Here is a 70078-nt window from a genome sequence, read left to right as displayed (position 1 = left end):
CCGGAGATCTCTTTACGCGAGATTCTCCATAATCTCGACCTAAACTCTCAACCTCCATCTTCATTTGGGCAAGTGCTGCAGGACCAGGCAATTTCTTTCGCACTAAACCGCGTAATCTTTGGCATTCTGCCTCTAGCTTGGCTATTTTCTTGACACCCTCCATATGTTGTTTGTTGGCTACTTCTGCAGACCTCACACTCATGTTCTTCTCTTCATTGCGTATTTCTAGTTCTTTAGAAGCAACATGAAGCTCATATTTAAGGGAATTAATCTCCCTTTCACATGATTCAATATCGCTCTTTAACATCTCGATGTCTGCCTCAGCCTTTGATTTTTCTTCACTGATCTTAATTAGCATGTTAGAACGCTCTTGAAGTGACCTCGAAAGTGCAGCATTGTCAGCTGCAGAGCGAAGCAGTTCTTGGTCCAGACTGACAATCTTGGCTTCAAATTCATGCTTGATCTTTTCCCACTGCTTGGTTTTGGAAAGAACAACTTCTTGTAAGTTCTTTTCATGTTCTTCCTTCAGATTCCGTATCTGCCTCATGCACTCCTTAAGAGCACCATCCAGATGGGATGCACGATCTTCAGCAGTTAGCTTCTCAAGAGTTACAGACTCTAGATGACCTTTCAATGCCAAAGCTTCTGCCTCAGCCTTTTCCCAACCTGTCAAATGATTCAGTTAGAAAGGTCAATATAACAAGTGCATTCTGCTCTGCCAGTATTTCTCACGAACTTGAATAGCTTGGCAGTGTACCTGAGACAGCTTCTTCAGCAACTTTCGTGTGCTGTTTCACCAGGTTTTCCTTTGTTGTTATCTCTGAATTGGCTGCAGATAGGTTTTCATTTAATTCTTTAATCTGTTCCTCAAGTGTTTGAACTTGCTCCTCGTATGTCTTAACTTGATCCTCTAAACCCGTGAGATGTGAATAGGACTCTACAGAAATTTGAACATAATTTGGTTTCTTGTAGTTATCCTGTGAGCAGCAAAGGGAGAATATCATGCAAGGACATAAACAAACAAAATGAACTTGCATTGGAAAAAAAAAAAAAAAAAAAACCCAAAATTCACCTAAATTTAGCCTAAAGGGTTATTGAAGAAACAAAAAACTAGAAATGAGGGAATAAATTCAAATGGCACCTTTTAAAGAGGAGAACAATCGATATAGGGGATATAATAGTGAATGTGATATTTTGCTGCACCTAGAAAGATAGCACTACCGATTTTGATGAGCAAATTACACGGAAAGAAAAGAACCTTCAAGAAGGATTAACATAGGTCAGTGTATGTACAGGAGTCGATCTACTAAGGAGGGAAAGGGAGAAGGCAAAATTTCATCTGGGACATCTACAAGTTCACATGTATATGGCACACTGATGGTTTAGGCAATTCATCTAAACCAACAATTAAGAGGACTTTACCACAAAGTAGAAGTAGGCAGTTCACCTGGAAACTGGGTTAAGAATATATAAACCGGGAAGTTCCAGATATTGCATTCAACTAATTGGAAAAATTAATACCTAATTCTGCTTAAGAGTTTCTCTATCATCAGAAGTAAACATTCTGATAGATATTGAATGAATGCAAAAACAGTCGTAGCCTTCACCAGTTTGGCAGAGACTTGGAGGATGGATTGGAAAAGGAAATTCCAGGTACTCAGAACATAAAGGCTGGCCCAATCTTTAGTAACTATATCTATCAGCAAACAAACCTGATCAACCTGGGCCTTTGCCGGTGTTAAGGCACCACTGGCAGAGTCCAATATAGCTGCTGCTTTCTCAGCAGAAGACTTGTCCGACGATTTTCTCTTCCATGGCCAACTTCGACGCTCCATGTCCAACAATTACTTAGCCCTATAGCGAAGTGAAATGTAACACATTAGTGAACATCTGGTTGCACACGCTTCCCAGTATTAATCCAACAATAATAGAGCAACACCTGTGAGATATATCTTCCAATCCTGGTGGTATCCTATGCATGCAGATTCCTGCGCAATATTTGATAGGATCAGACGACACCAGGGTGAGTGGGACTGATTGCATATTAACACATATGATAGGAAGTGATACACAGGTAACATCACATGCTGAAGGTCTGGTAATTCAGGCAACAATCAGATGGCATAGGTATTCCAAGTCTTCGAATTCTTTTGAAACAAAACTCCTATATTGTTCATAACTCTGCATCCCCTTCATATATGAGTTAATTTCGTCCCTGATGGAATAAGATTTTTAATGGAATTCAAGCTGAAATGATGTTGAAATCTGACCAAACATATTCCAAACCAGAGAGACTCTCATCTGTTCGAATAGTATACTGTATCCTAGTTGCTATTCTTTTTTTAAGCCAATATTCTAGTTGGTATTCAAGAAAATCCAAAAAACATAAACCAGGTTCTTCAATTAAACTCGAACATCGCTCATATCTTTTTCAGTGTGCAGCAATATCAGAGCAAAATATTTTAATTGGACTGAAAATCTAAAAAAAGAGAAACTGTTCAAATGAAGAATGAAAACTGAACACAAAGTACAAGAACGAAAAGAAGAAATGCTGTCAGCGGGCATATTGTCGTAATAGATCCCACGGACCAAAATAATTTTTCTCACTACGAACAGAAGATGAGAAAGTAAAACTTGGCAAAATAGATTTCGAGGGCATGAGAAACGATAGGCTGCCAATTGGACTATTTGATGAAGGAGACTTCAAACCATTACGACTGCAACTACTACTTAATCTTTTAACATCGAGCTGAATAAAGATCAGAAGAACTTCTTCTGTTCGACGTCCCAGCCCAATTGAAATGTGAAGGAAGTATGCCTGTTCGCCAGAAGACCACAATTTCTCTACAGATCATGTCTGTCTGCTCTCACTTGCATTTCCCCAGATTGAGGATGTCGATTTCGCAGTAGGCAGAGACTGAAGTTGGCATCTCTATAGACCCTTGTTCCACACAGGGTCTCTAAAATTAATCAGTCAAAAGAAGAAAAGAAAAGAAAAGAACAGAGCCGTCCCCAACAAGTCAATACACGAATGAGTAAACATCACACATCCATCGTCGAGGACGAAGATGGATTCGCAATGCAGCTCTCGAATCAAAACATCCCAGAACATCGCCACGGTTTCGTTAACGCAAATTCAGCTCGGAAGAACGACCACTCGGAAAATTGATGTGAGCGAAGACAAACTCCCCCAAAGAAAAAAGAAAGTGACAGAAGCACTTTAAGCAGTAAAGGATCTCGCACCGACTTAGAAAGGAAAACTAGAAACGGGAGTAGGAAATGAGAACGGGGTTTTAGATGATAGCCAAAGACGATGAACTCGAAAATGGAAAAAAGGAAAAAAAAAAAAAAAAAACGGCGGCTCCAGCTAGGGAGAATTTCCCGCGGCGAAAACCGAGACGGATCGAACGCATGCACGAATCGTTGCAGAGCACTAGCAAGCGAGCACCGGAGCCCACCAAGAGCCAGTGATCGGGATTTGCGCCTCAACGGCGACGCATCGGGCGCTTACGGCCAAATTCAGCCATCGCCGGGACCATCCGCATGGTCCACGGTCCCCGTAAGTGGACCTGGAAACGGCAAGAGAATCCAGCGCGGAACGCCCCGCACCGACAGCGATGCGGGACGAGCAACGCGAGCGCCTCGAGCGAGCCAAAACCGGAAGAGCTCGTTCGCCAGACGATCGGCCACACCGTAATCGGGAACTCGAGAATCATCGGAAAAAGCTTCTCCGTTCTGTTTCCCCCCCGGCTGGCGGGCGGACAAAGGCAGAGAACCAATGTAAGAGCGGAGACCGCCGGATTCGGAATAGGAATCGAACTCACCGGAGTGAATGAAGCTCGAGGAGAGCGCGCTCGAGCTCGAGCTCGAGCTCGTACGCAGAAGAAAGAGTTCGCGGGAAGCCAAGCCAGAGATCTCCCGACTCAAGGCGCCGCCGGCCGGTTCGGCATTAACCGTGTAGCTCTTCAAGGACCCGGACGCGGACCGACGACGCCGGCGGCGGTGGTTGCGACGGCGGCGACGGCGGCGGTGGCGGTGGTGGTGGTGGGCGGAACGCAATGGAGAGAGAGTTCCGGAGTTCGGAGCCGGAAGTGTCACTTAAAAGGCAAGACGTTGGAAAAGCTCCAAAACACATCATTAAAGCCAAAAAAAGTGAAAAGAAAAAATAATAATAATAATAATAATAAAACAAAATGAAAAAGGAGAAGAAAAATAAAAAAATAAAATGTTTTTGTCCCTCTAAACTCGATTAATTAATGCCTGATTAAGTGCGTCTTAATTTTTATCTCGGAAGTCGAATCCCGGAGCAGGGCGTGCAATCCTCTCGGGGTTGCGGAAGGACGGATTTGCCCTCGCCGGGGGTAGGGGGTGGGGCAGCTGAGCTGGATCCGATTTCGTGGGCACTTAACTCTGCTCTGCTCTGCTCTTCGGGGGGACGACTTTGGACCACTCCGTCACTATCCCTCTTCACCGCCAGCTCATTATCCCTGTAATCATTTCGGAATTTTCTGCTTAATCGGATCCGTACCCAAGTAATTCCCCACGGATTTCCCCGATCCGATCGTCGACGACTCCATACACATGGTCTATTTGAATAAGTGAAATCCACGTGCTCGCCAATCTCCACATGATCCGTTCTTAACATTTTATATGTGATCTGTACAAGTAAATTTAGTCTAACGCGCAAAGCTTGCCACCACCGTACCACTTTAGAAGTTTTATAGATTGATATATCGATTTTCTACTCAAATTTGCACCAAAGTAATTGCCTATGAATTTTCCGATCCTGCCTTTTTGCAAAGATGTGTATTTATCTCCGCTCATTATCAAGTTTTTTGGGGGGGTCTAGGCATTATGAATTATTTTGTTTCTTTTCATGTTGGTTTTTTCCTTCTGTGTATAGAGTTATGGTTTGGTTTTTGATTCAAGGGATTTCGGCGGATTAGGGAGAGTAAAAAGGGTGGGGGAATTCGCAGGTTTAATTAATGAGCCGTGCCATCTTGGTGGCGTTTGCACTGTCCTGGTAAGAAAAAAACAAAGAAAGGAAAAGGCAAAGAAAAAAAAAGATTGTACCGTTGTCGCGGTGTGGGCGGGGGCCCACTGGAGAAGATTTTCTGTTGGAAATGGACGGTGATCCGCGAAGCCATGCTCGTCGCCGCCTGATTTTGGGGACAACGTAACCTCCGACCCGGGGAAAAACCTGCCTGATTTTTTTTCACCCGTTCCAAGCTAAAACCGTCAAAATTGCCTAGCGGTGGTAAAATTTCCTTTCTTTTTGGTACGTTCGGCAGATCTAGTGTCGTTATTCATGTAAAAAGCAAAATTGACTCCAAAAACGTGTAAATCGTTCACCGACGATAAATGCATAGAGTTTTATTACAATGTGGTACGAACGTGCGATATGATGCTTTCAAAGTATGCAGAAATTTCTACTGAAGGTGACATTAGCATGTCAGAGAATTTTACCTTTCTTCAAGTCACTGTTCAATGGTTTCGACAAATGAATGTATGGAAGACTTCTCGATGTTCTGCTTCGAACTAGACAACAACCACGCATTGGGATTGCCATGGTTCATTCACGACAAGAAAGTCACGTAAAGTTAAAAAGATTACTGATCTCTTCAGAGCAATGCACTGAAGCCACGTGACAAGTCAAAGGTAAGTCCAAAATTCATGTTGATCCTGTCAGGTCAAACCCAAGATCGTCGGCAATCAACAGTGTAGAAAATCAAATCCTTTGTCGTGCCCTCAATCCACGACAGTGTAGGTATTAATCCTACTTCATTTGGTTCCGACTTATTCCATGGTCCAAATAAACTATGTATTAAACCATTCACTCAATAAAAATAGGCTGCTTAGAATCTGAACAAGTCTTTAAAAGATTCAAGGGGAAAACTCCACTGGAGGGAGAACGTCCCATGGGTGAGAGTCCCAAGTGGGTCTCCGTATCCCGTCTCTTAGAAGAGAAACAATACTAAGAAGAGTGAGGGGACCACAGCTGTTGGGGTAACAGCAAGCTCGAAAGAGCGTTGGTTTGGATCCTAACCTCCTTAAATGGATAGGGTACCCAAGGATCACATGGTGCAAGTAAACCCAGGGCTCTAGCTGGCTTAAATGCCAAGTTCCGCCAACTGAACGCTAGAGTCACGCCCTAAGTTATGCTTAACATAAATGCTTAATATATCCCCAACACTGTTTGAATCAATGGAGAATGTTTTATCACATTTCAAACGATGTTCACATGGGCGCCCCACAAAAAACTACAGAATAAATCTTCTTGCAATGTGAATGGTATTTACTCAGCTCGTTGGACGTTTCTCGTTGGCTCTGAAATTTCAAAGGCTGCAGCGTGCATGACGCCCTCCCTCCCTGGCAGAGCAGAGAAAACCGCAGAACTGGACGCGACACTGTTTCGACGAGAACGGCATACATAGACACCTGTATATATATATATATATATATAGCTGTAATGTCACAGTACAACTCCTAAGATTCTTTTTATCTGTTGAAAAGGGCAGAAAATAGGAAAAGTCAAAAGCCTGCGATGTCGGCTCTCATCGAAGTTCCAGCTGTTAAATCACCGACGTTCAGTCAATTTTTCTTTTTACTTCAGCATGCTCGTTTTTACCGTGATTAATAATACGGAAAATTAATTTATCCGTAAAAAATTTACTTTTTATTAATTTTCGTTAAATTTTATTATGAAATTATTAAGCTGAATAATATGTAACGGTTAATAGATGTATTAATTTAAGTTTTAATCATGGTAATTTATAGTTTTCCGTAATTAATTCAAATTAATGAAAATCAATATGATTAAATTTGTAATAAATGCATTAATTTGAGGTTTATCACAAATAATTTAAAATAAATTTATAAATGTGTTTATAACTTTTCGTAATATTAATTATTTTTATTAACTTATCTAGAGGCATCGGTGGCTGTCGTGGGTGTGATTGCATGACGTGGATGTATGGAATTATTCGTTCGTTTTGTTTATTGGAAAAGCACTTGTCCAATGAGCTGCTGTACAGCCATGCAATTGCAAGCAGATTTTGACAGCCTCCAATAACGCGCTCCTCGGAGAAAATGCTTTATATATATATGTATATATTATATATGTTTTATTAAGCCTTGGTCGATCATGGCGTTGAATTCAATGTTGTTAGCTCTTTCGTGAAATTCAGCCCTTGATAAAATATAATGATCGGGTCAAAATTATTTAAATGGCAGAATTAGTTCGGATGATGGCACCTACTAAACTTACAACAACCGAACTCCGGCTTACCCAAAAGAAATGAAAACGAAGAGTCACTGTCCATGGAGTCGCATTGACCCTTCCCCTTCTTTAGAAATTCGGGTTGAGGTCGACAACTCTCCAGCAAACGATAGGGAGTGGGGCTATCGGCAATTTCCGATAGGGCCGGAACGTTTGCACCGGGACGAGGTAATGACAACTTATGGTCCATCGCATGACATATCAAGTCATATACAAATACATTCATATTCACATGCCGTTTTGTGCTTTCGATAGGGATGAGTATGGTTTCAAGGTAGAATCGGGAACTTGAGATTGTACGATATGTAGAGTATGTTTCATGTTCAAAAAGGGGAAAATGTCACAAATGGTCCATATACTTTTACTTAATGTGCAATTTCGTCCCTGAAATTTCGATCGGCTCAATTTGGTCTCCGAACTATTGATAAATGTCTGATCTAATTTTTCGTTACTTCTTTTTTTCGCTTCTTTTCTCTTCCCTCCGCCGGAGCCGGCATCCAGGAAGGGGCTCCCTTGCCAGATCTACGAGGGAGCCCCTCACTTGACGCTGGGGTGCTCCCTCGCCCAACGCCGACAAGGACAGCCCTCACCCGACGCCGGCAAGGACAGCCCTCGCCCGACGCCGATGAGGGCGACCCTCGCCGGACACCGGCTTCCCTCCCTAGGAGCCGGCGGAGGGAAGAGAGAAGAAGCTAAAAATGAAAAATAAAAGGAAAAACAGTAATGAATGACTAGATCGGACATTTATCAATAGTTCAGATACCAAATTGAGCCAATCGAAAGTTTAAGGATGAAATTGCACATTAAGCAAAGGTATAGGGACCATTTATGACATTTTCCTTTCAAAAAATTAAGGAATCTATTTCAATTGGTAGCTTATAGGTGAAATCCGGAACTTAGAATCTGGAACAAATCTTTGTGTTTTGCTTGTTTTATGTCTTCACACGAATCTTACAACACTATATGACATCCAATTACGAGTATAATCTGAAATCAGTAGTTTGAGTTTCCATATCCGGCGATATTCATAATTAAAACTCTTACTTTATATCTAAATACGAGCTGTAATCAATAGATTGTAATAAATGACAATCATTAAAAGTAATGATTTATTGTAACAATTCAATTAAGAGTGCAAGTGAAATTTAGATAAACCTTGAAATTTGTGATAAGGTAAATTTTATGTTCCTAGATATGCATAATAAATTTTAAGTTCAAAAAATTAAGAAACCCACTTCGATATGTAGGTTTCAAATTTCTGGTAAAATTTAGAACTGCTCACCTCTAGCTTTCAGTATTTGATTAACGGAGAAATCACTCAATTTCTACGAAACCTTTTGATCACCGCATCAAAAAAAAAAAGTACACAGCATTTGCCAGAATTAGACGGTACGTATTTATGAGAGAGCTGCATAAGTCAAGCTGACGATGACATAATGAGCTCAACCAACTTCATCGTATTTAAATCCATCTATTACCAAAGAAGCCACCTTTCAACTGACACCGTGGTAGGTCAATTAGAAATCGCAAGATAATGCTGCTCGAGAAGAAAGGCTCATAAAATGCGATGTCGTGCTAAAAATGGAAGTTTACCTACTTTATGACGATGATGTACATTGCTGGTCCTGTACTATTGTTGCGACGTATGGTGACGATTATTCAATCTCAATTGAATTGACATTCCATCTAATAGCTTTATCTTTCAAAGCGAAAGTGGTATCACATCGGGAGTAGGCTTTTGAAAAAGAGGTCAGCATCATAATCATGATCGTGATGCAAATTAGTTTCTTGGTTAATTACCGAAATTAAAGATTCGGCTGCAATCTGGTCCGGTTCGTCTTTCATTATTTATGAGCATGGTGGTGGGGGATTTTTCCAAGGGCGAGATCGAAGTTAAAATGAGAATACGCACCACCGACAGCGGCATTTTTTTTTTTCATAATTTAGAACAAAAAAAGGAAATTATTTGTGGGGTTGCAAACAGGGGATGAATTTATTTCTTGTCCGATTGTTGCATATAAGGTCCAAAGAAGATGTCTGAATTTATGAAGAGTACGCTCGATGACGAACAATGCCATGCGCATCGCGGCATAGAAGTGCAATCTCGTGGGCATTTTGTGGTCATGTGTACTAAATCGGTCGTTCATAATTGAGCTCATTTAAGTAGCAAAATTCTAGGTCATATTTGCATCGTAAGAATGGATTATTATCCTTTAAATGGTGCGTAAGCGAACGTTTCTTACAAATTATGCATCCTCGATGAGAATGAGATGATGATTGGGATGTTTTTTTTTTTTTTTTTGGTAATCCAGGGAATCCCGTCAGCCGTTCGTCGCCTTACAGCGATATATGTGATTGGGATGTTTCTTGACAAAGAATTCAAAATATCTCAAGGTATTAATAATGACTTCAATCTATTTATGACTTATTTTCTTAGAAAAAGAAGTTTCGTCGGTCCTCGTATTGGGGAAGGGGCCCAAGCTAATTGGGGGCATGGTGGTTTCGAGAGGGGAAGAGAGGCATTCTAAACATCAATCACACGACTGAGATAACATAACTGATCAATCACATTATCATATTCATATGCATTTCAACTACTTCGCTTTTAAGTTTCGAAACTCCAACGCTTTATCAATTCGCTTCTCTAGGTGGTGTTGTCGTGTGGTGCGACCTTCGTGCAAGATACTCTCTCTTTCTCTATAGATGGATCGTCCGTGAGGAAAGGGGCAAATTACAATGGTGAAGCACGATGTGGAGGATCGCACGCCCGACGGATGGTTCCGTCGCCCGATGCGTCCAATTCAGATCCATTTATAATGTTGGAACGATGGTTAGCCTTAAATTTAACTCGACGTCCACGATATTACGCATATTAATACGTCGGAAACCTAATCCCTTCTCGTATTTTTATGTCGTGATGCTAGCTGACGAATAACTGGTCGTGAGTCAAATACGAACGATACCCATATCTCAGTAAATCTTGAATAATCATTCAGAGCACACGGGTTTGTACTCGCGGAGATGACCCGAGCCACCGTCGGATTTTCCCGCCGTCGGCTGAGGACGACGGAGAAGGACGGGGCCAAAAAAGATGCGGAAACCCGCGGTCCCCACCCTCCACCACCGGGGGAATTCTATGTTGGTTGAGGCCTTCATGGGGGCGTGGGGACCGGGGGCCACGCCTGCCGACGCGTGTCGGGGGAATGGGCCACGTTTTCTCAAAACGCCCCCGGATGCCGACAGCGTCGGCAAGGACGGAACGCCGTCGTTTCAAGCACCCCCCCAGAAAAAAACAGAGAGGAGCAGGACAAGACAAGACAACATTAATCTCCGCGCAACATGATTATTAGTTAATCGATTGAATTTTTGCCATCATTGACTTCTCGAAGCACGACGCCGCAAAACGACAAGAGCAGGAGGCAGAAAAACAGTGCGTAATTCGAAACGACACGTCGTAAAACTCCCGATTCTTTTTTTCTTTTTCTTTTTTAATTATTACATTTCGTCTTCTTTGAAAGGCCAAAACGGACTTGCACGGCTCCAGAAACACCGCCCGGGTCGTCCTCCTTTTCTTTTTTTTTTTTAACTCACTTCTCGCTAAGCGACGGGCCGTTTTGCTTACTCTGTAGGCACGAGTCCTCCGGCGCACGTGATGTCCCCGGGGTTCCGAAGCCACGCCGAACGAAAGAAGACATCTTTGATTTGAGGAATTATCATTGAAGGAATGCAATGTATGTGCGTGCTAAGCCGAATTCGAATCATTTAAAAAATGGTGGGCGTGCCACATGTGTTGCGTGTGAGTCTCACCAGATCCAATGTTGCAGATATATTTTTAGTTCATACACTAAATTTGCCGAATTTGAACAATTTTATCAATTATATACGCGTTGATTTGCATAAACTTAATATTGATGCAGCTACTGAAGGCTTTTCAAGAGGAGGGGCTGAGCAGGAAAAATCCAATTGGCAAACTTGACATAAGAATTCACACAACGTGCAATAAAATAATCAGGAATTCTGATTTGTGTGGAGTGGCAAGATTATAATACCAATTTCAAAAACTCGTTCGTATTTTTCTTTTGGTCATTTTCTTTATTCTCTATTTTAATTCCGTCATAAATTCGTGAAAATCATGATCAACGATGCTCACATTAATCAGAAGAATACCAGCCAATCTATTGGGCCTTGTCCGCCGCAACTCAAGTACGAAACTTGGCAAATCCCAGTCCGCCGCAAAAGGCGTTCGCCAGAGATTCACGGGAAGCATCACGGGTGGCCATCAATTGACAAAACGGCGTGGGATTTACCATAGGAAACGACCTAATTTTCACGGATTGGAATCACAATGCTAGACCTCGAGGATGGACCCCGAATCAAAGGACTCTCGATCAGAAGAAGCTAAAAAAGCCGGTGGTACGATCGGGCTTGCACCCGCGACGTGACACCTCCGGCGAGCAGAGGAAGTACAAGCTACCAGAAAAAAAGATAGAATAAACACGGAAAGAGAGAGAGAGAGAGAGAGAGAATTAAATGAAAAACGATGAACGTGGGAAATCAGCTTTTTACTTTTGGCCCGACAGAAAATAAATAAATTTAACTTTATACTTGTTATTGGACTTAATAGTAAATTCGAAATAACAATGAGAAAAATCCCAAAAAACTTTATTTTTCAAACATCGAGACATAAATCGATCACCTCGTTGTCCCCCCGTGCCCGAAGGAGACCCACCTCTCTAAATGCCTGATTTGGCAGTGGATCGTTTTCTTGTGATAATGCACTATTTGAAGCACTTCCACTAATTTCCGACCAAAACAAAGAAAGTATTTCCTCTAATTAATAAATAACACTAATGGTAACGTGCTCTTGACTAATGTTATCTCTTAGTTCTAAATTATTTAATTCTATTTAGTCTTAAACTTCTTCTTTTTTTGTAAATATTTTAAGAGTTAATACCATAAAAAATCTCAAAACTTTTTTTTTTATTGCTAAAAATCTTAAAATTGCCATTGCCATACAAATACCCTAATTTTTTTTTTTGTGTTATAGAGAATCCGAACTTGTACTAATGTAACACAATATATTCCAAATAGAATTGAAATGAATGGTATATATATTCCGCAGTTTTTTTTTTTAATACCTAGGGAACCTCGTACAGCCGGCAGCCGACGGGTAAATCCTGGGACGATGCTAGTGAATGACCCACCGCCCTAATATCGCGCTTAAGATCCTGTGCATCTTGCGGGATTTGAACCCCTCCGTCCTGGGTAGACATCATGGGAGCTATTATCCAACTAGGTCACAGCAGGCGGTAGTTATTTCACAATTTTTTCATAATAGAAAAAAAAAGTTGAGGGTGTATCTATCCCAGGAGATAAGTTTAAAAAAGAAAATTAGGATATTTGAGGTACAATAGGCATATTGTGGGATTTTCTACAATATTTGCCTAATTTTAAAAGACAAAATCACGTCTTTTGATAAATGGCACTGACATTTATGCATGTGATGCCCTCGAATTGGTTACTTAGCATCATGAAATTATGCTATTTAATGTAGATTTATAATTCAATTGTGCCTTTCAATAAAGATTTGAGACTTGATTATACATGTTGGAAGAGTAAGGATTTGATTATATCTTTTCAATAAAAACTTCATAATTCGATCATTATATCGATTGCAATTCGCATGTATGTTTTATAATTTGTCATGCACTTTTCCCATTTAAACAAGATGGCCATTGATGGAACTTCATCGGAATGCTTAATTTCAACGGTTGTGTGGTTTTTTTTAGTTAAAAAACCCTACAATTGATGACATCTTAATTAATTATTCGAACATAGATTCTTTCTTTTAGCGGTTCATAGAACCTTGCGGAGGTGCTCAATGAACATAATGTTTATGATATAAAAGGAATAATTAGGCAATTTGTCGGTATCATGCTACAACATAATCACATTAATATAATGTAGCTAAAAATTAGAGGTAATATCTTATCTTAGCCGGCAAATAGGATAATATAAGTAGGTAGATGAACAAGATTTCAATCAAAGCAATTTGTCTAGAGCATTATAGAAAAAAGAATAGAACCCTCAAATCAATCTTAGTAAAGACAATGCTCCATTGAGCGATTGGCCGCTGCATTTTTTTTTTCTTTTTTAAATTTGATCTGATTATTTTACGAGGAACGACCGAACGAGGTTTGCTGTCGTTCGCAGCTTATCTAAAATCTTTTATTGTCAACCCTTAAAGAGCAAAATATAAAAAAATGAAGTAAAAAAAGGGGAAAAAGGCCAAAAATCAATTCCCATACGTCGATCGCCAGCTAATAGATTGATGTACCCACTTTCAGCGACAACGACTTTTCGAGAGGTGGTCGATTCGTGACGGATTTAATTAATTGAATTAATTGATTGTGGGTTTGATATTATCGTAACACTTTTGCTAGTGCATGCATGTTTGGCAAGGAGAGAGAGAGAGAGAGTGCAATTAATGATTGGTTAATTCTCGTCCCTCTTAAACTTCTGTCATTAAATTGATACATTGACATCATGACAGGTTCGAATTTCGTCGCCGGAGGCATGCCGACCCGACGACCCCGAATTTCACCGTCGTATTGGGTATCGGCGAATGGAATTTTAGTTTAACTCGCCGTTCCGCCACAAACTAACTCGACCAACTTTTGGAGATGAAATCCTGACGGTGGAAATTCTCCATCGTTAAAGCCTTTGGCGACGGAGCTGTAGTATCTCCGGCGACTTGAAAGGAGGATCGTTTGACTGAGTCCATTGGTCAAAGAAAGGAAAAAAAAAGGGTGGATGGTTAAGAGCTTATTGTCACTTGACTTTAATTAATTTTAGGTAGAAAGTCTAATGCACTTAAATAGAAAAAATAATTGATTATGTAGCTCGTTAGGTGATTTAGGCACGCAATTATAATATCCGGAGCCGACCTCGGCGACAAGAACTGGTCAGCTTCTTCCCATGCAATTAGCGGATAAGGATTAAGGAAAACTAAAGAAGTGTTTAGGCGAACTAACGTCACCAGCTTCGCACGACAGCTTGCCTGTCACTTCGGAACTTGGAAATGAACTATTGAGTAATGACAATGTAAGATGTTGATCGGCCAGGCCCACGGCCGGACCATCCATGCGGGGCTAATCTTCGCTTGAGAAACTATCTACGTTGATGTCGACCGCATTACATAGGATGACCGGCATCTACCTTGGCTAGATCAAATAGACTTCATTGATAAAGCGTGAAAATGTTTAAGATTAAATTGATAAAATTAAAAAATTTATGATCATATTGACAAAAGTATAATAAATTTAAAGTTTTTTAGACAATTTAAAAGAAAAGGTGAAATTGTTCGAATGCGGATAAAAAGGTTTGTAACCTCCAAAAACAACTTCCATCAATAAAAGTCATAATGAGTTTTCCCAGGTGCTAAGCTCCTCTTCATTTGGTTAGACTTGTGGTCAATGCCGGAATCTGCATAATTTGTCAAATTTAGATGATCTAGAAGTATGTACGGTGCGTATTATTTGCTTAAAGTTGACAAATCGGACAAGTGATTGTTGAATTTTAGCGAGTTTCCAATCACACCCATCACGTTAGATCTGGCTAGAAAATTCAGCAAAATTCAGTCAAAATATATCGATGGCAAAGAAATCAAACAACCCTAATCGGCAATCGAAATCTAAGTTCAGATTGTCGTGTCGCCGAAGTCAAATTGACAGACCAGAAAAGTTACCGGTTTAAGTCTAGTATGGAGGTCTCTATGGCTTCTGAGCTAAGAATAGCAACGACACACAAGGGTTGAACAAAGTGAAAAGCATGTGAAGGGAATAAGGGAATTTCTCTCACCCTCCCTTTTTCTCCTCTCCAGGTCAAGGCCTTCAAGTTCACGGATTGATAATGTCCTCTTTTCGGAGAGTATCGTTTCTTTTAGGTGATTTCATCAACCTACTGAATAAAGAAAACAGAGAAAGAAAGAACAAAGTGAAAGCTGCAAGCAGCCACCGAGCTATGATGCTGCTGCTGCACTTTGGGCAACCGCTTGCTTGCTTTTACAGCGATGTAGGAGCTGTCAGATTCAATCTCATGTCGTCATATTCGTATCGATCATTGGTGCCTTTTTTAGTTAGTGTTATTTACGTTTTGGCAACGAATTACCCCTCAATTGAGAATAGGTCGAAATATGAAAAGCCGTGTCGGATTTAGATTTTGTCGAATTTGGGTATAACTCGTCACAAAAGAAGATGGAAATGAGACCGTTGATATGGGAACTCATGCAACGGCCTTGACTTCCGGGATTAATCAAGTAGAGTCTTTTTCTAAATCCGTGCAATTGACATGCCGCTGAGTTCGTCGCATTCGACAAATGACCCCCAAATCTATGGGCAAATGCATCTCTCCACGCGATCAACGGGAAGGTGGAATGTCAAGTATGCATCTTACTTTGATCTCAATCACTAAATTAAATATATAAACGTAATCATCTTGCCTAGTAGTGAGATTGCGTCTTGTATATTTTCTAGATTTGCTCATTTGAGGGCAAAGTGTAAATAACACATTTTCCATTTAAATACCCAATTGGATCGGACTAAAATGATTGCAAAGTCTGGAGCTCCATTATATGCATTAGGAATAGGGCATGTAGATGCCGAGGATAACTTTTCACCCTTTGCTTTGTTTTGGCCAAGAAAAGGAAAGCTTTGCTTTGTTCGTACGAAAGAATTTCATTGACGGTCCCCACTCCTCATCCCAAAAAAAAAAAAAAAAAAAAAAAAGGGGAGAAGAGAATTTTTCCTTGGATTCTTTTTTTTTCTATTGCCAATTTTTATATATTATTTTTTGAAGCCGTGTCCAACTGTCTTTCGCTACTTTCCATAGTGATTATGGTCATAATTCTCGTCGATTTTCTTTTTGGTTTTGTTCCTGTTTTTTTTTTTGTTCGTTTGTTTTTGTTTTGGCTTTATCTTGGTCTCTCTTTAATACGATCCAATCATGCTATCTCCACATTTTCCAAAAACGCTTAGCGAGTTAATCAAGCGTTTAATCAAAGATAATGATGCGGTTTACCACGTCCTCTTCAATCATCCCAAAAATCCCCTCACAGTCAAATCAAGCAATCAAAGGATCATTTTGGTCACAAGGCCGGTAAATTGGAAAAGAGAGAGTTCACACGCAAATGACAAAAAATACGTTATATTTACGAGGATTAAATATGTCTTAGATATTCAGCTTTAACTAAAAATGAAATTGCGAGAGTCCCAATATTTTAAAAAGAAAAGGGGTTAAAAGTTAGAATTACCCTCACATAAATAAGAAAAAACATTGTGCATAAGCAATTAGGCGAAGAAAAACCTTGTATTCATTAAAAATGAAATTACGAAAGCCCCAATATTAACAAAAGAGAAAAAGGGTTAAAAGCTGGAATTACCCTCAAACAAATAAGAAAAATCACCGTACATAAACAATTAAGCGGAAAAAAGCCCTGTATTCATCAAAAATGAAATTGCGAGAGTCTCACTATTAAGAAAAAGAAAAAAAAAGGTTAAAAGCTGGAACTACCCTCGAACGAATAAGAAAAATCATAAACATAGAAAAGAAACAGCTCATGCCAAACCAACGAGGTCTATTTTGGTTCAAATGGGTCTTTTTTAATTTTTTTTCATTACTATCATCAAAGCCGAGTTGCAAGAGACATCGATGTACGAACCGGAAAAGGGGGAAAAATCGAAATAAACGGCACAAAATAAAACTAAAATCGCCGTGGAGGACACATGCAATAAAGCGAAGAATGCCAGATCAAAGATCTGACTTTTGCAAAAGGAAGAAGGTATTGAATAGACAAATAAAAAAATGGAAAATCAAGTCGCGTCCAATTTCAACGCCCCAAAAAAAAAAAAAAAAAAAAAAAAGGGTGTATAAATATTAAAAGGAACTATACCTTCTTTCATTCTCTCTTCATCGTGATGTGACCCGAACCGGACTCTATGCAATTATGGGCCCTCCTGCTCAGGCCCGTGCTTTTATGACGTCATACTTTCCTTCTACTGAACGGCGGGGAAAACTCACGATCTTTTTTAAATGCGTCTATTTCGAAAAAAATAAATGACGTAAGTTTTTTTTCGAAACATAATCACTTATACCACCTATAAAAATAAATATATAAAAACTATTTTCAAATATTTGGATTGTCAATAAAAACATTTAGATATAAATTGTGATCGATGATGAAGATATTTTTTATTAGTTAATTATTTCAAATGATATCAACAATTATTTTTCTATAAATAATTTCTCAAATCATTAATTTTTCGAGACAAACGAAATCTTAGTCATTTTCAGCTCATGTTGCCCCATGCTGTGGTGGTGAGCTTTCTTGCGCTGGAAGTTTTTTGTGCATGAGCTTTTTTGTAATGTCTTGCTCCTTTTCTTGCTCCAATTCTGGTTGCTGATTCCTTTCTTGTATCTCTTTCAGTGATTGGAAAGGAGAAAGCGTCTGAGCAAATTTGGCCAAGAACCAACAGCGGTCTAAAAGAGGGCAGATTTCATATTGGCCCCAAAATTTTTAGGGCATTATGCAAATTGTCCCCATGCGTTTCAATTTTTACAATTTTCCCCATGTATTTTAGAAATTGGTCACGATGTGTCTTATAACATTAGCTCCGACCAAATTTTGCTTGGAGCTTTGACCACATGAGAGCACATACAAATAATAACTAGAACAACAATTTCGAAATATATTATATGTGAGAGTATATGACTAAAGTTTCGATGAAAATTTAAATAGAGTCGATGTCAAATGCACGTTAACACATAGTTCTGAAGTGTATGTTCAAGCAATCCCTATGTTTTCCTCTCACATATTTAGATGACACTCAAACAAGTTTGCCTTCCCCAGCTAGTCACGCGGAGTCACCTGGCTGTGAGAAAAATTCGACTGGAGTCAACACTAGAGGCCCATTGCCATAAATTTCAGACATTGAGACGTCCGGAATTAATTTGCCACCGTCTCGAAATCTCAAGGGGGCAAAATGGAGTTCTCCTGTCATTAAAAAAATAAAATAATAATAATGGTACTTGGGTAAAGGAAAGATGCACTCATGTGCACCTTGTTGGAATTGCTTTGGTTGGAAGGAACTCCAAAGATGAACCACCCCCTTTATCTTTGGCCAGGAAATCAAACCCTAGACCCTATATTTTTCTAAGTGGTTTGTGCCAATTAGAGCATCTTACCCTCGAAATTACATGTGAAAACCGCCTATCCCTTTTGGTGCTCAATGCACATCGAGCGTGATGACACGGTGCCATCACCGCGACAATCACTCGAAATCCCCGTAATGGATCCCTCCAAAATTGGACTTCACTGTCGTCACGGATCGATGGCTCTTGGGTCGGGGAAACCATTGTCATTACTCGATCCCTCCCGTTCATGATGGTTGAAACATCATTACTTACAGCTAAGTCGTGTCTTTCCTTTTCCTTTCCATGATCGCGATCCTCCCTTTCGTTTGACAATTCCAAAGCTCCTTCGGAGTCCGCATCCGTCAGGAGAAACGACAGGCCGGGAAGGGGAAAGGGCGAGATCCAATGATGCGTCGCTTAGTGACAAAACACCCGATCATGATTGCGCATCGACTTTGCGTCTTGTTGGAGCTTCGTTTGGTGAATCTTTTTGCGAAAATTGAAGGGGGGAAGTCTACTTTTTTTTTTCCCTTTCTAGAGGGGTAAAGAACAGGGGAAAAGCCAGCTGATGCTTACCACTGATTCAATGCGTGCTAATCTTAACCTAACCTAGTTTGACTCCCACCAAATCGCTAGAATTTTACGTTATATTAATGAAACTAGGTCGTAAATGAATCGGTATATCCAGCTTTGGTCAACCACTCTTGTTTACCACCATCGGATGACACGCGCGTCGAGAACAAATGGGCATTCGATCGCTTGTCGGTCGTGACGAGACTCGAGGTAGGATTCAGGGCGTCCGGGGTCACGATTCTAGAGATGATCGTGGGGCCTAGCCTGGTCAGCCCGTCCGAAGAGCACGACCATGTCGGAGAATGCTTTCTTGCAAGGGTCCACATCTTGAAGGAGCTTACCCTAAAGATGGTGTTAGGTACTCGGTTACTTCACAAATGGGGAAGACAAGGAGGGATAACCTTAAAAACCCTAACGCATATCACCGCATGCAGGCAGACAAACGAGGAAGCGAGTGGTCCATTCGCTACTTTTCCTTGACGTTGGATTCTTGGACGCAACAACGAACCAAAGCTTTGTCCTGCTCGAATTGCCCCTTTCGTCCTCTCTCTCTCTCTCTCTCTCTCTCTCTATGTGCAAGCATCATTGCTTTGAGGGCACTTGCACTTGCAGGTGCAGGTGCAGGTGCACGTGCGCTGCTCATGTGACTCGCAGGCTGAAATGCTTCCATGGATTGTCCCTTTTACCATCGCCCGGTCGACGAGTAGAAACAAACTAGACGCGTCGACGTCGGTGTTAGCGCTATCCATCTGTGCATGTGCTGGTGTTGTCCATGTCCTGGGGATGAAGTGATGAAGATGGCAACTCGCTGTCTTCTTTCGACTTGCAGAGATGAGGAGCATCGAGGGTCGAACATCAGCCCCGTTTCCCATTGACAAGATGCCCTTTCGGGGTTTCCATTCCACGCATTTTCTTGCTCCTTTTTCATTAGCATGGCCAACTATGTTCGAGTATATCGGACTAGGTCACATTATTTCCACGATATCTTTCCTATCAACAAGAGTCGCTCCGGATTCTTATTATAGATTTGCGCAAGGGAGAATAGAAAATTTAAAGGAACAGATTAGTTTAGCCCTTTGAAAAGCTTTCTCTATACATGATCAAGTCATTTCGATTTTATCTGAACTATTGATGGATCATCCATATGCATATAACAATCTCAGTATCTATACTCTTGAAAAGCTCAAAGAAATTTCCTTCTCAGCATTCTCCGTTTAGTTTATCAACATTCTCCGTTTAGTTTAGTCTCTTGGAAGGTGCAAAAGAATTTTCTGCTGAACATCTTCCCTTAAGTCTAGTTCTCTGGGAAAGTTCAAAGAAGGCCATTTGGAAACTCAAAGATGTATCCTGGAAAGCTTATAGAGATTTTCTCCTTAACATCCTCGCTTTAATCCAATTCTCTTAAAAAACTCAAAAAAATATTTCCTATCTAAATTCCTCCCTTTAATCCAATCCTCTTGAAAGCTCAAAGAAATTTCTTCCCAACATCCTCCTTTAATCCAGTCCACTTGGAAAGCTCAAAGAAATTGGATGTAGTTGATCCTCGATCTCAACGAGCGCGGGACTCAAAACACAAGTCCGTACTCTTTGGATTAACACCATAGAGCCAAATAAATGTGGACCACGAGCTTCTCTAATTAATTAAAAAGTTCAATAATATGATCAATATGGCTCGCTGGTTTCTCGTGGATGACTTGACATCAAACTTTGGTTAATTTACATCGCAAAAAAAAAAAAAAAAATCGGAAAAAGAAGAGATTGTAACATTTTCAATTCGATAGCAGAAAGTTGGAGAAGAAGACAAGATGCAAACTAGGCCCACTAACATTTGGGCTTTGAAGTCTTTAGAAGGAATTGATTGGAATTCTGCAAGATGTTCACTTAATAATATAGCAAGAGTCCTAAAATTCATCCTTAAAGTGCGAGCGACTCTTGGAGCAATTGATTCCGACAATATTCGGTAAATATTATTCAAAGTTCCTTCCGTAAATATTTCTACATTTGGCAGTGTCGCGCAGATCGAATATTTTGTAAAGTTTATTGTCCTTTTGGAAACACCTTAAGGCCTTTCATAATTTCAGATGTGATGAAAAGCAACCTTGATTGTCTCTTGTAGATGTCCTTTTATTCCTCTCCAAGTATTTTCCGCAACCGCGTTCAAATTGGCAATGGTCCCCAAAGGTCATGGAGCCCGTATGTTTCAACTTGGCAGGGAGAATGCCTTCTTGCACGGGAAGTTTACATATGTCAACCTCCGGGTTTCTCTCAATCTAAGTTCTCAAATCACGTGTGGTGTCTTGCGAGAGCCATCCATGGTTTAAAACAAGCTCCACGTGTATGATTTCATTACTTCGGTAGCTTATTTGTTATCTTTAGATTTTGTGGCGAATAAAGTCAATCATTCGTTATTTGCCTATGCTTTTTCTTGGGATCATTTATATCTTCTACTATATGTTGATATTATTCTTGTCACTATTGATCCTCCTCATTTTTTTTTTTGGGTCTTTGAGTACTTGACTCTCTCACAAGGATTTGCCATGAAGGATCTTGGACCACTTCACTATTTTCTTGGCATTGAAGCTCATCATCGTTGTAACGGTATGCTTTTATCTCAAGTCAAGTACGTTAATGACCTTTTGCATAAATTTGATCTCATTAAGGTAAAAACTATGTCTACTCCCTAGCTTTGAAGACTCTGTTGTCTGCAAATGATGATGAGCTATTTGACCGAAAAAAGAAAATTGATGGTGAGCTTCTCACTTCTCCAACATTGTATGCATTACAATATGTGTCCATGACTAGAACCAATATTAGTTTTCTTGTGAATTGATCAATTCATGCACTAACATAGATTACCGCATCTCCAGGCTATCAAAGGTATGTACTGATATTTAGCTGGCACATCCACCCACCGGTTGCTCATCGAGCGGTGTTCTTTCACTTAATTGACTGCTTAAGCGAATGCAAGCTTGGCCGAGTGTTCTAGTACTCGACTATTCACCTCGAGCTTTTATATTTTTCTAGTTGCTAATCTTGTTTTATGGATTACCAAGAAGCAACCCACAATAGCCTATTCTAGTATAGAGGCTAAGTATTATGTCGTGGCTTGTTGCGTTGCTGTGACTATTTTGATTTGTTTATACTTCATGACCTTGGGGTCTCGTTTTTTTATTTATTTTTCTCACCATTTTTTATGATAACATCTCCACCACCAATATTGCTTTTGACCTCATGTTTCATATTAGCAACAAACACATTGAGTTTGATTTTCTTCTGTTAGAGAGTGGGTTGCTTCCAGCTATCACATGTTTCGCTGCGTGTCTATAGCAGATCACTGGCAGACATTTTCACTAAGAGACTATCAAGGCCGCATCATGCGTTATTGATACAATCTCTTAGCTATTACACCTACTTCACATTGAAAGGGGTATTAACATGTAATTTATATGTACTATGGGGCCTTTGTGCAATTATGTTCTATCCGTTACGTGATTGAAATTAATCACTCTTATAAATATATATCATGCAACCCTAATTGAGGTGAAATCACCAGGAATATTTTATCGTTATTTTCTTTCTAACTCTAAACATCATCACAATCGACACGTATTATTCAATGTTTTAGCAATTCCAATAACACATGAAGGGCAACGAATTTGTGTTTAAATAAATTAAGCTAGCCAGCAGTCGTGTTCTTACCTCTTGCGATGCACCTGAAGAAGCACCTAGAGACTACACCCTGAACCGTTTCTTGTACCCGATGCATCTGCCTTCTCTCTCGCGAACCATTTTAGTTTCTTGTACCCGAACCACTCGATTAATTGGGTTAGAGTCTTCGTCTCCTCGTTGGCGTAATGTAAATTGTGCACCCATGACAATCCGCCAGCTCTCAAGATTCGGTCTACATCGAACATCAAGAACTCCAACTTCTCCGGCTTCCTCCCCAACATCCAATCTACTCGATGCCCGAGTGATGTCGAATAGATTGTCATGAACCTGGGGTCCAAGCTCAATAACAAAGGGAGTAGACCCTTGCGGCAATGAACTCATTAAATGGGGCATCGATGGTTAACGTGCTTGCGATCCCAGTCACGTTCTCATCAGCCGTCCCAGAAGCAACCTAGAATTTTGCAAAAATGATCAAGCGCTCTTGTCAACACTGCACACGATGTATTAATGCAGAAATGATTGCAAAGAGAATGGAAATTATGATGGCAAGTGATGGAGTTCGAAAGAATATTGATTTTGAGTGTCCAAGACTTGGACTCCAAGTCATGATTTGGTGGGCAACAGTTAAATACAGATCTATTTAGAGATTGTTGTGGGCCTAGCCCTGTAAGGCCTGATCCGTCCGTAGAGTACACTATCTAGAGATTACTTTTGAAAGTTCCACATCTTCGAAATTCATTTTAGGCCTCACACCAAACCCTAAAATGGTTTAAGGTAATTGATTACTTCAGAAATGAGGAAGACAAAATCGGTACCTTAAATTCTCAAATAAGGACAACATAAATATTATAACTTTCGTACAGTACTCATTTTTATACTATTGTTGACACCAAAACTACTCAAGTCTTTGACTGTCAATTTAGGAAAAGATAGACCAAGCAAAATATAATAGAGGTAGAATTTGCTAAGTGTAGAAGGTTCTCAGTCGGCAAGTATATGTAGTCGATAAAGTGGATGGTTCTGGTCGATGAAGAATATAACATGGAAAGACTAAGTCCCAGGACACGAGCGTCGGTAAGTAAGGCTTGACTTTGTTGACAAAGGGCCGCATCAAATGCGACTCCCAATGAGCTGCAAAGTAGCTATCCAAGTGATGGGACCGATAATCTTGGACACAAAGCGCTTGGGTACATTGACATAGCTATGAAAAAGTGAAACTAACGTCATCATCAAGTAAAGGATGTCACGGATCTCGAAAGCCACTCATGATAGAGATTGAGAAATATGGGTGATTGCAACTGCTGAATTATTGGAGAAGGAACCACGAAGTCTCCGGTGACGGTGAACAATGACATGAAGAGTGGAAAGCAGCCGTCAAGTAGTGGAATTATGTCTAGGAGTTGATTAACCTTTGCAAATACAAGTTACTGAATACTAGGATTGTAATTTCTGTAAATGACCGCCAATCAATGAATGAACCCTAGTTATATATCTTTACATTTCAATACCCTTTTATATGATTGGCCACGATCATTTCCAGTTTTCATATTTTCAATTTTCTGGCCAATTATGTTTCAAGTCCAAAAGTCAGTAAAGGACCCTTCGCATTTATTATTGATTTTCACACCGATCCATCCATTCACTATTCTTTTGCTTTTCTGGATTCTTTCACCATCTTGGGCGCACAAGTAACCAAAGCTTGTCCTACTCGAATTGCCCCTTTCATCGTCTCTCTCTGCAAGCATTCCCCTTCCAGGCACTTGCATTGCAGGCGCCTGTACGTTGTTCATGTGACACCAACTACTTCTTTTGTCCCCGTTCTTTTTGGGGGTTCACGAGACCCGCAAGCTGAAATGCTTCCATGGATTTTCCCCCTTGTCCCATCACCCCGTGCATCGGCCTCGGTCCCAGCAATATCTCTGTGAGCATGGGTTGGTGCTGTCCGTGCGCCAGTGCTAAATCGATGGAGATGGGAACTCGTTGTTTGCTTCAGCTTGAAGAGAGGAGCATCGAGGCTCGAATATCAGCCCCGTTTCCTTGCATTTTCTAGCGCTTTCTTTTCCATTAGCATCTCTGAAGTTGCTGGAGTACCCGATTAATTTCCATAACTTTCACGATCTCTTTCCTTTCAACAAGAGTCGCCCCACTTTCTTATCATAGATTTGCGCGTGAGAAACAAAAGATTCAAAGGAATGGACCAATTTGGCCTTTTGAAAAGTATGCTTTAAGGTCGATAACAGTCTCATTTTCAGTACTCTTGAAAAGTTCAAAGAAATTTCCTCCCCAACGTCCTCATTTTATTTTAATCCTCTTAAATAACTTAAAGAAACCAGATGTAGCTACTCCCGATCTCGACTAGCATTGGACTCAAAACACAGATCCGTATGCATTGGATAAACCCAAAAGAAAACTACATTTATTTCCAGTACTCTTGAAAAGTTCAAAGAAATCTTCTCCCAAACATCGTCCCTTTAATCCACTCTTTTTAAATAACTCAAAAAAAAAAATTGAATGTAGCTACTCCCCAATCTTGATGAGCACAGGACTCAAAACACCTGTACTATTTGGACTAACCCAAAAGAAAACTTAGACACAACAATTCAAACTCCACTCCGCTCGCTGTGTTGATAGTGCACCAAAAGTAGAAAACGACTCTACTCCATAACACCATAGAGCCAAATTAATGTGGACCGTGGGCCTCTCTTATCTAGTTAAAAGCTCGATAATAAGAGGTCGGCATCGCTCGCTGCTTTTCTCGTTATACGACTTGACATCAATCTCAGTTCAATTGAATTCACCAAGACAAAAGAAAAGGAATTCGGAAAAAGAAGAGAGTCCACATTTTCAATTCCATGGCAAAAAGTTGGAGAAGACAAGATGCATACTAGGCCCGCTAATATATGGGCTTTGAAGCCCATCTAAAGGATGGATTGGACTTCTGCAAGACGTTCACATAAGGTACCAGGAAAATCAGGAAAAAAGAAACACAATTTAATCACAGCAAGAGTCCCAAAATCCATCCCTAGAGTGCAAATGACTCTTGGAGCAATTAAGTCCCCGTGTGTTCAGTAGATATTATTTAAGCTTCTTGGCGGTTTATTTATATTCGATTGATGAAATTAAAAGGACCCGATCGAATACTTTGTAAAAGTTTAGTGCCTATTCGGAAACAATTTAAAAAGCGACTTTGAGTATCTTTTGCGGATTTATCTTTTATCCTTCTCCAAGTGCTTCACAGTTCACAGGCGGCGTTCGCATTGGCGAGGGTCCCCAAAGGTCATGGAGCCCTCCATGTTCAGCAAAAGAGGTGCCAAAAGTCACCTCTTTTGTTGAAGCTCCTATCCTTTGACAGCAGTGTTTTTATAACTTGACCTCAATCATGATCTCTCAATCAGATCAACTCAATAAGAAAACTGCACACCATCATATGCTTCCTTTCTCGAGTAGATAAGCCCAAATTTGTTTAGTTCCGGTACTTGTTATGGCCCCGATGTACTTTTTTCTTTTCCCATTTTTTGTGTAAGGGATGAGCAGAGTTCGTATTGAGCGCGCATGCATATGTTCGAGAGATGATCGATGGCCGTGTTGTGCCCTCCTCATTCGATGTTAAGAACGTGTATCAATATCGGAACGTTCCCCGACCTCCAGGTATCAAATCACTTATACTTTTGCCAGGACTCCAGGAATTCCAACTACCCTCCTACCTTACAGCTAGTGGATTGCAAACTCAATATCTCTAAGTCACGAAGAATTAACGGGGCCGCTGCCAATCATGCAAAATTTCATGCAAATAAAGAGGATAACATAGGCCTGTTTGTTTAGGATTAAGTAGATGGCATAGTTAAAGAATGTTCCCGACGCACTTGTGTTTGATACTTTATGGAGAGTAACTCAATCTTAAAGACAATAATTGTACATTATAGAAAAGCAATCAGTGCATCGAGGTAAAGTTGCTTTAATTGGTTGCTTGGCAAAACCCCTTAATGCCCTTTTTAGATGGAAACATGAAAGTATATTTTTAAGTTTTCCTGTGAAAATTCAACCAAATATTAAAACGAAAAACAAACGATTTCACGGCACTCCATTACAGAGTCAGATTCTTTAATCCTTTCGAGTAGTTCTTATACAGGAGTTGAGCCCACTGCGCAATGGCCGTCTCTTTTTCTTCCCTCACCCTCCCGACCAAAGAGAGTTACGGATGTTTAGACACCTACTTACAATGTCTTAAGTACTTGCTTTGCCAATTTTCTGTAGGATACTCATACTCCTAGTTGTTTACATAATCGACTACTCGCCATTTTTGCGGTGAGTAGAAAAGAAAGTTTCGAGAGAGCAGGAGAAACACTCACCCAACCAATGTCCCTGCAAAGGAAAAATACTGATTATCTTGCTGAAGCTCCTAAATGAACAGCCCTGAACACATTATCCATGCTTGCCTTGATTCTACTTTCCCTATACGCAAGTTGATTGTGCAAATCACAGACTTGAAATTGGGCATCGTTACCATAATTTAGTCACAGAGGCAAGGACACCCTTTCATCCCACAAGGGGAAAAGGAAAGCCATAGAGCATTCTATGGACAAATATGAATCACAGCATGAAGAGAAACTCTACAGCAGTAGTATGTCAACTGGAGTTGGTAACGTATCTGGATTGGTTGGAAAGAAACTGGCATTATAAGGACGTGGGCATTGTGAGTTTCCAATGTCAGCTCAAAGCAAAGTTTTATCTAATCCAAGCTCTATGCTACAGGAAGTTCAAAGTGAGATACCTTGTTTATGATATTTCAATGAAATATATGCACAGATTGTCGCAAACAATCCAATATATCTTGCCTGAAGCTGATAGCAATCTCAGTGTTTCAAGCAATCCATTGTTGGCAAGTCAACGTAGTAGGTACCAACAAGGGAGTCAAGTAAATAGGCACATAAGCAACAACAGGCTACTGCAAGAGAAATCTACTTTCCATACCAAAACAAAGTCAAAAAAATCACAATTGCCTGCTTGCAGCATCAAGAAGGCACAAATGTTTGTCATCTAGTAGCTCACCAAGCCAGGGAAACTAATGCTTCTCAGGAAATACAGAACAAATACAGCAACTTGTATGTTATAGAACCTATTTATAATTGCCCACTACTGGTTTGCAGTGGTACACTGGTACAATTGACGCGTATTATTCCATGTTTTAACAGATTCCAATAGCACATCAAGGGCAACGAATTCGTGTGTGAATAAATTAAGCTAGCTAGCAGTTGTCTTCTTACCTCTTGCGATACACTCGTAAAAGCACCTGGAGGCTATACCCTCAATGGTTTCTGCAAAACCGCAGATAAGTATACTTCAGATTTGGCCGACCCAGATGCATCCTGCTTATCTCCCACAACCCATTTTAGCTTCTTGTACCCAAACCGCTCAATCATTCGGGTCAGAGTCTTCTTCTTCTCCTCGGTGGCACAATAGAAATTGTCCACCCACAGCAATCCTCCAGCTCTCAAGATCCGGTCTACATCAAACATCAAGAACTCCAACTTCTCCGGCTTCCCCCCAACATCCAATCCACTCGATGCCCGAATTATGTCGAATACATTGTCATAGAAGGGGAACCTATGATCCAAGCTCAAGAACAAAGGGAACAGACCCCTCGCCGCAATGAACTCATTAAATGGGGCGTCGATGTTTAACATGCTAGAGATCACAGTCACATTCTTCTCAGCCATCCTCGCAGCAAACGTACCCGACCCACCTCCAATGTCGAACCCAATCCTAATTCCCCCACCACCCAATGCCAACACGTCGTCGATGACGAAATCATTCTTGCCTCTCGCCTTGACAAACTTCTGATTCTCATTCCCACTAGCCAAATCAAGACAACCAGCACACTCCCTAGTGGACTTCTTAGTATTCACACACTCAAAACTCTTGCAACCAAGGCCGCTCCAACTCACCACCTTCTCACTAATCGGCTTCCAGAGAGAGACAGGGAAAGGGCGAAGACCCACCTTGGGGATAGACCTGGCGAAGCACCTCCTCCGAGGCAGAGGCTCGCACCCGCGCAGAATCAGCTTCTGGGCAAGGCTCCAGTCGTCGGGACAGGGCCCCGTGACCTTGTAGCTCATGTACTGGGTCAGCAAGTCGACGGATTTCTCGCAGGAATGCCCGACGGAGGCCACCATCTCGGTGATCCCGGTCCTCGAGTCCTTGCCCAGAGGGAGGGAATGCGGCCGGAGGAACGTCTTGAGCTCGGCGGCGATGTTGGGTCGGGAGAGATCGATGCTGTCGTAGCCGAGGAGCTCCTTCTCCATCTTGGCGAGCTTCTTCTGGGAGGAGGCGATCTCGCGGAGGATGAGGGAGACCTGCTCGGAGATGAGGGAGATGTTCTTGCTGTGGTGGCGGAGGAGGTGCCGGTCGGCGGCGGCGGGGCCGGAGTTGGTGAAGGCGTAGAGGGCGAAGACGTTGGTGGCGACGACGGAGAGGAGCATGAGGAGGTTGAGGGCGGAGGAGCAGATCGTGGCCCGCCTGAACCGGGCGGTGCCGTCGCCTATCTTCAGGGAGACCGACCCCATTGCGGCGGGGCCTCGCCGGTCGGGATCGATCGAGGGGGAATGCCGGCGCCGCTGCGGAGGGCGGAGCGCGTGAGATTCGAGGGGAGTGGTGAAGCGAGTGCAGATTTGTAGATTCGGGTGGGGGGATTATGAAATTCAGGACAGTGGCGAAGTAGTGAAGAAACAGTGCTGTCTTGTCGGTGCCCGGGTTTGGACATCGACTTTGGACCGTGTGGATGGGTTGGATTGGTTGGATTGGTTGGATTCGGGCTCGGATTTCACGGGAACTTATTGCGCTCAACAGCATCGACCCGTTTTCCAAAATATTATTTTTCAAGCAAATAATTAGTATTCTTTCATACCTGATGCTAAAACCTCTTTTTAGCATTTAGATCTCATTTGAAAATCAAATGATTTCAAGCTCGATTAGCTCCAAGAAGAGAAAAGAGAGCGGTTATGAATTGTGTCGGCCCGATGTGACACATTTACTCGTGGAGAAAAGTTACTTCTGGATTATTTGACCTAATTAACGAATTTTTTAATTTTTTCAATAAACCTCTCGAAATGTATCATAGGCACGTCTTTTAATCCATATTTTGTGAAATGCGTTGTCAGATGAATCAATTATATTTATTAAATGGATCATAAATGAGTTTAGACCAAATTCTATGAGTTATAAATGGGTTTTATATTGATATTAAATAGGTTTACAACGTATTTAGACTCAACTTGTTTTCATGACCCTCTCTTCACTCCCTCGATCACACGTTTACTCGTTCCGTGCTTTTGCCTTAGTGTGAGTATGTGATCTCCTAAATTGAATTAAATATAGAAATGTTTTATGGAGGGATTAAATAGGTTGGGCCGAATCATCCTCAACCTGGCCCGAGCCCAATCTGACTGTCCCTCTCGACGGCTCTAGTTGTCACTTGCCAGTGAATGGCGCGTCATCACAAATAAATAAAAAAAAAAAGAAAAAAAAATGTCCACGTCATTGTCATTTTCTTCTTCTGTTTTCCTTTTTCCCTACCACCGCTCCCGCGAAAATCGGAACGAAACGACACTGTTTCGCTGTGATTGCAGTGCCCCCCATCTATGTCGGCTCGCCTTCATCGATCACCGACGACGATAAGGAAGACGGCGGCGGCGGCGGCGACCGCGACCTCCATTGTTCGACACGCATCTTCGAACGGAAGCAAAGCATATACACTCCGTAATCCCGACCTATTTCCCTTCGGAATCCTCTTCTCTCTCTCTCTCTCTCTCTCTCTCTCTGAGAAAGCGGTGGATAATGGGAGCGTCGTCTTCATCGGAGCAGAAAGCCTCGCCGGAGCAGCGGGAGGCCGAGTCCGCCGCCGCCGCCGCCGGGGCCCTTCCGATGCTCCGCAAGGCCTTCGCCGACCTCGCCGATCCGCGAACGAGCGCGGTTCCCGTCGCCTCTCTTCAGGTGCTCCGATCTGCGCAGACGCGCTTTCCTTTTCAATTCTGGTGCGCGCGTAGTTGATTTTAGGTCGCCGATTTAGCTGCGAAACTCATGTTTACTCAATTGAATCAGCGCTGCTTGAGCTTACGCTGCGATAAACCGATTAGCTCGGCGACGAGAGTGCCCCCGGACTCGTTCTCCGGGTTGCTGGAAAACGTAGGGGCTTCTATAGTTGACTTGTTCTTCGTGGCTGAGAAGGGTGGATTGAGTTGGGTGGAGTTTGTGAAAGGCTATGTTAAGTGCTGCGGAAGGATGGCCGTGTCGATGGTGGTTAGTAATCTGCTGAGAGTTTTCGCTTTGGCGGCGAATAAGGCGGGGCATCAGGTGGATTTGCAGTTTGAGTCTGATGAAGCTGATTGCAAAGTAGGAGGACATCTCGTGCCTACGGACGTGCTGATGCTTCTCTGGATGTGCTGGACGATGTTGTGGAGTAGTAAGGTTCACAAGTTGCCGAGAGGGAAGGCGGCCTTGTTTCTGCCAGATATCAGTTGTCTGGTTTTGTCAGCGGTGGTGTCATGTGCTGACAATGGCAGTAGTTTGAATCTGTGGAATTTTGACATTTTTGGCTCGGAAGTTCAGCTTCCTGCCGGGAAGTTTGTTGCATGGGCTTTGGCGACAGTACCAACTCTCCCAGAGTGCTATTCGCAGTTTATCCATGAGCATCTTGGAAACTGTTCCATTTCACAGGTACTTGGTTAATCTTTCAGCAGTTTTATTGTTCCCAAAATTTATTTTCACAAGGAAGGTGTTACCTTTGTGATATGCAGCACTTGAATTTTATATACATGTTTTTGATTGGCACTGAACTACAGGATATTGCATAATTTTTCTTTTTATTTGCTATCTGTGAATCTGTCCAATGCGTATAACTGTAAACAATACCATGATTCAGGGGTTCTGGATCACATAATTTACTCATTTTAATAAGGTGATGCATCAGTTTCTAAGGTTCACTAATTGCAAGGAACCTGCATATCACTGGACTGGAAATGACAGATCAATTGCTTATAAAAGCGAAATTTGTTATTGTAGAATTTGGCCATGTAAAGGAGTAGAGTTATTATTCGAGTATTATGGGCTAGTTTTGGATGCTTTGGCGGACATTAATATTAAATGTCTTTTCTTTCACTTGCTTGTTCTCTTCTTCCTATCTCTCTCGCTTGTTATTGGGGAGATGCTAATATCTCCCTTGGAAATTGAAGTGCATCATATCTACTGGCTTTTGGCCTCTGTTTGAGCAATATGTTCGATCCACTTTACAACCTTACCTCCCAAGGTCATGTTTTCACCTCATGTGCATATTCTCAAGTACTCCGGAATGTCAGCTGCACGATGAAACCTGTTTGATGTTTCTTTCAACTTCTCAAGGGCGATGTGATAAGCCATCTGATTATCTGCTCTGTAAATTTGCTCCAATTTTTCCCACCAGTGATGTCATTTCCATGACTTGCAGTAGATGTTCTTACTGGGTCAAGTGTCCGTATTGTCTCGATTCATGTGAGTTAGTAGGGTTTAAATAAGTAGAGCCTTTTTCAATGGGGGACCAAGCAACATGGTGTGGATAATTCAAGTATGTTGATGAAGCCTTAACTCTGTTCCCTGGTTCTCTTCACATCTTATTAACTCTTGGAATTGCTGTCCATATCATGAAGCATTCTTGATGATTTGTAGTTCATCAAAGTGGTCAGAAGTGAGCTTCAATGCAATCCTCCAATCTATATACGAATGGATCTGTAGTTCACTTTCAGAAGTGAGCTTCAATGCAGTCCTCCAATCTATATACGAATGGATCTGTTGTTCACTCTCTTTTTAAAAAATAGCAGGATGAACTGGAGCCTTCAAATTCATCATCAGGGGACATCACTTCAGTAGAGACATCTGGGGCACATCTACTTACCCCAGGAAGGGCGTGGGCTATTTCCCTTACAGCCAGAAATGCATTGAGGGAAGAGATATTAACACATTGCTTTTTCAGTAACTGTGACAAAATAGAAGAAAACCTTCTATATAGGTTGGCCATTTCGCCTTTTGTTCTTATTTTACTGTTCACAATGACTTTGTGGGAGGTTTTTATGTTGCTGTTAGAGGCCTCAAATATTGTCATCTTGCAGCATCAGAAAAACCTGCAGGCTTTTAGTGCTCAATTTCCGGAAATTTATTTTTTGAGTATATTGTCTGTGAGGGCAGATGGGAATTTCGCATCTATTTTATTTAGCCAGTGATGCTCTAATCTCTGTTACCTTTGTGTGTCCGCATGCGTGCGCGTGCCTGGCTGAAACTTCACCTGATAACTAATATTACTCCCATAAAGTTTGTGGCTTTTGTGTCCCTGCACTTCTCATGATCCAAACTGCCAAATTCCTCATCCCCTTGATAGTTGCTGTAACATTTGACTACACCCCTCACATGGACACAATGATTTCGATGCAGTATAAGCCAGCAAAGTATTGCAACAACCTTTAACTGTTACATGTATATTGATATCCAAATGCTGTAGATACTTGAATATAATGTGAATAATCTACAATTTTTACCTGAACAGGCTTTTAGATCAGGTGTAACAAGAACAGTTGACTCGTGTACTTTGATGCATTTCAAATATGCTCTCTAGTTTTTTGCTGGAACTATTGGACAGCAATTTCCTATTGGTGATCCTAAGGATGAGCTATTTATGACTGCATTGACTTCTTTTTAAGATCTTTTATTGACTCTTCGTAGGTCATCTCTTCATGGGAAAGGATTGAACAGATTCTGGTCAAATACTGAAGGTTATCTTGGTCCACTGCTTATGTTGGTTTCTGGTTATTCTGGAGATTCTCATGAGGCTAATACTAGAGACAAGAAATGGGTCATTGGTGTACTGCTACAGCAGGGCCTTGAAAGTAGGGATCATTTCTATGGAAGCCCGGGAAATCTCTATGCTGTTGATCCGATTTTCCATGCATATTTACCCTCTGGTATAGGAGATAGAAGCACTAACAATTGATAACATTTTTTTCTTGAATTATACTGGTGATGGAGTCAATTCTGATCACCTGGATATCATTATCAGGTAAGGAGAAGAATTTCATATATTCCCACTTGCATCCCTCTGCAAGAGTATATGAGCCGCATCCAAAGCCTGTGGGACTTGGGTTTGGAGGAATCATAGGCAATGAGAGAATATTTATTGATGAAGATTTTGCTAGAATTACTCTTCGCCATCATGCTGTGGACAAAACTCATCAACCAGGGCCCCTCTTCCCAAATCAGGTAGGTACTTATTTTCACAAGTTATGTTTCTAATTATGGTTGAGAAGACTAAATATGCATATTGAGGTGGCTTCTCCATTGAAGTCGTTTTGCACAAGTTTAGGATGGTGGTACTCCACTGATCCCTTTTCTTAACTTTATTCTTTTCACTTACATGAGGGGTACATACTAAAGCATGCTGAACCTTTTTTTTTTTTTTTGGGGTTTCCCTTTTCAACAATGTAATGTTTTTTCTCTTCACTTGCTTGGAGCAATTGCTATGTGATAGAGGATTTTTTAACTATGACATACTGTAAGTGGAGATTTTATTCCTCATAAGTGGATCTGTGACTTTGTAGGGATATCTTGCTACTGATGCTTTTATATTAGAAGTTGAAGTTTGGGGATTAGGGGGTACAAAAGCCAAGGAGGCGCAAGCTTCACTTAAGAAAAGGGAACAACTTTTCACTGAGCAGAGGCGCAAGGTAAGAAGGCTAGAATAACCTTATCTAAAATCACAAGAGTTTTGCATCCCAGAGTTATGCATACTAGGTGATGGACTGACGAGCAACACTATAATGCATCCTGCACAGGTCGACTTGAAGACATTCGCCAGCTGGGAAGATTCACCTGAGAAGATGATGATGGACATGATGAACGATCCGAACAGCGTGCAGCGGGAAGACCGGTGACACGAATCTCAAAGATGAAGTTCATCCAGTTGACTTTTGATGCTTCCCGTTTGTTTGGAGGTTGAAGGTTGGTCAGGACCATGCCAGCCCCTTGATATGGCTAAACTTCGAAGCAGAATCAGTTAGGCCTTCAATGGCAGTGCTGACAGCTGAGACGCATGTACATACCGGATACTTCTGCACCCGTCCTTGCCTTGTTAGCCAGTCGCATGTGTATAACCACTGTTTGCTTCCCCAAATGTATGATTCGGGATGTTTGATGATGTAAGTGACGATGAAAACTTCCTCTAGCATCTCTGCTTGTAGGAACTATGTACTCGAGTGACGAGGGCACTTTCTGAGCTAGTCCCGGTTTATAAGGCTTCTCCATTGGTTTTTGGCTTCTGGATTCTCCAATAAGACAGAAATAGATTGAAGCAACAGTATTCGTAGGAGTTGTTTCATAAATGGAGTCTTTGGATTTAATATGCCCATTTTTACATACCATATCCAGGTGCTATTCGAATCAACCTAAAAAAAAAAAAGGCTTGGGCTTTAACTTGTTGACAATTAGCTCGGTCATGGGGGATCAGACGATGGATCCGCCAGCTAGTGGTCCTGATCGCTGATCTATCAACTGACGAGCGACTCAGGCTATTGCACGTGCACCTAATACTCAATTTGTACATTCCGAGGGGCGAGGGACGTTCATGCGCATGACACGTTTTCCGAACAATCACTCTTAAACTTCATCCCCTCGACAAAGGATAAACTAGGGTCCAAAGACATCAAACATGACCTGCGATGCCCATTCAGAGAAACTACACCAGCATCATATTCTTTTAGTTTTGACGGGGAAAATTGCTATCACAAAAGAAGTTCACTCGCGTCTGGGTATTATCACCATGAAAACGTAAAATCAAAATTAAAAGAACTGCAGATGGAATTTTTTGTTCTCTTTTGGCATCTCGGAGGAGTTCTCAAATAACTGAAACCTTAAATGAAGCAAGAATGCCGATAGAACAGGAACGACACAAGCTAGCATAAGAAACAATCTTCGATGTAGTGTTCTTCATAGTCACCCCATCTTGGCAGCACACCAGGTCCAGTCACATCGTTTCAGTTGATGGCTCTGGCTGTTCACCCACGTTCATGGCCCGCAGTGTCTGCTGCTGCTACTCCGCTTTCCTTGGCTGTCAAACGAGACATAAGAATGCATGAGCTTCACACAGCTTACATGTATCAAGATACAGTCAATATGGTTCCATGACAGGTAATATTCCACTGCATTGAGATTGGAAGGAAAAACCGATGGCTAAAGCACTCGGCTTGGCCAAGACTCGCACTGAGAGTTGAAAGCTACAAAAATGGTAGAAAAAACTCACACACAAACACACACACACACACAAGTTCAACGTAAAATATGCTAAACTTAAAAAAACTTCCCTTTTCATTCGAAGGCAGGGGGTCTCAACTAAGGCCTGAAGACAAAAATCACACACGAAAAAGGCTTGACAAAAATTTTAGTAATTGTGCCTTTTTTACAATTATGAGATGCAACACTGTGCTCTCACTGGACAACGCTGAAAAAGGTTTAATTGACACGCATCTCTGCAGCCTGTGTATTCTCCCCAAATCCTCAAAACATTTGAATGCTGATGACTAAGCCAAACAAAAGGACAGCGCAAGACATGATACTCACAACAAATCAAAGATGCTCCCATGAAAGATATTAGGGCAGTGAAAACATCCGACATGCCAAAACAGAATGAATGAGTAATCACCCAACTTCAGCATTATCTGTGAACTGGCTAACAGTCTACATTGTTAATGATAAAGTCTCATGTAGTCACCGATTCTTAAGCTACCTTAACATGACAAGTAAAATAACCAGCTGTCCCCCCCCGCCCCCCCCTCTCTCCTTTTCTCTCTCATCACTGACTTCCTGAAATTACCAACTAGCTTTCTCCCCTATTCTTTTCTATACTCCACTCACTGCCGAATCAATTGGAATGCAATTTCTGGGAACATAAACTGTTCACTGTCACGTTCCCTCTCGAGTTTTTGGCCCTCCGTTTCGTTGAGCCCCGAGAGGAAATAGGCAACTTATTAACCCATCTGAGTATCAGATAGGAAGATCATAGAGCATGGATGCAGCATGTCCATGCGATTTGAGATGGGAAAACCATCAACCAATTCGTTCTAAAACGGACATAAGCTAACGAATTCAAGAAATCAACCATCTTTTCCAACAGCGTGGGCCACAAAATGGCAAAAATGCGATCTTTTTCCCCCTCATAACTCATGCGCAAAGACCCGTGAAAGGTCTTGCCTTTAACCACACTGACGCCATTCGAACTACTAGGATACGGCTAAGTTATGCGTAATTAAGGACATCCGGAATCGAAAATCAACCGAGCATAGATCCGCGCACACCAATTGTTCGACGCAATGCAACAGCGAGAGAACACCCAAAAACCACAGCAGAGACGAGATTCCCCACTGACCTTAGTGCCAGGCGCGGGCTGGCGCAGCTCCTCCTCGGGGATGATGACGGGCCAGGCCTCGCCGGCCTCGCGGAACATCTGCTCCGTCTCCAGGTGCTGACCCTTGTCGAGGATCATGGTCCGTATGCTCTGGGCGGTGGTGGTGGTGCCGTCGAACACCTCCTCGACGCCGTTGACGAAGGTGACGGCGATCTGCGGCGGGTGGTCGTCGGTGCGGCGCTTGACCACCACCTGGCACGCCGGGTTCGACTCCTTGGCCTTGCGGGCGTTGCACTGGGCCAAGAACTCCATGCACGAGGCGATGCGCGGGTCCAGCGCGTTGAACTCGATCTTCACCTTCGACAGAAACTTCAGCATCTTCTCTCTCTCTCTCTCTCTCTCTCTCTCTCTCTCTCTACGTGCAGGCACGGCGCAGGAACTGCACTGAGAAACCAACTCTTCTGGAGAAGCTTTCCTCGCGGATCGATGCTCCGGCGAACGAAAGTGAAGATGGGAGAAGTTGGGCCTCGAATTGTCTTCGTAGCCCGTGCAAGGACTCTGCTTTTCTGGGCCTGGGCCTGGGCCCGGCCCGGGCCCGGCCCAACCCGGTGACATTCCGGACAAACCGGAATAGTAACGAAAAGAGCAGCTTTACACTTGCAGTAATCTCTTGAAATGGATATGAAACAAAGGGATCGTTTGTCTACAGGGTGAAAAAGAAAAATACTTTTGGAAAAATCATTTTTCAAAGAAAAATGATTAGTTTTCTCTTGGTTGGTGATATGCTAAGTAGCACCACCGACTCGCAACTCACAACACGACACGACACGATTTGTCGATACGTCGTTTCTCAAAAAATAAAGAATTCTGACACGTTGTATATTAATTATATATTTATGTATATACGATAAATTATCATTTTTATGATTATTTTAATCAAATTAATTTGATTCAAGTTTACAAATAAATAAATAATAATAAAAGAGTTTATAATGAATTTATACTAAAAATATTAATCCACAATTTGTTAATATCATTCATTATTTCAATTTGACAAATTCAACTCCATTTTAATTATCCATAAAACTTAAAGGATAAAAACAAGTAATCCAGATTTTGGACTCACATATCAAAGTGTATTAGAAGAGAAGAAAAAAAACTTAATAGTGAATTGTATATCTTGGGAAGTAAAAGTTAAGAGAGAAGAGAAGATTAGATTTTTTTATTTTACCATTTTATTATTTTTTTACACATTTACATTTTGAGCCCTCATTTAGTGAAATTTTTTAAAATTGACTCGTGCATATTGGAATCACGTGTCGAATTCCAAACTCGCAAGTCGGAGAGCTTGGGAAAGTTGATCGGGTGTTGAATTTTTTAACATGTGTTGACCAAGTATCGGATAGTGACTCTTAGAAAGTGTTGGCGCTTTCTAGGTGATAAGTGATCGAGAATGTTTTCCAATGTTTAGATTTTAGTTACAAAATGACTTCTATCAAGCAAAATAAAAATTCATCTTTTGGAAAAAAAGAATTTTTTTTCTCTTTCCTTCTTCCCCTCTATTAATGGCTGCCTCGAGCCTCACTAGCCTCAACCAAAGTCGAGAAGAGGAGCAATTCAGCAAAAGTGTTTTCGCCTTTTAATATTTAGGAATTCTCCTTAATTTTATACATGAATATTTTCCTTGACCACAAAGTGTTTTCGGTTGACTAATTATTTTCGACAAATTAAAAGGATGGAAGTCTGGAAAACTAATTACAGGGAAACACTTTCCCTCAAACAAACACGCCAAGATTGGTTCTAATTGAGTGCAACCAGAAACAACATCGTCTGGCTTTTAGTGACGTATGCACCACATCTTTTGGCTCCAAGCCGATGTGCCTTTTTACGTGCGTCGGCTCTCTTATGCACTTCATTTGTCACATGAATTTTCATAAATGGAAGACTTGGCGATGGATACTTGTGTCCCTAAGATAAAAATTTGTCGATCTTTTTGACGATATGAAAAAGTCGGGTACTTGTGTCATGAGTGAAAGTCAATAATTTTCCTTTTTTCCTTAGGAATCTAGCCGTCAATTGTTCCGACATCTCTTGTACATTGGTGATTTGATGAACAAAGCCTACGTAGTTTTAAACCCCAAATTGGCGAATTCAATGTCATGGTTACGATAATATGATTACTAATGAACAAAGTTTTACTCACTATTACACTTACCAATAATACTTTTCGCAAAATCATAAGGAACTATACCGATTGGCCGAAAAGGGGACTGGTCGATCCTTCCCAAAGTTTCTTTCCCCAAGTACATCAGTTTTTTCTTTCTACAAATTTCTTTGCAGACGTAATGGAATATGACTTTGTAAACATGACCTATATCTATTGATCAAATGGTTGGTGGACAAAGGATTGAGCTTACCTCAATCTAAGGGTAAACAATTCTAGTTTCCATACAAGTTCATATTCTCCTGAAACCTACAACCTACTATTTAAAATAAGCTTTTAATTTTTTGGAACCCAAAACCCACCCTGCATAGTTTGTATTCTGGAACCTATCTTGTCACAAGTTTCAGAATCAATTTCAGGATTTATCCAGATTATACTTATATTATTAATTGAATAATTATAGTGAATCATTATCTTGAATGACTATCACTTGATTCGACAATTCACTGACATATGAAGAATATAGATAATAGCAAAGTAAAAATCCCAATCTTAAAATAAAAATTTAGACCAGTGATTCCAGATTCTACACTCACAAAAACATACCTAAAACCTACTTGAATCAGGTTCTTTAATTATTGAAATATAAAATCTACCCCGCATACCTTAAAACTTAGAACCATGCTCACCCTCACCTCAGAGAGGTGGAACGCTGGGTACAGTAAAAATCAAGATTTCAATCCAATCATTAAGAATATAATAAGTTGTGTGCGCTAAAAATTACAAGTGCACATATACGATGAACTTGAAATTTCTTTCAACAAAATTACTATATAAATATCAAAATATTAATAGGTCAATTCCACCAAGAGGTTGTAAAAGCAAGAAAATTTCTTAGAGAAGAACAAGACGAGAAAAAAGAAAAGGCAAAACAGCAAGGGAGAATTTCCCACACAAGCTTTTCGAAGCTGAATCCGATTGTATTGAAAAATATCAAAAATTGCTGGAGACAAACTATTTTTGCCTCGAAAGGCAAGCAACATAAGCAGAAAATGGGGCCGCAATTGCACCGCCATCAGGAAAAAATGTACATGCAGGAACATTTCTGCACAAGCATGTTCTTCCCTTAGGTACTACCTGTGATCTCCCTGTCAAGTTTCATTCTTTTTGCATTTTGCGGCTCTGCCATGCCACTGCTGCGCGGCGGGAGCGATGTATCGTGCTGATACGCGCAATTGGCTCCATTTCTACACCCCCTCGAACTATTGAAATATATACAAGGCTTCATTATTTTACCCTTTGATTCTCTTATTTTAGGATTACTGGCGGGTTCCTGAATTGTCAACGGTTGGTGGCCGTAAGGGTTACCGTACTGTTGGGGAGTCTCTCGTCTTTCTCCTCCATGTTGCTGGATCAAGCTCTTGTAATAATTGAGATCTTTAGCTGGTGCGGCGGTCCTGATGGCGGAGGAAGAAGAAGCTTGCATGACCGTTTGGGGAGGAAGCGGTGCAGTCAGCGGCGGTCCCATTCTGATGCCGGCAGGATGAGAGTACAATGATGGCCCACTTGTGTGAGAGTATGAGAGCCCGCTTGAAGAAGTAGCTACTAAAGGCATTCCAGTTTCTACACTAGTGACATAGCTAGGAGGATTTGAGAGACCTACTGAACCTCCCCGCGTGTTTGGTGGCATCTGCATCTGCGCTTCGGTGATGGTCCCGTAATCTTTGACCAACTTTTCGATCATTTTGGGGTCACTCAGAATCTGAATCAGCAGCTCCTGGTCAATCATGTTCCCGTGCTCGTGGCTCTTCATTAGTGCAGTGAAGGCAGCTGTTGCAGCTGCTGCCACATCGGGTTCTACACCATGCAATGTACTAGAGGTAAGGTTCTGATTGGCGGCAGTGTTTGCAATGACAGGTCCCATGGTCTGAAGGGGATGAGAAACTCCAGAAGCCAGTAGTGATGGATGTGATGTGACCGGAACACCAAGTTGGGGAACAAAGTCAGATGATGCGTCTCCTGGTGTCTCTTCATCTTCAATGGGCAAAATTGGCACCAACGGAATTTGTGAATCATTCTGATCGAAATCTTGCAAGTCTGATGAAGCTACAGGACTGCACTTGCAAGAGACAAAAAATAAGTTTGTTGAAGAGCAACATTACAGGCAAATATAGCCAAAAAAACATAATTAAAAAAATAAAGAAAAGATAGGGGTCCAACTTTTGAGGAATGGCAGATGGACGAGGATAAACTGCCTCTAGCACTCTCATCTCCCTCTGATTTTGAACATCAACCTCTTTGCTTTCCTCCCCAGCAACCACTTGCCATTCATGAGGAAGCAAGAACTGCATCCATTAATAAGAGCATTCAGACACTAAAGAAAAAAGGCTGGAACAACAAGGTTTACAGGATAACTTGGGGCAACTTACTCGTGGAGGACACTTCCATTTGCTTAGAGGGATTTCAGACACCTTAATCTGTAGGTTATTGGAAGGATGGGCTGCTTCAAAACCAGGAGGTAGAGCATCATCAGAGCCAACTCCACTTGAATGCAAAAGCCACGAGGTCTTGGCCTGAAGGTGATCTTGAGGACCAAACCCAACTTGGACAGGAGCTTCATCTGATAGGAACAGCTTCACCTGTTTTGGAAGATCATGTGATCAAATAGAACTTAAGTTGACCAATTAAGAACGGGGTACCAGTATCATCCCCCAAAGCAAATAAAACAGCTTCAGAGCATGAAGACCATTGAGGTACCAAGAAAAGGTTAAGCAAGTATGGTTTTACATCTACTTTTGGACACCTTTAACAAGCATTCAGAAGTGAAGCACAATTACTTTAGTTATTACACACGGAGTTTGGGAGCAAATTTCACCCTGGCAAGCTGCACAAAGGAATCTCACCAAAGCAATTTCTCTGATCACATAAGTGGGATATTTTGTTCATAGTAAATACACCTAGACTTCACATGGTTGATGGAAAGTTCTCATATTAAATAATGCATGTTCTAGTAAATAACCAAAACAACAGATATAGCCACAATAATCTGCACAGCAGTGGAAAAATATATCCTAGATTTTATAGAAATATAAGTTTTTCTACCAATAAAAAGGACTTTCAAGTTTTTCTGTACCACTATCATCATTAAGAAACAAACTAATGGAACAATCACATAACAAATGATGAAGCTGTGTGCCAAGCCATCTGGTCTGACTTTCTTCAATCAACTCACAATGGCCTGTGGACAACTTTTATCATATCAAGCAGAAGTTACATGAAGCCAGCAACTGGGCTCAACAACCAGAGTAAATATAGCAGCAATTGTCCACAACATGAGAAATAAGCAATACTACAAAGCATAAAAGGAAAAGAGATAAAAGGAAAAAAAAAAAAAAAAGAAGGATTACAGAATAGCAATCATAGTTAGACAACCTATCAACATTTTATTACACCCAGCTTAGACGTACTTGAACCCCACCACAAGGACTTCAACTTTTGAAAAAGACCGTGCATAAAATACTGAGGATGTTTGCTCATCTTTAGAATCAGTAAATTAAGACTGGTTTTTCACTTTATGGGGAATAGAACTCAGTAACCACTAACACATAATGGGGGATAAACTCAGAAACCTCTAAGATAACTATCTCATTTAAACATCTCAAGAATTATTGTGCAAGCTTGAAAGATAATTGCTCTCGGGTTTGCACAGAACTATCAAGTCGAGGCTTTGGTTCACTTGTGCCCCAGCGGCACTCAATAGGATGTCATACACTATAGCTTTTGAAATGAAAAGAAAAACTGTCTATGAAATTCAGAAATCAATCACTAGTGACACTGGGATACCCCTTCACAGAAGCACGCACAGAGAGAGAGAGAGAGAGAGAGATCGTCCGATGGTAGAGACAAAAGTCATTTCATCAGAAATGGCTTATATTCAGCAACCTAGCACAAATCTTACAGGCATGTGCCATGAAAGAAACACAACCACTTAATAATGCTCCATCATAAAAGGACCTTAAAAATCAGTAAAGCCAAAACTTCTAAATGTACTTTGAGTTGATCCTAACAAATCAATCAACAGAAATGTAATGTAAAAGTGCAAGGCCTAATGCTTACAGATCCATTATAATCAAGCAGACATCCTGAGAATATTCAAGAACGAGATTATTGAGATTATTGGGGTAATGACAACCACAAACTTGTTATCAGTTGTTGATGCAGTTGGAAGGCAAATGCTGAATCACCATGATAGGAGTGAAGTGCCTTGCAATCAATCAAGGAATTGAAAACAAAGAACTTAAAGACAGTTACCCATTCAAACTATCTCAAGAAACTAAAACTTTAGTATGGTTTAAGAAACTTGTGTATAACCAGTTATGAATACTAGATAATGAAAAATGTGATTTAATATACTCCAAAATTTATTTCTTGTGAGTCACAAACTATCTCAAACAGTTTCCTGTGTTAAATCTTCCTTTGTAGCTTCAAAATTCTCCAGTCAATGTAAGTACACATAGTCCAACCAATGATTGTTCTATGAACAACAACCTCATTGTTTAGAAACAGTTTGGCATTGAAGGATTTTGGTGCCATGTCAAGCAGTGGAGAGCCAATTAAAGTCTCAGCGACCCAGAAATTAGCTTTATTCTTGTAGGGAGCAATTTTAATGTGAATAAACTGTATTGTAGAGCACTCAAAACATATCATCTTGATTCATAATGGTATTTAGTTGCCTTTAACCTGCATTTTCACCAGCATTTCACAATCTTTCGCTTTATCCTGTGTCATAAATCAAGTCCTTGTGCCGGAAGCAACTATCTTTGGATAGAATTATTCAGAGTCCGCGATTTACAGTTAAAGGTCCTTGCTCTGCTGTGATGCAGTTCTCAGATTCCAATAAAAGAGTCAAGTGTTTCTGTAGCTGAATGTCCTCATTTCAGCTTAAAGTAATTGTAGGGAAGGAACAATGCGTCAATTGAGATTTGACTGCTTAAGCATTGTCAATAACTTTCCATTCAGTATCAGCAGGAACTATTTTCATTTCCGATCTTTTACTCCCTCAGGAGAGCTTGCAACAGAAAATGCCAATAACTCGAGATAAACCTTCTCCAATGGTCTGATTGCCAGCACTAGAGCCTCATTGCACTAAAAAAAGATGTTCAGTTCATATCACCTATCGTCAGCTATTTGTAAACAGATTTTAGGAACTACCGAAGCATTTTCTTCCACAAGAGGAATTACTCACCCTTATTACTGGGAAACCACCCTTTGTCATTCTACTTGTTTTTATTCTAGTCAACATTACAACTTTGCACAAGGATGAATACACTAAACGCCAGGTCATTAATTACCGGTAAGTTTCTCGCTATCTTAACTGACTGAACAAGTTGCACCAACCCATAGATGCTAGAGAGCACCAAACTAACTAAAGTTTCCTAGCATGAATACTCAACCCCCAATACATGCTTCCACTTAAAACAAGCCCTCATCTTTCCGAACACATCACGACTTCTATGTGCTTTCAAAAGTCTTCTCCTCTCCATCACTTCCAAAAAAGAATGCAAGCATCAAAATCCAGCTAAGTGCTTCTGCGTCGACACCCAAAGGAAAACCCTTTGCTGTCAGAAATGAAACTGTGTAACTCAAAGACAACCTCAAGGGAAAAAAAAAAAAAAACCACTTTGGACACCACCACAGCCCCCAAAAATGACATGCGCAATGCAACGATAAAAGCATCACACAACAATGCATAAGTTCCGAAACTCGACTCAGATTGCCTCAAATCCCACGAAGTCCGCAGCCTTATAGCCAAGTTTCGTTCGCCACATCCCATAAATGAACCTTTCACCAACAACAACTCGCATCATTACCTGACAAAGGTTAACGTCCGAAGCCCAAGTGACCCTTTTCCATTTCTGCGATCCCCGCATGTTACCGATTCCTCTACAAAAAACACTCCTTTTTCCCCCTCCCTGCTCCCGATTCTCGACGCGAGCACACGATCGAAGGCAATCGCTACGTGATTATCAATCGATCGATTGCTTCTTTTTTTTCGCTTTCGATCTCAATCGGAGACAGTCCCGGAATTCAGACCCTCCTTCTCCTCCCCCTCCGCAATCGAAGCCCTAACGGACGACACCGTCGACGACGCAACCGGCGAGGCGGGGAACAACCGATCGCGATCGATGATGGATCGACGTCCAGGTGACATGTCAGAGAGATCCGAGGAAACCCTAGATCCTCCGGTTCTTTCTCCCCTGCTGCTTCGCCGCTCCTATGCAAATGAAATGAGATCTTTTAAGCAGACCCTGTTTTTCCATTTTGAAGTGCTTCTCACTGTGGTCGTTCCAAATATATATGATGGCACAACGTGCCGGGCCAAAATTACCAAAAAAGTCCTAAACCGGTCGAACCAAAGCCAGTTCGATTCCACCCGTCATTATGACTTGATTTTGATTTCTCTATTTTTCTTAAGATTACCGATTTCCTACCATTTCGAATAGAATGCCGAGACAAACCTTCTTCATATAAGACCTGCTTAATTTAGTTCGGAAAACTATATGAAACCGCGTTCCACAGCTCGAACCCATGTTCAATCCTATTTTCGGTAGGAGTAATTGAGAATTAAATCCAATCCTATTCCATTATTTTCCTACCTGTTTCAAATAGAATGTCGAGATAAATCTCCTCTATGTAAGACCTGCTTAATTTAGATCTGGAAAATTGTACGGTTTATGAAATCGTGTGTCATGACTCAAATCCATATTCAATCCTATTTTTCCTAGCAATAGTTGAGAATTGAATCCAATTCTTTTCCTACTTGTTTCAAATAGAATGCCAAGACAAATCTCCTAAGTGTAAGACTCGTTTAATTTAGAACTAGAAAATTGTACGATTTATGAAACCGCGTGCTATAGCACAAATCCGTATTCAGTCCTATTTTCAATGGGAGCATTTGAGAATTGAATACAATTCTTTTCCATTATTTTCCTACCATCATTTTGAATAGAATGCTAAGATAAATCTTCTTTGTGTAAGACCTGCTTAATTTAAATTGAGAAAATAGTATGTTTTTATGAAACCATGTGCTATGGCTAGAATCCGTATTTAATCATATTTTCGGTAGGAGGGGTTGAGAATTGAATCCAATCCTTTTCCATTATTCTCCTACCCGTTTCAGATAGAATGCTCTAGCAATTCTCCTTCACATAGGACCTACTTAACTTAGAAGAGAGAAAGTTGTATTGTTTTATGAAACCGTGTGTTATGACTCAAATCCGTATTCGGTCCTATTTTTGGTAGTAGCAATTGAGAATTCAATTCAATTCTTTTCCATTATTTTCCTACTCATTTCAATTAGGATGTTGAGATAAATCTTCTTCATGTGAGACTTGCTTAATTTAGATCGAAAAAATAATGCGTTTTTATGAAACATGTGTTATGGCTCAAATTCGGATTCAATCCTATTTTTGGTAGAAATAGTTGAGAATTGAATCCAATTCTTTTCCATTATTTTCCTACTCATTTCGAATAGAATGCTAAGACAAATATCCTACATGTAATACCTGCTTAATTTAGATTGAGAAAATTATACGGTTTTATGAAGCCACGTGCCATAGCTTAAATCCATATTCAATCCTATTTCAAGAAGGAGCAATTGAGAATTGGATCCAATTCTTTTCCATTATTTTCCTACCCATTTCGAATAGAATGCTGAGATAAATCTTCTTCATGTAAGACTTGCTTAATTTAAATTTAAATTATAGTACGTTTTTATGAAACTGTGTGTTATGACTCAAATCCGTATTTAATCATATTTCGATAGGAGTAGTTGAGAATTAAATCCAATTCTTTCCATTATTTTCCTACCCATTTCGAATAGAATGCTAAGACAAATCTCCTTCGTGTAAGACCTACTTAATTTAGATTGAAAAAATCATATGGTTTTATGAAGCCAAGTGCTATGGCTTGAATCCATATTCAATCATATTTTTGATAGGAGCAGTTGAGAATTGAATCCAATCCTTTGCCGTTATTTTCCTACCCTTTTTGAATAGAATGCTAAGATAAATCTTCTTTGTGTAAGATTGCTTAATTTAAATCGGAAATATAGTATGTTTTTATGAAACCGTGTCATGGTTCGAATCCATATATAATCCTATTTTTGGTAGGAGTAATTGAGAATTGAATCCAATTCTTTTCCATTTTTTTCCTACCCATTTCGAATAGAATGCTGAGACAAATCTCCTTTGTGTAAGACTTGCTTAATTTAGATTGAGAAAATCATACAATTTTATGAAGCCACATGCTATGGCTTGAATCTGTATTTGATCCTATTTCAAGTAGGAGCAATTGAGAATTGAATCCAATTCTTTTTTCATTATTTTTCGTATTTGTATTAGTGTGAAACCAAAGCCCATCTCCAAGTTGTTCAAAAATAGTTGAATAGTGGTGTTGAGTTTCTTGACCCTTTGTCTTTATGATTAGTTGATTCTATTTCTTAATGGGAGGAGGGATGGGATATAACTTGGCAATAGAGCGATCACCAGGTCAAGCCTGATTATCCCAAAAACCAATTTAGTTCTAAACAATTTACAGTTTGTTAGTTGAGTCATTCTAGGCAATTTTGACAGGAATTTGCTAAAGTGGACTTGAGCCGCCTTGCATGATATTGTCGATGCTTTGATATAGACAACTTTTATAATTTTTTGAAAACTCTTTTGAATTTATTATCATTTTTTTTTGTTTTCTTTTTATCTTTGGTTTTATTTTTTTCATTGTTGTCAGCAAGGGTCACCCACACTAGGTGATTCAAGCAAGCGTCATGATTGTCTCTGCATCCTTATCTCCTTCGTCACTAAGCAATTTTTTAGGGGCTAGAGCTGGCAATTTGGACTGTTTTCCTCTTGACAATTAAGCGTATCCCCCGTCATCTCATTGGCCAACTTTGACCCTTATTATTTAGAGGTCATATCCAATATTCTGAGTTTGCATTTGGTACTACTCCCACACCACATGCTGAAACAATACTTTATCCCTAAATGTCCAATCAATCAATACGCCTCAACAATTTTTTTAGGGAGAGTCAACTAGCTCTAAATTTGAGTGCCATTTCATCTCTAGACACAGTTCATCCGCCGATTATTTAATATCAATCGGTTCGGACCTCATATAAGGCTACCCACGGCCATGGCGACCTTGATCTTAGGCCACAATGGCCACATCTGAGAGAGGGAGAGAGAGTAGAGAAGTTTCATAGCAAATATGAGAGAGGAAAGTAGAGAGAGATCAATGGAGTTGTCGATGGAATTTAAAATAGAAATCTCAGGGACCACCACGAAGTCGGTCGGATGATTGGAGGTGGCCACTGACGGAAGGAGAGGGTGGCGGCTGAGAAGAGTCAAAGTTCGGGTGCGTGAACCGTGACATTAGGACTGGCTGAATATTTGCATGAATAGGGTCAGTGACTCATTTTAGTTGAATAGGGTCATACATAATTCTGAGACACAGGCATGTTTTTTTGACTTTGTCGTGAATGATACTAAGACATGTTTTTGTTTTTTTCCCAGATTTTTTTTTTTTTTGTGAGGAACTATAAAAACCCCAAAATGCCCCAATCTCATTTCCTTGTCTGTGGGTTAGGCCTTGCCGCATGCTACACGTCCGAAAGAAATACAGTCCCAAGCACAACCACTCACAAGATGACAATAAAATTACTAAAAAAGTCATAAACCTACGCTTGTATTAACTCTGCATTAAATCTTTCTATGTGGCCAATTTAATTCTAGACCTTTTGGTATAGACAAAAACATTTCTTACATTTTCAACAAAAGAAAATATTTTTATATATGATATTTACTAAAAGTACTTTCTCTCCCTACCAAACTTGAATTTATCATCACGCCATTGTTCTTGCTTTCCGATTACTCTCTTCTAATTCCAGTCAAGTGGAAATTGTCCCTCACCTCATGCAATCCTTAAAACGTTCTTTCCATCCATGGTTAGTTTCATTGTGCAGGGAAGAATATTACCCGGATTCAAATCAAGGACCATTGGACTCGGGTCTAGGCATATACCCGGATTCAGGTCTATTACACTCGGCTAATTGCGAGGGCATGACGACTGTTGATCGACCCAAGTTCGGACAAGTGTTTCTTCTGGGCAGGGATCAGTTGAACTCGAACCCAGTCCCCCCTTTGTTTTCTTTTTTTCTTTCTAAATCAATTTTTGACTCGCACGGACGGTTTTTGTTTTGGCAGAACCCTCGTACGGCTTTTAAGGTGATACCTTTTGTCCTTTGACTGCGTCTTTTCAAATTAACCGTGTCCTTCGCAATCAAACGATCGAGTAGGTTGCTGTACTTGAAACGGCGGCAACATTTGTCGTCGTCCGGGGGCAGTACATCAGCTTTTTAGCTGTTTTTTCTTACCCTTACTAACCGGACGAAAAGCAAGCAAGGCCGTCTCGAAAGCTCCACGTCTGGCGTCTGCAAAGCCCTTGACGAGGAGTTGCTCGTGCTTTTGAGGCACACGGTCGCCTCCAGCGAGAAGCATTTCCAACGCCCGTAACTCTCTCACTCAACTTATCACTACTCTACATCCATTTAGGAGAAACCCTTGTGATCAAAATTAGCAGCTTCAGAGAAAGTACGCAAGGCTCTCTGCAAAGTTGACCAGCTTGACTTCGCAACAACACTCCGATCGCGAAACGAACATGAAACTTTTAACATTGGATTCATCACACACAATTAATGTTTTTAAGATACAAGCGCACATCCCTGGTGAAGTCGTCGCAGAAAATTAGCAAACATCAGCAGAAAGGTACAAAGGAAAAACGAAAATTCCCTCCAGTTCTATATATATTCTCTCTTCCAGGCAAACCTTGAAACCAAACATCGAAAGCATATGAAGCAAGCACGAAGCTACGCGATTGATAGGTAGGTGTTACTCTCCAGATGGCATCTATAACTGGTTAGCCACTGCAAGCCAATAAGCTGCGAGCTCTTCACCTAAGCCATTTTCTCTCTGCAAAATATTACAAAGTAGCGAGTGATCAAGACACGTCTGCCTCTGTGCTGCTAAGCAAATGCTTAAAAAGAGGAGGTAAACAGGCCAGATGTGCAATTCACTACAGAATTAATGCAAAAGGGCTGAACGATGCTAAAGAAGTACTGAATAAAGCTGGAAAATCTAGTGATACAATTTACAAAAATCAAGAAGCTCGGATAGTCACCAGTTTATAATCAAAGGTAAATCTACTCACTTGCTTCTCTCCATTAAATGATGCTTATTCTAGCAAAAGAAACCTGTTGATGCTAGGTTAAAAAAATAAAGAGTTCGTGCAGAAATTTCAATAAATGGTCTGTTACCAAAGAAGAGTCTTAGGAATCTAAATCGTTTAAATAGTACCTTGCGTTTGAGCACCATTAGCTTTGGCACCTTGTTGTGCTTGAGATGTTGACCGCTGAATTCGTGGGGAGCCCTGCCTGTCATTCACTCCGGGTAAAGAGTGCCTCTTTTTAATGTGGAACTCTGTATCGTGCACATCAGGACTTGATCTCGGAGAGTTGTTCGAATTCAACTTAGCCCTAGCAGATTCTGTGGCTTGCATGAAATGAGGGATAGAATTACTGCTGCTACTGTCTCGTGGTTCTTGCTCATTAGCCGGTTTTGCTGATCCAAAAGAACTGCGCCTTTTCCCATTTTTCTGATCTTTAGGCAATTGTTTTGGAGTGCCGGTACCAGAGTCCCGATGCATGTTTGATGGTGATTTCTTGCCTGCTGACAAGGATTTGCGCTTGTTCGAGGACCTGGTTTTATTATCTGTTCTACTCCCTTTAGTGTTCACAGAGACCTGACTAGCTGGCGTTCCTTGTGACTCGGGAACGGTTATATGGCTCCTGGGAGATGCTTCTGGTGAAGACCTGTAAGTTCGTTGAACTGTTTTGGAATCAGTTTCTCCCAGCACATCCGATGTGCTTCTATCAAGATTCAGTTCATCCACATGGGGTTCCACGGCGACAATTGAAGTGACCTGTTCACTGATGACATTGTCACCCTTCTCTGGATGATCAGAGACAGACTCAGACAATGTCAGCTGGACAGCAGTTGATTCCTTAACTTCACATATTTCATTTTTCACATCATCAGGACTGCAAGTTCTTTCCTCAGTAACATTGGCTTGATTTACTGCGTCTGCATTTCCATCATCGTATCTGTCTGGAGAATCAAGAGTGGAAGTAATTGAAAGCTCTGTGTCGCATTCAGAACCACCAACTTGAACTCTGGCGTGATTAGAAGCCACATTGTCATCCAGGCCAAATGCCTTGTCCTGAGTGGTAGTGTCTCCTGATGAAACCGGCACTCCATTTGAATCGGGTTCAACGTCTTGGTTTGATAAATTTATTGATTTGCTCGAGTTGACAGTTGAAGTTAATTCTTCAAATTTGGACTGCGCAGCAATAAAAGATGGATTACCAGCCTTTCTGGATCCAAACGCCTGTTTCTTCCCCAAAGTCTCAAGCTGATCTGGGGCAAACCTCTTCCCTGAATGCTTTGGTTGTTCAATTTCCACTTCAATCTTATCAGAAAGAGAGTCAGGCTCCATTTTAGAGCTATCGCATATCAGAGGTGGAGTAGATTCTCTCTCTGTTGAGCTCTCGTTTGCATCAAATGTTTCAAATTTCTCAGGCCCAGACCGCTCTATGTACTCCTCCCCAGGTATCACGTTGCATTCCTCAAGCTTTGACTTGGCTTCGTCAGGAAGGATCGGATTGTCTTCTTTTTCAGCTGGTGCTGATATTTCCTCACAGGCCAATACAGAATCTGATGATCTACTGAGAACTTCAGATGAATTCTCCAAATTTTCTTGTGTCAGTTTCTCATTCTCCTTACTTTCCTGCTGCTCAGTCATCAACCCAGTGATTGGTGATGGTTCAGCTGACGGAGCTGACATCCACCTCTCCAGCCATTTCCATGTTGAATCAGATTTGGAAATGTCACACTTGATATTGATAGGCTTCTCCTTCGGTGTCGAGTTCAAGAGCTTCAATTCAACAAAAAACCATCAGAATCTTTGGAGTATTCATAAAAGAGATGGACAAAAAATCCTACACTAGTTAAGGAAAGGGGAAGAGGGGGGGGAGGAAGAGCACCTGTCTAGCAAATCTATTGCTTAGCAGCTTCTCAATGGAAATGTAAGCTGCACTTGGTTTATTTGCATTCTCCATCTCCTGAATCAAGGAAAATGTTTAGCAAAAATAAGAAGGAAATAATTCGGGGTAGGAGAGACAATATCCACAAGAGAACTTCCATAAGATGAAGCATCAGAGCATCAGTTGTCTTTAAAATGCACGAAAGTGACACTAAATCACATGACCAATAGGAGTCAGCACATTCAATGGCAAGATAAGTTAATATTAGGTTATCATCATAAAAGTTAAATTTTTTGTGTATCTTGAATCCTCATGAATCAATAGTTGGTCCTTAACCATGGAAATTTAGAATTTATATGTTCGACAACCGATTTCTCAACCTTCTTTCAATATTTTCTCAAATCAGTATGTACAACAGGAAAAGGGTCCAGAAGCATACTACTACTACTACTACAACTGAATGCTGCAGGAATTGTGTAATCAGAGACAAAACGGAATTATCTCTGAGCCTTTAGTGTCCTAAAACGTAGACAGTTATAGTGTAGATGATTCACATTCGAAGCTAAAAGATGATTTTGATGAGCTTTCAGTAGTCAGTTGACGATTATGCCTTTAGAGGATCATCGAATGCCACAGGAAATGTATAGTCAGAAATAACTAAAGGTCAAAATTATGTCCAGAAATATATTGATAGATAGAATTAGTAGTAACATTACCAAGGCCTTTAAATTGATGCCATCCCTCTTCTGCTTCACATCTGCATTCTTTTCTACAAACATCCCTTCTGTTAGTTGCCGTGCACGGCGAGCACGAACTAGAGCTTGCATTTTGACAATGGCCTGGACGCATCGCAGAGTCCCCACAGCATGGCTTCTGACCAGGTGTCCACGCACAGCAGATTGCAACTTGATAACACTCTTCAGCTTTAAGAGTGCTTTGTAAGCCTGCCAAGCAAATTACAATAGGAGAAGTTAGAATAAAATTTACTTGATTTCTTTTTATGCATAGGCGTACCATATGGAAAGAAAAATCGATACCAGGAAACTCCTTATAGTGGCTTGGATGAAAATAATGGTAGCTTCATCCACATTGAATCTGTCAACAGTTTCAGGCTCAGCTGCAACCACAGTTTCAGGCTGGGCTGCAACGACAGTTTCAGGCTGGGCTGCAACGACAGTTTCAGGCTGGGCTGCAACGACAGTTTCAGGCTTGGCCACATCGACAGTTTCAGGCTTGGCCGCATCGACAGTTTCAGGCTTGGCCGCATCGACAGTTTCAGGCTTGACTGGATCGACAGCTTCGGATACCTTTGCATCCACAGGAGCCAACAGCGGTGGCTTCTCATCAGCGCACTGAATCGCTGAGACTTTCTGGGGAACATCGGAATCAGTTGCCGCTTTGAAGTTAACATCTGCAGATTCAGGGATCTCTTTAGTTGCAGGAGCAGAAGTTTCAGACATCGCGCTGTTGCTAAGCACTCTGTGACGGGCAGATCTTTTCCGGAAACTCCAGCCCTTTTTGTCGCCCTTTATCTGAAATGCAATTACAAGGCATCATCCACATGAGACAAAAGACTGTAACCTAGGAATTACGCAAGATACATTCCCTGAAAAGAAGTCATGACAGATCAGACAACAATCCTGGCATTCGATGGACCTCAACCAATCTCTCTTATGAATCTTCCATTCTAGTAATTGTTTGAATATGTATTGACTTCTAAATTCCAATCCAACTCAAATGTCAAGTGCACTACATTAATCACGGCAATCTTAAAAAGGCTACAAGACAAGAGCCTCAAGTGCCGGCAATTTGCCAACTCGACACGATTAACCCATTTATAGATCATTCAATGGAAAACCCAAAAGTAATACAAATTGACACGAATTTAATAGACGTAAGTTTTATAGCACAAGAAACAAAAAATACAGTGCTTTCCGATAACCCAACTCGACACGATTCCAAAATTTGATTATGACACCACAAAAAGTCACGAATTGCCAACCCACAGCAACGGTCAATGCACAAGTCACCGCACTTTCTACATCGTCGATAACAGATTTACCGATACAAAAAGCCCCCGGAAACCAAACATCTAAGACAGATCTCGCATTCCCTGTTCTATTCTCGGAACAGAAGTCCGACATAAATATCGCGCGTCCGACGACATCGCCGATCGCCGATCAGGAAAATTTCAAATCCAATCAGATCTCCGCGACTCGAATTAGTAAGTTCGAGCATCCGGATTCCAATCAGCCGCCGACCCGGGGCGCAAGCGCACAGCGCGAGCAGCAGCGATGACTCGACTCGACAGAGCATGCAAAAACAACAATAGAAACGATCCAACTCAAAAGCCGCGGACCGAACGCGAAGACCAATTCCGGGAGCTGAATCGAGAACAATGCCAAAGGTCAAGACCCCCCCAAAAAAAAGGAGCCCCGAATTCGACCGATACCGATACCGATACCTCGGAAGCTTCGACATCGTCGTTGTCGGCCGAATCGCTGCCGCACGTGATGATCTTGAAGCACGACGCGGATCTTCCCATTATCGTCCCCCCTCGCTCCTTCCTCCCTCCCTTATCCGCAGCTGCTTCTCTCTCTCTCTCGCGCACTCGACCTCACTCTCTCTCTCTCTCTCTCCCTCTCCCCCCAAAGCGGAGACAAGGCCACCAATGCAGGTGAGGAGAGGAGTTTGTTGGAACTTGAGACGAGGAGAGGAGAGAGAGAGAGAGAGAAAAAGGAGACAAATAGAGATGTTAGGAAACGCGGACCTCAACGCGACTTCCTTAAATCGAGCTAAGTTCCGATGTTCGAATCCGCCCCCTTCCTTTCCTAAGGCCACGCGCACACGGACAATTTCCCGTCCCGTGCTGTTGTTTGCACAAAAGCCGTCGGGGATTTTTATTTTTATTTTTATTTATTTTTTAGTCCCTCTCTCTCTCTTTTGCCATTTGCAGTCCCGTATTTGGTGGATTTTACGGATCGAGGCGAGTTTAACCAATATTCAAAGGGGAGGCACGATAACAATAATGTCTTATCCACCCGTTGGTCGTGATTTTTAAAATAGCGAAATTGCATTTGGGTCCCCCCCTCCGGCCCCAATCACGTTTCCGTTAGAAGCGGCAGCTACTCGTACTTGCTCTTCTTGGCAACTTTTTTTCGTAATTAAGTCCTCGTATTTAATCATTTTCCGGTTTCATTTTTATTGGTCAAAATTGTATATCGGTATGAATGGCTGCGGTTCCTACTATTTTTGGCCATTATATAAGGAATGCTTTATGTAAATTTCAATTATGATTGCTGAATTGTATCTTGCAATATGATCAATGAACTTTAATTTCAAAAAGCCAATACTCTAGTTTTTTATAATCGATGTGCTTTGATCGGAATTCTACCAAATTTTCAGACTTGGTGAACACATAATCAATTTTATAAATGTCTTGTCAGAGACACATAAGCCTATCAACACAAGATGTTAATTCATTTCTTAACTTGTAATCAATGAACTATATTATTATATGGGTTAGTTATATAGTGAATGGGAATGGGTTTAGATTCAGTTTACTTAGACCTATCCCAATTCTATTTTCACCCTCCCTCGATCTCCTACTCACTCACTCCATGCTTTCCCCTTAATTTAGGTATGAATTTTCCTAGATTTGATTTAATATTAAAAAATAATAACGATATAGATTGGGTTAGATACAAGTCACTAAATTTGTATCGCATGAAAATTAGTTAAATGTACTAATTTGGATTGGACCATTTTTTATCATAAAGAACCCAACTAACCGTCGACAAGTTTACTGACATGTGTTTGCCATGTTAGCACTTCATTAAAAATTTGATCAAATTTCGGTCAATTAGCACTTCATTAAAAAGTTTGATCAAATTTCGGTCAAAGTGCATCAATGACAAAATTTAGCATCTATAGACAAATTTATTCCGTGGGGTTAGCACTCGTCCATATAGTTCATCTAATAAGTCGTATGCGAATAATTGTCTTCGTAAAAGTCCGAAGGATGCTAGCTAAGTTCCGTTGATTATTGTACTCGAGTTTCCTCATTATATTCCCGTCCATCATAAATTCAAATGCAAATCGTAGGAATATACTCGCCAAATCCTATTAAAGTCAATACGTGACGATGAAGTAGATATGCTTACGAACGTTACTTAGACCACTGGTCTTTCAAAAAAAAATAAAAAATACAAACTTTTGTTCGCGGGACAATTTTGCCCCAACTTTCAAGTTTCATTTGACCAATTTTTATTAGAAAGACAATTTTAGCCTAAACATTTATATGTGGCATCAGTGCCACGTTAGCAAATGTGGCTTTCGTAAATAATTAAAACGACATCGTCCGCCACATCAAATGAAAGCAAAATTGTTTTCAAGTCAAGTATTAGCACTTCAAATCAAATCGTGAGATAGAGGAGTGCGCAAATTGAGGCTTAGGGTTCTTCTTAAAACCAGAGTACATTCACCAAATTTCCCACCTTCAATCTAATTTTGTGAAGAATCCTAGGCCCCAACTTCTGAGTTGTGTTAGACTGGAAAAAGAAAAAAAAAAAAAAACCTTCTAAGTCGTGAAATCCATTTAATTAGATCAAAAAGAGGTAGTTATGTTTAATAAACGAAAGTAATAATGCTCCATGCGATTTTAGATTATTATCGGTTGTCGTTTTCATTACATGTGGGAGAAAATGTGTTTTGATTGATCGTGGAGGCCACATTTGTTAACATGGCACTTACCTGGCCACATCATGATCTGTTTGTCACCTAAGACATCACACATGCATATTTTGGAAGAAATTGAAAAGTTTCAAGAGCCGCACAAAAAAAAATTTTGAAAAGTTTTCACATGCAAGAAATAGACCTAAAAATTTAAACCATCAAATAGAGGAACACTGCAAATACAAAAGAACATTCTAATCCTTTATTAGGATTATACTTAATGATCTTCCTTGCATATAAACTATTTTTCAACACGCCGGACTCGACTCTATATTGTAAAGTGGACATTATTCTCATTACGTGACGGAGCTGCGAAGTACAACAGGTAATGAGTTTGAAAGGAGAGTGCCATAATTTACATTATTAACACGTACTTTGATACAATGTCAACAAAGGGTTGACTTGAAATTATTTTGGGGAGACTAAAATGTACATAAAACAGAATATAACCACTTTTTTAAGCAATGCGGAATTATACTTAACGAGGCATTTGGCGTTATAGAAATCAAAACAAAGAGCTGCATTATTTGGGGGGGAAAAGGCAAAAACAAAACCCATTCTAAACTGCCTCTCAAATATTAAGATAATTGGATGATTTGTTTTGAACAGCTCCCGGCAAATGAAACTCTCCAATTAGATAAATCACCCAAGAGAAAATCATTGAAAACATCCAATCTAGACCAAATTGTCGAATCCAATGTGAGGATATTGCCTTTTTTAAAATAGAGAACGGCGCAAGAAATAAGTAATCAAAGCAGAGAAATTGGTTGTTACATTGGCAATATGGAAACGAAGAAAGAAAAAGAGAGAAAAAAAAAAAAGGGTTTGCTGCTGTGGCATCCCATGTGAGTCTCACGACAGGACCTCCGAAAACGTTGTGCTGTCTGCCGAGCATCTCCCTAACACCACCTAACTCTTCTTCTTCTTTTTTTCTTTTTTTTTCAATTATTATCCCCCATCCTTTCTCCGTATTTTTCAGGCCAGCGAAGCATCCGCGTGGGAGTTTGACAACTATTTTGTCGCTTCCGGCCACATGTCCGCTCGCCTGGCCGACACGTAAGGGCACGTGGAGGGCCTACCTGCTTCGGATATTTATCTGAGATTATCCGTCGGACCAAAGGGCATTACGCAGCTCGATTATCCCATCTTAACCACCTCAGACGTCAGACGGATGGGGTTTCTGTGCGCGCCGAGTTGGCGTGCGGTCAATGTAATTCTTTAAAGAGAGTTAATCCCCGGATTAGGCAATAATCCTGCAGAGATCCAAGTCACGTAAAGGGCACGATGAAGTTCAATAGAGACCGTTGCTTTTTACAACAAATTGCGATGCGTGTAAACTTAAGTAAAATTATCCACAAAGTCTTATTATGCTAATATAATCTTAAATCTTTATCCATGGTAACTTAGTTATAATATATATATTGTCAAAAAAATACATTAGCAAATTGTCGAAAGTTTGAGATTAAATTAGGCAAATTATCAAAAAGTTGGCGCAATGAAAATGGTTAGTACTAAATTAGCAAATTATTAAAATGTTTATAAGGAAATTTACATAATTAAAAAGTGGATGACTGAATCTGCTTATGTATAATATATTTTATGATTTTTTGGATAATTTTTTCATATTTTATGCAGTTAAAACGTCACATAAACAAATGACCGTGGACAAAATAAGATGCAAGAGTCAATAAAGGAAGCGAAACTCGGAGAACTTAAAAATCAAAGTTGAAATGATCAAAATTTTGTAAGAAGTCGCTCTCCTCCTTATCTCTCTCGTCATCCGTAGGCGGCACGTACGTATTCGTAGATCTTCGTAGGAGGCCAATTCAGTCGCGACATAGGAACGGGTGGTGGATGCATAAACATAAGTACGCTTCTTCCGCCAGAGGCGTGCAGCCAGCGTCGTTCACGGAGAATGCACGTGAGAGGCCATGACGTCAATGAGCGGGTCCCATCGCAGCAGAGGAAAAATCCATGCCCTGGGTCGGGCCCAGTGGACCCGCTCCAGGGCTTCGACCGCTTCTCACTATCGGTACAATGTCCTTTTGGAGGCTGTCATTATGCCATATTTTTAATCTCAATCACTCAAAAAGTCATTATTGTTACCCCAATTAGAGAGGGAGAGAGAGAGAGAGGTTAAGGTGGTGGGTGCATCGTGATCGATCCCTCTATAGCAAGTTTTTTATTGTTAAATTATGTTAGCGGGTGGATATCTAAATATGAGCATATAGTGTTTTATCAGTAAATATATTTTAAACTAAAGATGTTGGATCACATTCGCCTATGATTTCATATTTACATTTGAATGACGCACCTAATGAAGGGAATTAGCTATGAATGGCACATCAAATTGAGGAACTAGAAGAATGGAACCAAAAGCTTAAAAGACTTCTCTAGAAATGAAATTTTCTTTGACATGTATATTGCTTTTTTAATTTTATTTTCATTGAGGAAACGACAAATTAAAATGAACCAAAATCAAATGACTAAAATTAAAGATAAAAAAAAAGGAAATCAATTATCATTTTTTACCTACTTAAAATTATTTCATATGAATTATGGGATGCAAAAATTAAAGTCAAAAAGAAGGAAATGAAATTGTTTTTTCCCCTTTTTGTTTCCCTCTCTAAGCATGTTGGAAGAAAGGTCGGATTTGGTTGTGCGGTCTGCTTTCATCCTGGGGCAATTTCTGCAAATGCCACAGGAGAGTCACCAAATTGCACCTACCCAATGAAGGCCCCAAGGGTTTCCCTCTTTAATCATCTTTACATATCAATTGCGGCATGAAAGCTCATTGAAAGCGCGAGGTCACGATCGAATTGGCAAAATCTAGTGGTGGGCGACGACTGCCTTTTTCGCTGCCTGCTGGATGGAGAATCATTTCGGCAATCTGGCAATTTTCCTTTTAGGTGGGCAAATGGCGCATGACTCTCTAACCTTTGGCACTCTTTTGGTTAAATTCTTTAGGGCTTTGGAGTGGGGATTGGTGGGACCTTTCTCACATGGGAGGTCTCCCTAAATGATTAAGAAGCAATAGGTGTCTCCTTTATTTATGAGCAGATCACCCATACGGGGAGCGGTTTGCCTACCCAATAATCAAGGACTTTAAGGTTCTTTTCTCTTGTTATATGTCCTTACTAGTCTAATAAATCCTTAAATTTTTATATTTTTTTTTTCTATTTAAGTCCCTCCGGCTTTAGATAAGGCTTATTGGAATCGACGTACCCAATGAAACTGACAAAAAATTTGATGAGGAGAAATTGGTTGCAGTTTTCATATTGCAAAACTCCATTGTTGAAATTCTGGTTGTGGTCTCCATCATCAGACTTTTCAGTCTTGTGCATCTCTCGATAGCTTACGGTGGTGAGAAAGATTTTCCATGTTAGACTCTCGGTGGCTCCTGCCGACATGTAAACTCCAGTGGATCCGATTTGGAGTCAGGAGCACGTAATTAGAAATTATGCGAATTTAATGACTTGATTAGACAAGTAATAAGTTTGAAGAATCTGATTTGAGAAATTACGGCCGAGTTTAGAGACCAAAAAGCGGAGTTCAACCTTTATTCTCTCGTCTGAAAAAAACAATAATTGAGGACCCATTAAACCGAGCTTATTGTAAGACTCGGACAATGATTGGCAAACCCATATTTAGAGCTTCCTTTTACTCGAGCTTGGTCGGGTCCATCGTAAAGTGGAAAAGCAACTGACATGGAGCACATGTAATACTAAGATCAAAGGAAAGATCTGAGGACAAGCGATGCATTAGGTTTACCTTGGATTCTAGTCGACCGTGCACTGCCCAAGCATTAGAGAGAGAGAGAGAAGTTCGTCTTTTGATTTACTGATTTAAAGAGGATTGCAAAAGGAGCGTCCTGATTTTCCAAAGAATGGAGCGAGAGGTATCATCTCTACATTTTGAGGATTTATATACGTGAAAAATATGATGTCAATGCTCGGTTTATAAGAACCATTGGATAAATTTCGAGGGTAAGTCAAACTTTGTACAATAATTAGAGGTTGGTATGGGGCTAGCATGATTCTTAATGTAATTGAGACGGTCCAAATTTGGGTTCGATGAGTTCAAATATGAGGTCGGGCACGATCGGACTATTCTGGCGACGGCTGATGGTTGCTGAATTGTTCACGTTAGCTTTATGCAGGGGGACCTTCCACCTTTTGAAAAACAAAAACCAAAAGAGAAGAAAAGAGTCTCGGTGGTGGCGAAGTCATTAGCGTGCTAAAGTCATTGATGCCTTGCGCTCAGCTTTTTTATTCTTGACTTTGGAAGCAATAAACAATGAGTGCAACTGTCCCTTCGACGATGAGTGATCATTCGGGCCGACCCGTTCAAGAATCTAAGAGCATAAATTGGAAAATATAAAATTGAAACGAGTCTAATTATCCATAGAAATGAGCAATTTCAGAGTTGGTTCAAGTTTCATTTAGAACCTTGAACTTACATTATCGGGATCGCTTCACAGTTTTTTGAACCTATTATCTAGTATTTACCTTATATGCCTTGGAATCTATCTTGTCAAGCGATTCAAGTAGAACTTAGAATTGACCAATTTATTCTTTTTGTTTAATTGTATTCCTTTTTTTTTTGTCATAAAATGAAAGTAAATGAAGCAACAAAAATCTCCATTTATCGATAGGAACAATTTATAAAATACGAACACATAAAATAAAATAAAAAATAAAAATTTTGAAGCATGTAAAATATAAATGTTCCTCTTTTAGTTTTTCTCGAGAACCTGAAACTGAACAACATGGTATTAGTTTTTCTTTTTTTAATTGGAAAACTATCAATTGGTTCCAATGTCTATCGACAACTAGTCAAATTTTATTTTATTTTTTGGTTTCGTTTTATATTCATTTTTAGTTCAGCAAAATGGAAGTAAACACAACAATAAAAATCTCCAATTGTCAATCATAATGGTCTATAAAAAATGAACATGTAAAATAAAATAAATAATAATAAGTTCAAAGCATGCAATATAAAAAGTTTCCGGTTCAGTTCTTTCTTATGAATCGGGAACTAAACCGTACAAGTACCGGTCTACTTTGTTAGAATTGGGAACTGGATCGGTAACCATTAGGAACCTGGATCAGATCAATTTCTATGGCCGATTCCCCGCATCACCTTGGACCCATGCTCACCCTTCGTTGTCCAGGCCACTAGTGCTGGCTGACCTCGACTTGGGTAGTCTCCCTTTTCTGTCACCTTCAACTGTGGTCCATGGGCCTTAGCAATGAGGCCTCAATTCCGGATTTCATTTTTTTGTATATCTGTTGCTCAATGCTAAACATAATCATGGGGTCCGGAGGCCCACGTCCCCGCTCGAACCAAATTGGCCCGATCCAAAACTGGCCCCGTCCGAAGAATTTTGGACAAAACTTTTAAGATGGGCAAGTTTGGGTATTAATTTAAGGTCTAAATTAAGGCTTGGCCCTAACTCGCCAGACGATCACCATTACTTCCCGTGATTGACTTCATTATTAATAAATCGAAATCTAAAAAATCGTGAATCGTGAATCGAAATCGAAATGTAACGTGTGTCAAAATAATAAAATTCAATTTTCTCAATATAGAACCACACAAAGCAAGCAGTAGAAAAAAAATGCAACTGGACAAGTTTTGAGTAAAATTCATGGCAAATGCAAAGATGACTTAATCTCGCGTGCATAGCGAGCATGACATAAGAAGGTTGTCCGTTTCGTATTTCCTTCTTGAATGCTAGTTTAAGATTTGAACAGGATTTTCTCTACCTATGGTCCTTGAATGCAAGGTAAGATCATTGGAAGAACCCATTAATTCTACTATCGCAAAGACAATCGGTGGCAACTCTCGTTCTTGAATATTCACAGCTAAAAATCCCTTGCAAAGTGCTAATGTCATATATATTCACACTGATTAGGGTTAACAACAAAAACCCTCAAAGATGTAGGGTACATTTGGGAGTGGCCTTGAGAAGCCACTTTGAACCCCTAAAAATCCTTGGGGCAATGTATGGATGTTTGGTAAAAAAATTTCAAGTCCCATTTGCAAATGTTGGGGGTTACCCTAAGCTTTCAGCTTTCTCAGCATGCTGAGTTGAGAGAGTAAAATAAAAATTTTCTTCTAATTATCCTTGTTGATTTTTTGTTTTTCCGGTTTTGCCCTCACTATTCATTGTCTTCTTCTTCTTCGTGAGCAATGGCCAATGAAGGGCAGGTGGTCGTCAGCGATTGTCGCCTAGATGACCGTTGTCGGGGGGAGGCGTGACTGTCGCTGGGGGGTGGTACAACCGCCATGCCATCTGGGTTGTAGAGAGGTATGGGTTGCCGACCTCGTCATGACCTAGATCTAGGGTGGCAAGGTCGCGAGAGGACCTTGCTGCCCTCAATCTGGGTTGTGCGACACGTGACCTCACCGCCCCGGATCTAGGTCGCAAGAGGTTGTGACGAGGTCGCCAGAGGTTGCAACGGTGTCACGTGACCTCGTCACCCAGATTCGGGGGCGGCAAAGTTGCCGGAGGTTGCCCGACCCCGGCGGCCTTTGACGGTGGTCTTCGAGAGTTGCTTGACCCCGGGTAGCCCTCCCCAGTCATCTTTTGGGCTGCTTGAGTAACATATCGACCGCCGACAACAAATTTTGATCACCGACAACCGCTGCCCTTGTCGGCCAATTTTTTTTTTTATTTTTCTTTTGATAATTTTTTTTTATCACAAAAGGTCTTTTGTAAATATAGTCTTTCCAAACACTATTTTATTAAAATGTACTTCACATTGACTTTCAAATTACAATTTAACAAATATATATTTGCATTCTGAAAAATCTCTTTAACCTTAAGTCGTTGTATTTTCTCAATGGTTTTTCCAAAAGTCCAACTAAATGCGCCTGTAGTAATGAAGCAATACATTGTCAAAGAAAAATAAAATAAAAAGTAGAGCGCAAGAATAATCTGCCGTTACTATCTTGAGATGGACTTCCCGATCACCAAGTGAACGGCCTGATGTTCCGAGCTTCGGCCGGGACTTGAATCCAAGCATAGTCAAGGCTTCACATCCTTGATGAACTCGGACCGCCTCAAGGGAAAATCATCAAGAAAGGTGTGGAACCTGTTCGTGGCGAGCGAGTAGAAGATGCCGCGGCCACCTCGCGACTTCGGGAGGTAAATCTTGTTGCCGGCCCCCGGAACGGTAGCGTCAACCACCAGGCTCGACCCCTGGCGACGAACATCATCTTGTTCTCCAGCCTGTCCACTTTTCTCCGTGTCCCCGCCCGGAGGTCGAGACGGAAGACGCTCACCCGGGTCTCGATGTAGCCCAGGATCACCGCCAGCAGCTCGCCGCCGTCCTCCGCCAGGTAGCACTGGTCGATCCCCCCGCTCCGCCACTTCCGGAGGGGCTCCGGCCGGTCCACGTAGACGTCGTAGTAATAATAATCGTCGTCATCGACGTCCTCCCACTCCTCGTGGTTGAACCCCACGGCGTGGCCTTTGCTGCGCAGGAAGTAGCACGACTCGCCCAGCGTCACCGGCGCGCAGTTGGCGGTGTAGGACCTCTTGTGCTCGAACTCGCGGAACGTCCACGCCGACTTGCCGCGCTTGAGGACGTGGATTTCTAGCATGGAGTGCGACGCGGTGATCACGGTGCAGCCCGGCGAGTCGGGCGCGCCCGAGAAGCAGGCCACAGCGGCGCTGAACATGTCGAGGTCGGGGAGGCGCACCGTGACGCGCGCGGACACGTTGAAGAAGAACACCTCCCACCTGCCCCGGCTCAAGAGCAGCCAGTCCCCCGCGCCCGCCGCGTGGAGCCGCGACTCGGTGAGCTCCGGGAGGTCGGTCACCCGGAGGGCCGCGTTTTGGATGGGGTCGAAGAAGGTGCAGAAGTCGTCGTGCACGGTGGCCAGGCTCGGGTGCCGCGGGCGGAAGAAGGCGGCCAAGGGGGGCAGGGTTGGGGACTGACCGCCACGAGGCGCACAGCCGTCGGAAGGAGGAGAAGTTCGGGGCCGAGAGGCGGAGCGACACCAGCTCGAGGAGCTCGGGAAGGAGATCGCACCATGGAGGCTTTTGCTCTTCTCGTTCTTCTTCTTCTTCTTACGCTCGCGGGGCTCGGGAACGTAGGGGTTTTTTGGTTCAACATTCCCAAGGGGGCTTTCACCAAAGCCCCTTGGGAAAAATTTCAGCTGTTTGGTTCAAAGATTTTGGGGTATACTTGGGGGAATGCTAGCATTTGGAATGCTTTCGAATCTTGCCCAAAGCAGTGGGGACTCTTTTGGGCATTCAGCATTTTCGGAATGCTAAAGGGGGGTTTAATGAATTTTTTTTCTTCCAATATTGCCCTCACGATAATTGAGTTTTATTGTTTTACCCTCAAAATCTACTTCATCGTCTTCCTCGTCTCCCTCGTTTCTTCAAGACCAAAGCCCACTCGGCGGAGCTCAACCAAATGGGAGCTGGTCGCGCACACACGGACGCCGTCACACACCGCCGTGGCCACGCACCACCGTCGCCCCACGCACCACCGTCGCCACACACCGCCGTCGCGTGGGTCGCGACCTCGCCGGGCGTCGCACAGGTCGCGTGACCCACGCGACGGGCCGAGCACCGGTCGCCACGCATCGCCGTTGCGTGGGTCGCGGCCTCGGCGGCGTCGCGCGACCTACGCCACGGGCCGGCGGTGCTCGGCCGCCCTGATCCGGTCGCCACGCACCACCGCCGCGTGGGTCGCGGCCTCGGCGGCGTCACGCGACCTACGCCACGGGCCGAGCGGTGTTCGCCGCCTGATCCGGTCGCCACGCACCACCGTCGCGTGGGTCGCGGCCTCAGGCGGCGTCACGCGACCCACACCACGGGCGAGCGGTGCTCGGCCCGCCCGTGATCCGGCGCCACGCACCGCCGTCGCATGGGTCGCGGCCTCGGGCGGTGTCGCGCGACCGCGCGACAGCTAAGCGGTGCTCGGCCGGCCGGATCCGGTCGCCCGAGGCCGCGCGACCCACGGGGCGGCGGTGCGTGGGTCGCGCGACCAGCCACCTTCCCACCACCACAGCCACCTACCGCCTCCCCACCACCACAACCACCGCCGCCTCCCACACGCCACCCGTCGCCTCCCCCACCACCCACCGGCCGCCTCCCCCACTCGCTCCCCTCCTCTGCGTCAAGAACATCTCCTCCTCCTTTTCTGTTTTTCTTTTTTCTTTTCTTCTCAAAGCTATTTTGCAAAATGCTGCACCAAAAAAGAATTCCCAAACACTTCAGTATTCACCAAATGCCCATTCTTCTAAATATACTTGGGAAATGCAAAGCCATTTCCCCAAAGTTGAACCAAACAGGCCCGTAATCTGCCATGGCTGGTGTTGAACTGGATCGCGGCGCTTTGACCTCAAAGTTGATTATCTTGTGATGTGCTTGGGGGCTAGGGCTTTTATGAAATTTTTAATCCTAAGTTTGGAGTAGGAGTCCTTAGCTTTCTCGGATTGAAACGAAATCTTTCGATTTGACTAGATAGAGATGGAAAAATGGGAACAATAGTGAATTTGAATTTGTAATATGTCATCCGAAAATATATTCACTTTCCTTTTTTAAAGTGTCAATACCAAGAAGTACCTAAATTAGTTAATAAGTGATTAATTTATTCTAAATTATTTTTTTGATCACCAAAAATTTCAAGTTGATTGACAAATAATCTCACATTGAGATATTTGTGATGATTTTTTTTTTTTGTGACAAAGGATCCGCTGGAGCTTGCTCTTATCGATTTACGTGGATTTGGAGTCTCATGGGCCTTCGCGGTGGAGGCCTGACAACAATTATACCTTGGGAGAGATTGGTCCACTAACCCACCACCGAGACTCTCGCTTTAATTAATAACATCGTAGGGTTTTGAACCCTTGACTTCCTTCGTTGAATGAGAGATATCAACCAACTGTACTGCTCATGGGTGAGTGTGATAAATTTACTTTACTCTCCGTTAATTTCCATAAAATTGAATTAATATTATAAAACACTACAAACTAACTACATTTGTAATAAATAGATTACGCATTAGTAATAATGTATTATTGAATTTAGCAATTTAATAATAAAATTTAATGAAAGTTAACGGTGGATAAATTTGTTATGGAAATTTTGAGATACATATATCATAGGTGCACTAATTTTGCTTTTTCCGTGGTATTTTTTTTTTTTTTTTTGTTGGTAAAAACTACAAAATTCTTTTAATCATTTTTTAAACTACAAAATTTAGATCTTAACTACTAAGAGGCTGTTTGGCAATGTGTCAAACAGTGCCAAATTCTGATTTTTTGTTCCTGAGATCATTTTGGGAACAAAATCGCGTTTGGTAAAATTTTTGTTCTTAGGAACAAATTGGGAGTGTAATCGAGGATAAAAAAAAAGTTGATTCTTGTTCCTAAACAAATTTGAGAATGAAAAATCAACTTTTCTTCTTCTTCCCTTCGGCCATCTCACAACCGCCGTCCACCACCACCATGCTGCGCCGGTTGTCCGTGGCCATTGTTCGCCATCCGCTAGTTCGGCAAGGCTCGCCCGGCCTTGTCGATGGAAAGGCGGGCCTTGCCCAGCCTTGGTGAGGCTTGCCTGGTCATCGGCAAGGCTCGCCCGTGCCTGGCCGGGCAAGCCTTGCGACGCCTAGCTCCACCTAAGGTGGCCAAGCGAGCCTCGCCTAGCCCTAGGAAGCTCGCCCGCCACCGGAGGCTTGGCCGACAAGGGCCGGCGACGCTCCAGTGAGGTCGCTGGCCCTCGTCTAGCCGATCACTGGTCTGGCGACCAGTTAGAAGAAGAATAAGAAGTAGAAAGGAGGAAAAAGAAAAGAAAAAAAAAAAAAATAAAAAAAATATTTAAAAATTAAAATAAATTAATTTGGAACATAATTAATGAAAGACAATACCAAACATAATTCTATTACAGAATCAGAAATTTTAATAAATTAATAAACGCATTTTTTATTCATAATCAGTTTTCAAAATAGAATTAAAAATAATTATTTCTAATAAAAATATGTTTCGAGAGCATAATCGTTATCGAACGTGTGCCTTAACAGTATCAGAATTCTTGTAAGATGACAAATGTCAGGCCGCTACGTCAGGAGGCCCGGCTCGACCCGGCTCGGCCCATCTACCATCGCCCCCCTTGCGTGTCAACGCGTGCGCCGTCCCTGAACTGGCAAAAAATCTGATAGTCAATGATAAACTCCCTGCATGACCAAAAAAAAAAAGAAAAGTAAACTCCCTGACGCACAGAAGAAACACAAAATCGTCCACGCTGGCGATCCTCGATCCCCGTCTCTGCCCCCATCCAACGGCTGCGCAAGCCTGCCGCCGTCGGGCGCCGTTGGATTCCGAATCCTTCGAGGCGGCGTTATTCTCCTCTCCCCCTTACTTACCGAATCGCCCGACCTTCTCTCTCTACATAAATACCTTTCGATTCAACCGTCCTCCCTGCATTCGCTCATCTACCGGAGATTCGAAACCCTAATTCTGCGACCGCCCCTCTCCTCCTCGGCTTTCCCAGGTATCGATTTCCGTCCTCGTTTCGCTTTCGATGTTGCGTTGGTCCGTTGATTTTCTTCGAGCTTTTCTTCGAATTGTTTTGTTCTCCATCGTCCGTCGAATTGGTTCGTCGCGTTGGCCCTGGTCGTGTCTGGATCTGATGATGTTTCTTGGTTCGATAGACTCCATCGTTTGCTCGATTGATCTGAAGCAACAATGGCCCGTACCAAGCAGACCGCTCGTAAATCCACCGGTGGGAAAGCTCCCAGGAAGCAGCTCGCCACCAAGGTATCGTGTTCTTCCTTCTAAGGGTTTTTTTTTCTTCCTCGATTTGGGGAGCCGTTAGATTGTTGTGGGTTTCTTCGTTTCCTTAGGTGCTATCGTATGGGAATTGTTTCCATTCGTGATGAAATATGGGGGTTGTTCGCGTCGTGATTTTGGTGTAACTGAAAATCTCAGGCTGCGAGGAAATCGGCCCCGACCACCGGCGGAGTGAAGAAGCCTCACCGTTACCGCCCCGGGACGGTGGCTCTCCGTGAAATCAGGAAGTACCAGAAGAGCACCGAGCTCCTGATCCGCAAGCTGCCCTTCCAACGCCTTGTCCGTGAAATCGCTCAGGACTTTAAGGTGTGTATCGTGATAAAGATGTGAAATTGAAGTTTCTGCTCGCATGTCCATGTTCAAGTTCTGATCTTTTTCCCCTTAAATTTTCCTTCTTGATCAGACGGACTTGAGGTTCCAGAGCCACGCGGTCCTCGCCCTCCAGGAAGCCGCCGAGGCGTACCTTGTGGGTCTGTTCGAGGACACCAACTTGTGCGCCATCCACGCCAAGAGGGTCACCATCATGCCCAAGGACATCCAGCTCGCGAGGCGAATCCGCGGCGAGCGTGCTTAGAGTCTCTCTCTTTCGTTTTACAGAAACATTATGACTAGGTCTTTTGGTAATTCGTTTTGATTCCTGTGCATAGATGTCGAGTATTGCTCAAGTGCGTCTTGTCGCAGTTAGTCTCTTGACAATCGTATCATAACCCAGTGGACAATCGTCGCCATTTGTTGAACAACGTTATGGTTTGAGTAATATCAGTTTCTGCAATTGCTCTTTCGTCTCTTATCTTTCCTGCTAGCGAGTTTTTCTTCCTCAATGAGGAGATTGGGTTTTCCCGTTTGCCTGCGATTCGTGTTTGATCGAGGGGATTTGCGTTTCTGGCGAAGCTGCAAAATCCCATCCAGTCTTGGAATCGATAGGCTAGAACTAAGAAACAAAAGATTAGATTTTTAAAGCATGATTACGATTGTGATTGCTGTGTCATCCGTCATAATCCTTCGTCCTTTTTAAAGGATGAAGCATGGGGATGAAGTTGACAAGCAATCAAAATTATGCTCGATCAAAATTCTGGAACGTCGTCCCTT

The 70078-nt window shown here is 41.6% G+C and overlaps 7 protein-coding genes across 10 annotated transcripts in view; 2 read left to right on the top strand and 5 right to left on the bottom strand.

The window, feature by feature from the left end:
- The window catches only part of LOC104448822 (filament-like plant protein 4), a 7563-nt gene extending 3456 nt beyond the window's left edge, over positions 1-4107 (bottom strand). Inside the window, exons 1-5 of one of the 2 annotated variants that reach the window (XM_010062733.3) lie at positions 3825-4107; positions 1940-1988; positions 1713-1854; positions 758-977; positions 1-666 (exon numbers count right to left, since the gene is read on the bottom strand). The exon at positions 1-666 is cut by the window's left edge and continues 1747 nt beyond it. In XM_010062733.3, coding sequence (XP_010061035.2) covers positions 1-666; positions 758-977; positions 1713-1835 — 1009 coding nt within the window. In that variant the 5' untranslated portion in view covers positions 1836-1854; positions 1940-1988; positions 3825-4107. Of the gene's footprint in view, positions 667-757; positions 978-1712; positions 1855-1939; positions 1989-2818; positions 3300-3824 lie in introns of those variants that run through there. The other variant, XM_010062734.3, reaches the window with a different exon arrangement.
- Positions 4108-26768: 22661 nt separating this feature from the next.
- Positions 26769-29470, bottom strand: LOC104448821. Of its 2 annotated transcripts, none has more exons than XM_010062732.3 (2): positions 27976-29470; positions 26769-27163 (listed from the first exon to the last, which is right to left on the bottom strand). In XM_010062732.3, the coding sequence occupies exon 1, from the start codon at positions 29272-29274 to the stop codon at positions 28009-28011; it is 1266 nt and encodes a 421-aa protein (XP_010061034.1). In that variant the 5' UTR covers positions 29275-29470; the 3' UTR covers positions 26769-27163; positions 27976-28008. The 2 variants fall into 2 exon arrangements, with proteins under 2 accessions (XP_010061034.1, XP_010061033.1); XM_010062731.3 differs by having other exon boundaries at positions 26769-27073; positions 27976-29469.
- An 823-nt stretch (positions 29471-30293) lies between these two features.
- Positions 30294-35106, top strand: LOC104448820. Of its 2 annotated transcripts, none has more exons than XM_010062729.3 (7): positions 30294-30700; positions 30809-31423; positions 32557-32747; positions 33455-33693; positions 33789-33988; positions 34327-34452; positions 34561-35106. In XM_010062729.3, exons 1-7 carry the CDS (start codon positions 30545-30547, stop codon positions 34657-34659), a joined length of 1626 nt encoding a protein of 541 aa, XP_010061031.2. In that variant the 5' UTR covers positions 30294-30544; the 3' UTR covers positions 34660-35106. The 2 variants fall into 2 exon arrangements, with proteins under 2 accessions (XP_010061031.2, XP_010061032.2); XM_010062730.3 differs by having other exon boundaries at positions 30295-30700; positions 32560-32747.
- A 343-nt stretch (positions 35107-35449) lies between these two features.
- On the bottom strand, positions 35450-37613 carry LOC104448819. The gene is made up of 2 exons (XM_010062727.3): positions 37146-37613; positions 35450-35831 (listed from the first exon to the last, which is right to left on the bottom strand). The coding sequence occupies exons 1-2, from the start codon at positions 37500-37502 to the stop codon at positions 35814-35816; spliced, it is 375 nt and encodes a 124-aa protein (XP_010061029.1). The 5' UTR covers positions 37503-37613; the 3' UTR covers positions 35450-35813.
- A 2546-nt stretch (positions 37614-40159) lies between these two features.
- LOC104448818 (zinc finger CCCH domain-containing protein 6) lies at positions 40160-45610 on the bottom strand. Its single transcript, XM_010062726.3, has 4 exons — positions 45159-45610; positions 41718-41927; positions 41509-41633; positions 40160-41402 (listed from the first exon to the last, which is right to left on the bottom strand). The coding sequence occupies exons 1-4, from the start codon at positions 45216-45218 to the stop codon at positions 40415-40417; spliced, it is 1383 nt and encodes a 460-aa protein (XP_010061028.1). The 5' UTR covers positions 45219-45610; the 3' UTR covers positions 40160-40414.
- Positions 45611-49991: 4381 nt separating this feature from the next.
- Positions 49992-55185, bottom strand: LOC104448815 (protein IQ-DOMAIN 32). Its single transcript, XM_010062725.3, has 6 exons — positions 54906-55185; positions 53479-53973; positions 53158-53385; positions 52442-52519; positions 50697-52332; positions 49992-50312 (listed from the first exon to the last, which is right to left on the bottom strand). Exons 1-6 carry the CDS (start codon positions 54984-54986, stop codon positions 50293-50295), a joined length of 2538 nt encoding a protein of 845 aa, XP_010061027.2. The 5' UTR covers positions 54987-55185; the 3' UTR covers positions 49992-50292.
- Positions 55186-68550: 13365 nt separating this feature from the next.
- On the top strand, positions 68551-69771 carry LOC104448814 (histone H3.3). Its single transcript, XM_010062724.3, has 4 exons — positions 68551-68690; positions 68851-68956; positions 69128-69295; positions 69393-69771. The coding sequence occupies exons 2-4, from the start codon at positions 68885-68887 to the stop codon at positions 69561-69563; spliced, it is 411 nt and encodes a 136-aa protein (XP_010061026.1). The 5' UTR covers positions 68551-68690; positions 68851-68884; the 3' UTR covers positions 69564-69771.
- The last annotated feature ends 307 nt before the right edge of the window (positions 69772-70078 follow it).

This window comes from Eucalyptus grandis, chromosome 6, assembly GCF_016545825.1.
Source record: "Eucalyptus grandis isolate ANBG69807.140 chromosome 6, ASM1654582v1, whole genome shotgun sequence".
Classification (NCBI taxonomy): Eukaryota; Viridiplantae; Streptophyta; class Magnoliopsida; order Myrtales; family Myrtaceae; genus Eucalyptus; species Eucalyptus grandis.
The sequence above is the reverse complement of the archived record's forward strand: the minus strand, read 5'-3'. Positions and strand labels throughout refer to the sequence as shown.

Bases quoted from the DNA above. Each gene is read 5' to 3' on its own strand.
- LOC104448814 (XM_010062724.3), top strand. From the start codon at position 68,885: ATGGCCCGTACCAAGCAGACCGCTCGTAAATCCACCGGTGGGAAAGCT. The intron at 68,957-69,127 runs GTATCGTGTTCT...TGAAAATCTCAG, and splicing joins GGAAGCAGCTCGCCACCAAG to GCTGCGAGGAAATCGGCCCC. The intron at 69,296-69,392 runs GTGTGTATCGTG...CTTCTTGATCAG, and splicing joins AAATCGCTCAGGACTTTAAG to ACGGACTTGAGGTTCCAGAG.
- LOC104448819 (XM_010062727.3), bottom strand. From the start codon at position 37,502: ATGCTGAAGTTTCTGTCGAAGGTGAAGATCGAGTTCAACGCGCTGGAC.
- LOC104448815 (XM_010062725.3), bottom strand. From the start codon at position 54,986: ATGGGAAGATCCGCGTCGTGCTTCAAGATCATCACGTGCGGCAGCGAT. The intron at 53,974-54,905 runs GTATCGGTATCG...ATTGCATTTCAG, and splicing joins ACGATGTCGAAGCTTCCGAG to ATAAAGGGCGACAAAAAGGG. The intron at 52,520-53,157 runs GTAATGTTACTA...TCCTTGATTCAG, and splicing joins GCATCAATTTAAAGGCCTTG to GAGATGGAGAATGCAAATAA.
- LOC104448820 (XM_010062729.3), top strand. From the start codon at position 30,545: ATGGGAGCGTCGTCTTCATCGGAGCAGAAAGCCTCGCCGGAGCAGCGG. The intron at 32,748-33,454 runs GTTGGCCATTTC...GACTCTTCGTAG, and splicing joins GAAGAAAACCTTCTATATAG to GTCATCTCTTCATGGGAAAG. The intron at 33,989-34,326 runs GTAGGTACTTAT...GTGACTTTGTAG, and splicing joins GGCCCCTCTTCCCAAATCAG to GGATATCTTGCTACTGATGC.
- LOC104448821 (XM_010062732.3), bottom strand. From the start codon at position 29,274: ATGGGGTCGGTCTCCCTGAAGATAGGCGACGGCACCGCCCGGTTCAGG.
- LOC104448818 (XM_010062726.3), bottom strand. From the start codon at position 45,218: ATGCGGGGATCGCAGAAATGGAAAAGGGTCACTTGGGCTTCGGACGTT. The intron at 41,634-41,717 runs GTAAGTTGCCCC...TAATGGATGCAG, and splicing joins AATGGAAGTGTCCTCCACGA to TTCTTGCTTCCTCATGAATG. The intron at 41,403-41,508 runs GTTGGACCCCTA...TTGCAAGTGCAG, and splicing joins CCATCTGCCATTCCTCAAAA to TCCTGTAGCTTCATCAGACT.